The sequence below is a fragment of the Lycium barbarum genome, chromosome 1, assembly GCF_019175385.1.
Source record: "Lycium barbarum isolate Lr01 chromosome 1, ASM1917538v2, whole genome shotgun sequence".
NCBI lineage: Eukaryota > Viridiplantae > Streptophyta > Magnoliopsida > Solanales > Solanaceae > Lycium > Lycium barbarum.
The window spans coordinates 166,330,854-166,402,639 of NC_083337.1; the positions used below are offsets into that span (position 1 = coordinate 166,330,854).

Sequence of the window (71,786 nt, forward strand, 5' to 3'; positions counted from 1 at the left end):
TACTTCATTTATTAATTCTTAAGGAGCGTGTAAAGTCAAAAGGGGATAAGTAAAAGTAAACAGAGAGAGTATATTTAATTTCGAAATAGGAAAGCAGAGACGCATCCATGCTTTAGCCCTCTTATCACTGCTTCTACCTAATTAAAACTTGCGATAAAATGACCTTTCTTAGAGCCCGTTTGGATTGGCTTACAGCTTAAAGCTGTTTGCAGCTTATAAGCTGAAAAAAATAAGTTGGGGTAGTCCAACTTATTTTTTTTGGCTTATAAGTTGTTTTCAGCTTATAAGCTGCTTTAGATAAATTAAGTCAAATTGGTCCAATTATTTTTTTGAGCTTATTTTAAGCATAAAATGACTTTAAGCTGGCCAGCCAAACACTCAAAAAAGCTGAAAACAGCTTATAAGCCAACTTATAAGCCAATCCAAACGGGCTCTTAATTAATAACCGACAATAATGTACATTACAATATTGTCCAATAGGATTGATGACTTACCGGCATATTCAATCACTTTGTGGTACTAGACTAGCTACCAATTGCTTGATCAAAATTCTAGCCTTATTGCGAATCAAAAACCAAATTCCACAACCTATTGCGAGTTGAATTAATTTAATAAAAAATTGTGTTTCATTAATAAAGGCAAGAATACGATGTGGGGATTTCCTAGAGGCATGATCTCAAAAAAACAAAAATAGATAGAAAAATGGTCATGCTAGAGACATAATTCACCATGGATATAAATTTGAGATCCTTCCGAATGAGCCGAGAGAATCTTATTTATTCTCTTTTGTTTTCTTATATAAGGAAATAACTAAATAATAATAAAAGAATGGAATTTCTTTATTATCTGAGAGAATCTTGTTTTTTGTTATTGTTATTCTGACGTTAACAAATTATGTTTCTTTGGAATATTGCAGGATATTGATGCCTCAGGTGACAGACTAGAATTAACATTCAACTCTCCAATCATTTGCAATTAACATAGGAAAACTGGGGAAAAAGTTCAATTAGGTCATCATATTTATAAAGTACAACAACAACAACAATAAGCCCAGTATAATCCCACCATGTGGGGTCTGGGGAGGGTAGAGTGTACGCAGACCTAACCCCCACGTTGAAAGGTAGGGCGGCTGTTTCCGAGAGACCCTCGGCTCAAGAGAAGAAAACAAGACAAAAGGTCAGATAGGGCCAAGCATATCGAAAATAATATGAAAACAAGGAATAACAAAAGCGAGAAAGTCATGGTAGAACAGTCCGGAAAGAAAGGAGCCGTAACTACTATAAATAAATAAGATAACCAAAGTACAACGACCCCACAAATAAAAGCAGCAATCAAATGGCAATAAACAAATGAGCATAACTACAACTACTATGGTGGAAGGATAAGCCACCTAGCCTTCTATCCTAATATGAGTCCTCCACAACCTCCTATCTAAGGTCATGTCCTCGGTGAGCTGAAATTGTGCCATATCCTGTCTAATCACCTCTCCCCAATACTTCTTCGGCCTCCCTTTGCCTCTTCTGAAACCGTCCATAGCCAACCTCTCACACCTCCGCACTGGAGCATCTGTGTCTCTCCTCTTCACATGCCCAAACCATCTCAGCCTCGCTTCCCGCATCTTGTCCTCCACTGATGCGACTCCCACCTTGTCTCGGATATCTTCATTTCTAATCCTATCCTTCCTAGTATGCCCACACATCCACCGCAGCATTCACATTTCCACGACTTTCATCTTCTGAACGTGAAATTTCTTGACTGGCCAACACTCCGCCCCGTACAATAAAGTCGGTCTAACCACCACTTTGTAGAACTTGCATTTAAGTTTTGGTGGCACTTTCTTATCACACAGCACTCCGGAGGCGAGCCTCCATTTCATCCATCCTGCACCAATACGATGTGAAACATCGTCATCGATATCCCCATCTCCCTGTATAATAGACCCAAGATATTTGAAACTTCCTTTCTTTTGAATGGCCTGGGTACCAAGCTTCACTTCCTCGTTAGCCTCACGCGGTAGGCCACTGAACCTGCACTCCAAGTATTCTGTCTTGGTCCTACTCAATTTAAATCCTTTAGACTCCAACGTCTGTCTCCAGCCCTCCAGCTTATCGTTAACTCCATTGCGAGTCTCGTCAATCAGGACTATGTCATCCGTGAACAACATACACCAAGGCACCTCACCTTGTATTTGTCGCGTCAATTCATCCATCACCACGGCGAATAGAAACGGGCTAAGAGCTGATCCCTGATGCAACCCCATTATAACAGGGAAGTGCTCCGAGTCTCCTCCTACCGTCCTTACTCTGGTCTTAGCTCCATCATACATGTCCTTTATCGCTCTAATGTACACCACAGGTACACCTTTAGCCTCCAAGCATCTCCATAGGACCTCTCTTGGCACTTTGTCATAGGCCTTTTCTAGGTCAATGAATACCATGTGCAAGTCCCTCTTCCGCTCCCTATACTGCTCCACCAATCTCCTTACAATATGAATGACTTCTGTAGTCGAGCGTCCCGGCATGAATCCAAACTGGTTCTCTGAAATAGACACACCTCTCCTCACCTTCATTTCCACCACCCTTTCCCACACTTTCATAGTGTGACTTAGCAGCTTGATACCTCTATAGTTGTTGCAGCTTTGAATGTCTCCCTTGTTCTTGTACACAGGAATCATTGTACTCCACCTCCATTCTTCCGGCATCTTCGCTGTCTTGAGAATGACATTAAACGACCCAGTCAACCACTCTAAGCCTACCCTGCCTGCATTCTTCCAAAATTCCCCAGGGATCTCGTCAGGTCCGGTCACTCTTCCCCTGCGCATCCTACGAACAACTTCTTTAACCTCCTCAACCTTTATACTCCTACAATATCCCAAGTCGCGACGCCTATCCGAGTGCTCCAGGTCTCCCAACACAATATTTATAAAGTAAAAAAATGCATTTTAGAGACAGCAAAAGTTTTATCTTTTCAAGTGAGCAAGCTGGTGACATATGCAGTTAGGACATGGCAAATTAAATGCTTGGCACACTTCCATAGTTCCATATAATGCATTGTCCTATCAGTGGCCGGAACTTGATGGGGATGCAACTAAAAAACAAATAAACTACTCTTTATTTTTCCTCGAAACAATAAGCTATTTTCTATTCTTTTCCTCATTCCCATGACACAATTGAAGAAAGAAAAATAACGATTATAAAATGAAAATGAAAATATTGAAAAGTTAGGTTTTGTATGATGGAATGAGGATTATAGCTTACCATTACAGTGAAAGGTCACCAAGTTCATTAGTTCTCGACTTCTGTTAATTTTCTTGATGACTGAGGAAATCTTAGTGCATGGTTGGTAAGCACCAATATTTGAATATTCTTTGACATTAGCCACCTTACTTTTTATCTTTTGTTTTGCTTTTTAGCACACGAACATCTTATTAACTACAACGTTATTAGTGTAATATAAAAGTGTCTGTCCTTGAAATGTATGTAAATGGAAGTGCCACCTTCATCCTCATAGGCCAAAACATGATAAAGCAAATTGGAGGAATTTCGATACACTAATTGGATACGTACTGGAGTCAATCAAAGTGGATGTCTGGATGACCTTCAACTTGCGTAAAATATGCACAACCATGTGCGTCAAAGTATACAATATTTGAAATTTGAACTTAAACACGAGAAGAATTGCTATTCAAATCTGCATATAAGGTTTCTATCCCACAAAAAGGTTTCTTCCTAGTCTCGATGATGCTCCTTTTTTTCCATAATCACAAAATGAAAATTTTGGAACTCTTGAATACAAATGTGTGTTCTATGATACTTCAGTTTTCATTATTTTTGTACATTAAATTCAATAACAAACTAAGAAGGCAGGGAAAAATCAGAAAAGAGTATAATTGGAAATGTTTATTACTTAGGAGTTAGGAGCACCAAAATAGAATATTAGGCCCCTAGACAGATTAAAACGAATTCATATTTGTGGTCACGGCACTAGTATCATGTCACCTAATGCTAGAAAGAGGAGGGAACATGGGCATGATATTATTCCACCGAATTATGTTGCAACCCGATTAGAGAAGCCTAAGAGATGTTGAATTAATTCCTTCCACATTTGAATGGAAAATCCTCAACCTCATTTTTACTAGAATTGAATGGCTGTGAAATGCTTGTTTCTTATATGAGAAAGGAAAGTGGAAATGTCGTTCTTTTCTCTTGTGCATAAGTGAGGTTTCATATAGCCAACTCCAACTTGTTCAGAATTGAGACGTAATTATTAATATTGTTGTAGAAGGTAAAATTAAAGAAGAAAGAGCCTTTGGTGGGATTTAGACAGTCATGAAACCTACTTTTAAATGCTCTAAGGTGAAACTGCACTCCAGTTACTCTCTATTTTACAATAACTGTACATCAAATCACAACTAATTGTGTATAAATGCTTAATACTCGTTGCACTCCATTTTAACTTATTTAATTCCAATCCTTTCTCTTTAGGAAGGTATAGTTATTGGGTGGTGTTAAATGGCACAACTCATTTTAGCACAAACTATGACAACATATGTACAAAGTCTACTTTATCCTTAATGAAAAATGGCTCCAACATTTGATATTTCCCTCTAAATTTTTTCTCTCCAAGACAAAGCAATTATTACACTTAAGCATTTCATTTTTTCAACACCTAGAACTCATAAATTGATCTTGTGTAAAGATTCACTTCAATTTTTTCCTCTAAATTTTTTATACATTTTATACATACACCTAGTTTAATTATACAGTCAATCTATTTGTACGGTCTACCAATACAAACTACATGTCGATATACCCTATAAATATCTTCTAAATAATAATAAAAAAACTAAATTACATACAAAAGTTGTCTAATTTTTTGACGAATTTTCATTTATTATATAAAAAAATGATTGTATTGAATCAAAACTTAGTAAAAAAATTTACTCAACTATATAATATTTAGCTAATTTGAAGTAATTCAATGTTTGAATTACAGTCAATCATAGTGTTCACTGCTTGCTTTGTCCTTTTAAAAAAAAATTGATTGAATTAAATCAAAACTTGTTAATTGTTCCTCAATCATATCTAATACTTATCTAAATGTTTGCTAAATTAAATCTTTCATTCATAGTCAACCATAGTGTTGACTACTTGTTACATCTGATGTTTTTCTTGTCATACCCCATTTTAACCGGGTTAAATTAGAAGTACGACATATTGGTGATTCCTATTTGTTTTGTTTTAAGGAGTCGCTACCAAATTAATTTAACGGTGAATTAGGACACCTAAATGTTAACTAAAGTAAAGTAAAAACTAAACCTCCGTTAATAGTCTGCTTAACCAGTGTGATTCTAGGTAAGTGCTCTATATTATCCTAAAGGGAAGGGGTTAGGCATCCTTTAGAATCCGCTAACTACGGTTGTCCGGCCAAACTTAGGTTAATTAATTAGGGCTAAAGATGCAAATATAATATTTAAAATTAAAGAAAATAGCTTATAAATACTGCTAAAGTTTTAAAGAAAATATAAAATGTTGCTTAAGATGAGGTTTAGAGAAAATATAATGATTTGCATAAAAGAAGATTTTAAATGCCATTTTGAATAAAACTTATGAAAATTGCTAAAGCTCTAAATAATGATGCTTTTTAAAATAAGATTTGCATAGAATACATAAATAGAAGAAAACCCGGGTTTGTGCAGCGTTTTAATTAATATTTGAAACAACTCAAATGGTGAGATATTAATGATTTTTTTTTTTACGATTTAAGAGTATAAACAAAAATACAAAATAGCTAGTGTGAATTTTAAATAAAACTTATATTGTATCAATATGGTGATGTAGAAATACTTTATTTTTTCTTTAAATATGATGGAAAAGGGACATAAGCTTCCTTCCTTTTCATTAGCTTTATTAATTATGCTTAGCTAAAATGATGTGTGATTGATTCCAAATTTGAAGAGTTATTTAAGAAAATATGCTTGAATTTATATTTACGTATTAGTGGTGTTTTGGAAATCAAAAATATGAATTTATGCCATCAATTATTTTAGAAGCAAATATTATAGATTGTATGAATGATTTTAATGTGGAAAGAAGAAAATGAAACTTATGGGATTAATTATTGGTTTTATTTAAACTAACTACCCATTATTAAAACTAAACCTACTAATTATTTAAGATTTATCTAAACTAAGAAAACAAAACAAGCAAAGAGTTAGTTGCATAATACAAATTAATATGCACAAAATAAATAGAGGAATAGATAATTTGAATGGGCTCAGCCCGTTTTAAAGAGAGCTGCTGCAATCGGATTGTTGTTGCTGTGGACCGTTCCAGTCCATTGGGCTTGGGCCACAGAGTTTTATGGATCATTTTTTGCTGCGGACAGAGGGCTGAACACAAGAGGAGTCTTGTTGGGCTTTTAGCCCAACGCCAAATGCGGGAGATGACGAGTCACTTGGACTCGTACGCGATAGTCATGCATAAAATAAAAGTAAAAGGATTAGGAAATGAGCAGATTAGATAAGGAAAATAAATAGACAAAGGTGAATTCTTAGACAAAAAGCATAACCAGCAGAGTCTAACGAGATACAAGTTCCAAAGAAAATCAACATGAAACTTAATTGCAAGCCAAACTAAAATTCATAGAGTTTAAAAATCGTTGTACTAGTCATTTTTAGGGACTTGATTTTTCTAGCTTAGCTACTGGTTCATACAAGTATAAGTTAGATATCAAATCTATGTGATGGTTTTAGTTATAGACTCAAATACCAAAGGTTGAAGACAGTAGCAGCTAGCTAATTAATTGATATTGCTTCGAAAATATGTATGTAGACATATGTAATACTCATTAATGTTAAAGGTTAAAGACTGTGGCAGCTAGCCAATTGATTGATATTGCTTCGAAAACATGTGTGTAAACATATACAGGGAAATCCAATGCACTGCAGCAACAAAAATAGAACTCCTCATCATCAAAGCATGACAATAAACTACTATCGAGTGCAAAAATAGAACCATATCCGAATAAAACATTACAGATAATCCAAATTGACCAGAAACCTAACAAACTTCAAAAGATAAGAGAAACAGAGGACTCAAATCACCAACCATCACTGATGCGTTCTATATTGCAATGATTTAAACCTTAGTCAAAACATTAACAGATTAAATTAATGCATGAATGTGTTTGACTGGTTGGACATGAACATGCTTACGGAACCGACACATAAATAGTTCGAACTAGAAAGGAATCAGATAGACTGACTTGGACACTTCAAAATATGGCATGCTACTACCTAAAGGGCATGGCTTCTACAATGAACCGAACAGTTTTGGCACAAGAGGTAAACTAAACCAACTAAAAAAAAAGCAACAATAGCCAGCCAAACAAACTTAATCTGCATAAAGATTCTTGCTGCTAGATACTTTGAGCTTATTTGCATACACAGTATGCAGGGATATACATAGATTAAGCATATTTGAATCAGCCAAGGTAAGTGCTCGCAAACATTAGACTATTCTGATGAACTAAAACCAAACAACTCATGAGCGCAACAACATAGCGAGCATTTTTAGCAAACTGAGTTTTGAGCCAATTAGGTATACATTTGATTACAAATCCACATGCTTGAGATAAGTTTAATCAGCAAAACATATAAGAGATGCACTTTCTTCAGTTTACTTTAAGCTTTGCATTCATAGATCAATATTTAGCATATCTAAAAAAAAAAAAAACAATTATCATACTCAAACCTTACACTCATACTTTCCTGTTGTATTCAAGCTAATTTATTAACATGATAACACATATTTGTCATCAGGTAATCCTCGCATTGGTGCAGTTTCTCAAATCAAAAAGCTAATACATGAACTAATACACCAAGGCTAAGCTAATTAACCCAATGTAGTACAAACTCATAAGTTGAATAAACTAATTCACATGTTAAATCATCTAATTCGTCTCGCATGCTAATCATATGAGGATTAACTTAACTCTTAATTGCATCAGACTAACAAAAAGATCCTTTATCAAGGCTAAATGACCACCACGTTACGCTAATCTAGCACATACTCGACTATGCAACAAGCAATATCAAACTGAACAGAACACCCAAATATTTTAACTTTGAGCCGAGATTAAACTAATTAGACAGGGATATTCATAATGCTACTAAGCTAAACTGAAATTAATTGACTAAATGAGAGTTGTTCACATACTTAAACAGACTAAACTGAACTATCATAAATAGACATGCTTACCCACACGAGCAGACCAATACAGAAAACATATAAACAGGCTTATCTAAATCAACGCTAACACGTGATTAATCCCAGGACATACAGGCAAACAAAGATGAATTTAAAGCGTCAAGCTAATCTAAATTTGTATATAAAGCTAAAACAATCACAGAATTAACTGAACGGGACTGAACATGTTTAATTTGACCAAAATAACTACGAACAAAAACGGAAGTACAACTAAGCGAAACAGATCCCATAAACAGTTTCAGACACTACAACAAATACCAAAAATAACTTAAGGGAAGGAAATTTACCTTCTTCGGGTGCAACGAAGTGAGGCGAAGGTCTCGATATCTACTCGAACACTACAAAAATTTGAACTTGCGTATGCTCGGATTCAAACGAACATCCACAGCAAAAAAAAAAGAACAGGATTTAATTTTGTGACGACATCGAAAAATTAAAAGCCGATATTTTGAAGGGGAACTGGAACAATTAAAGACTTGTGTTTCGAAATGACTATCAAGAAGTATTAAGGTATTTCTTAGGGGTTTCTGAATCGAAAAACCTCAGTTTCCTGGGGAATTTTTGAATCGAAAACCTCTTGGTTCTTGGGGGGGTTTCTTGAACCGAAAAATCCTCTCCTGAATGGATGTAAGGACTGGTATTTATAGTGGCGCATTAGGGTTTTTCTCGTGAAAGAGAGAGAGGAGCGAGGAACAGAGGCGTGGGAGATGACAGTGGGCGTGGGGAACAGGGCATGGTGGAGGCGACAGAGGGGAGTGGTGGTGTCAGAGAGGTAACGTGGGAGAGAGGAGAGAGCGTGGAAGAGAAGGAAGAGAGAAGGGGGGAGGCGCGGCGGAGAAAAGGAAAGGAAAAGAAAATGAAAGGGAAAGGGTTTCCCTTATTTTGAAGCGGATGGGCCGGGTCGAGAGACTTAATGGACTGGGCTATTCAAATAAACGGTGGGCTGATCTGAAAAATATTAGGCTGCTGATTGTAAATGGACTGGATTAATTTGGGCTGGTTTGAAAATAATTGTCTGGGCTTGGACTTGGACTAAATAATTTGGCTGATGAAGAAACCAATTTTGGGTTTCTAATTGCAAATAAAAGACTTGTTTTAATTAATCGCATACTAAGTGTGCTAAAGTATTAGCTAATATAAAATATGTAATTATTAATGCTCAGATAATAAAAATGGTGTTGTCATAGCCGTGCAATAATATTTCGAAAATCCACAGTAAATAAACACTATTATTTAATTATGCAAAGATAAATGCGATGTGTATGCGTAAGCTGGTAAAGTGCTGAAATGATAAAAATTGTGAATTATAATAATAATAATAATAATAATAATAATAATAATAATAATAATAATAATAATAATAATAATGATAATGATGGCTAGTAACTGTAATAGAATAATGAAACGCCGGTATTGATAAGAGTCTAGTAATTATAGTAAAATATAATATTTTTTTTTATTTTCCAAAACTATTAGAAGCGTAAATAGGTATTTCGGAGGAGAGGCGGGACAAAATTGGGTGTCAACATTTCTTAAAAGAAAATTGATTGAAGTAAATAAAAAATCGCTAATTGTTACTCAATTCTATCTAATACTTAGCTAAATTAGATAATTCAATGTTTCAATTCAAGTCAACTATAGTGCTGACTAATTGTTACATTCACTGTTTTATATTTATTTAAATTGATTGAATTAAATCAACACTTACAAATATTTAATCAATCTAATCTTATCTAATGCTTAACTAAATTGAGATAATTCAATGTTTCAATTAAAGTCAAACACAGTGTCAACTACTTGTTACATCATTTTTTTTTTTAAAAAAAGAAAAAGGCTAATGGAATCAAATTAAAACTTGCTAGTTGTTACTCAATCATATCTAATACTTAGCTAATTTGAGATAATTTAATATTTCAATTAGAGTCAACCATAGTATTGACTACTTGTTAGTTGTTACATCCATTTAAAAAAAATGATGGAATTGAGTCAAAACTTGCTAATTGTTACTCAATTCTATCTAATACTTAGCTAAATTAAGATAATTTAATGTTTCAGTCAAAGTCAACCATAGTGTTGACTACTTGTTATATCCACTTCTTTTTAAAAAATAAAAAATTGATTGAATTGAATCAACATTTTGCAAAACTTTTACTTAATCATGTTTAATGCTTAGCTAAATTGAGATAATTCAATGTTTCAATCAAAGTCAACCATTGTGTTGACTACTTGTTACATCTCTTTGTATCGTTTCAATTTTATCGGATGTCCCCGAAGGGACACTACTTGTTATCCGCTATTTTTTTTTTTTTAAAAAACAACATGATTGAATTAAATCAAAACTTGCTAATTGTTACTCAATCCTATCTAATGCATAACTAAGTTGAGATAATTTCGTTTTGCAATTAAAGTCAATCGTAGTGTTGACTACTTGTTACATCCATTATTTTTTTTTAAATTAATTGAATTAAATATAAACTTGTAAATTGTTACTCAATCATATCTAATACTTACCTTAATTGAGATAATTAATATTTCAATCAAAGTCAACCATTACCATAGTGTTAACTACTTGTTACATCCACATCTTTATTAAAATATATATATATATATATATATATATATATATATATGAAATTGAATCAACACTTAGCAAACTTTTTACTAAATCTTATATAATACTTAGCTAATTTAAAATAATTCAATATTTCAATTAAAGTCGACGATCGTGTTGACTACTTGTTACATTCACTATTTTTGTTTAAATGGATTGAATTAGATCTAAACTTGCTAATTGTTACTCAATTATATTTAATATTCAACTAATTGAAATAATTCAATGTTTCAATTAAAGTCAACCGTAGTATTGACTACTTGTTGCATCTATTTTTTTTTTTAAATTGATTGAATTAAGTCAAACGTTGTTAATTGTTACTCAGTCCTATATAATACTTAGCTAAATTAAAGAAATTTAGTGTTCCAATTAAACTTGCTAATTGTTACTCAATTCTATTTAATACTCAACTAATTGAGATAATTCGATGTTTCAATTAAAGTCAACCATAGTATTGACTATTTGTTATATCTACTTTTTTTTTTAATTGATTGGATTAAATCAAAAGTTGTTAATTGTTACTCAATCATATATAATACTTAGCTAAATTGAAGCTATTCAATGTTTCAATTAAAGTCAACCTTAGTGTTGACTACTAGTTACATCCACTATTTTGTTTAAATTGATTGAATTAGATCTAAACTTGCTAGTAGTTACTCAATTCTATTTAATACTTAACTAATTCAGATAATTCAATGTTTCAATTAAAGTAACCCATAATATTGACTACTTGTTACATCTATTTTTTTTAATTGATTGAATTAAATCAAAAGTTGTTAATTGTTACTCAATCATAATTCATACATAATACTTAGCTAAATTGAAGCAATTCAATGTTTTAATTTAAGTCAACCTTAGTGTTGACTACTTGTTACATCCACTATTTTTGTTTAAATTGATTGAATTAGAGCTAAACTTGTCAATTATTACTCAATTCTATTTAATACTTAACTAATTCAGATAATTCAATGTTTCAATTAAAGTTACCTCTAGTATTGACTACTTATTACATCTATTTTTTTTAATTGTTTGAATTTAATAAAAAATTGCTAATTGTTACTTAATCTTATATAATACTTAGCTAAATTGAAGGAATTCAATGTTTCAAATAAAGTCAACCATAGTGTTGACTACTTGTTACATCCACTATTTTTGTTTAAATTGATTGAATTAGATCTAAAATTGCTAGTTGTTACTTAATTCTATTTAATACTTAACCAATTGAGATAATTCAATGTTTCAATTAAAGTCAATCAGAGTATTGACTACTTGTTACATCTTCTTTTAAAAAAATGATTGAATTAAATCAAAAGTTGCTAATTGTTACTCAATCCTATATAATACTTAGCTAAATTGAAGCAATTAAATGTTTCAATTAAAGTCAACCATAGTGTTGACTAATTGTTACATCTATTTTTTTTAAATGATTTAATTAAATCAAAAGTGGCTAATTGTTACTTAATCCTATATAATACTTAGCTACAGTGAAGCAACTCAATGTTTCAATTAAAGGCGACCTCAATGTTGACTACTTGTGACATCCACTATTTTTGTTTAGATTGATTGAATTAGTTCTAAACTTACTAATTGTTACTCAATTCTATTTAATATTTAAATAATTGAGTTAATTCAATGTTTCAATTAAAGTCAGCCATAGTATTGACTACTTGTTACATCTATTTATTTTTTTTAAAAAATTTGATTGAATTAAATCGAAAGTTGCTAATTGTTACACAATCCTATATAACGCTTAGCTAAATTGAAGGAATTCAATATTCAATCATAGTGGTGACTACTTATCACATCCATTATTTTATTGATGGAATTAGATCTAAACTTACTAATTGCTACCCAATTCTATATAATATGTACTTAGATAAATTGAGATAATTCAATGTTTCAATTAATGGAAAAGGGTCAAATTTGCCCTTATACTCTCACAAAAATGCTATATTTGCCCTTCGTTATACTTTTTAAAGATATTTGCCTTTATCATCCTACTTTAGGGCCATATTTGCCCTTTTACTCTACAAAAAAAACCATGTTTATCTTTACTCCGTTAAATCCCCATGTCCCACCTTAATATTCATAGGTGGCGCTTACATGACTTTTTTCGATTAAATTACTCACCCATAAACTTTTAAAAAATTAAGACCCAGCTATTTTCTTTTCTTTACTTTTTTTTTTCCCTTCTTTCTCTTTTCATTAACCATCCAAAGCTTCAAAGCTTTTCTTTCATGATAGTTATTTTTTTTTCTTCAAAATTTTCAATACTCTGAATTATAGGCATAAAACTAAATAAAGTATTTTATGGACAAGATCAGCAACGAGAACTACCCATTAACATACTGATCTTGCAGCCAAAATTAAACACTAAATATCACACATGGTAAATTGCATATCAATTGCTACCACTGAAGTAAATGGGTACCGATACGTAGGAAAAAGAAAGGCAAAATGTAGGTGAGTGCTCTTCGATGGTTGTAAAAGGGTCTATCATGCAGTGACAACAATATTCAGAACGAGGAATTATTTTATAATTTCTTAGCCACTGAATTGAGTTTGAGTTTCTTCAACATATCAATAATATGATAATTATCCTATTTATTCAATGAAGACATTTTTAGAGTATTTTAAAAAAAAATAAGCATGCAAAAATTTATCTATTCAATGAATTGGAAAGAAAAACAATAATTAGATTAAGTAGAGAGAGTGTGAAATTCAATACATTGAGAAGAAAAACAATAATTACCTTGAGGAGAGAGAGAGTGAAATTTGAATTTCATCTCTTCTTTTTTCACATAAGGATAGTTTTGGTATAGAAAAAGTAGTAAGTGACTATTATGCCCTTAAAAGTCGTGTGAAGTTACTTTAATGCCCCAATTTATGCCAATTTGTGTCAAAATGAGTTATGCCAAATATAATTTTTTATATTTTAAATGCTGCTTATAACAAAAAGGACGCCCACAAAACAGACCCCAAGTAACAATCCATACTTTAAAGACAACTGCTCTAAACAAGAAGGGAAATGAGCTAAACTACCACACTAATTTGGCCACACCTAAAAAAAGATCACCATAACCTTTACTTGTAGAATTTTTGCTACCAGCAATTTTCCACCAATAATTTTCCCTTCAAAACACACTAGTAAATACATTAACTTATGCTTATTCAAGTCAAAATATTTTGTAGATTTCAAGGAGAAATAAATAGAAAAATTTGAAATAACATAATGTATAGAATGTTCTTCTTGCTTGATCCTTTTCGCCAACTTTAATCAAAGAAAAATTATCATTATTAAAATAATTAGCTCATTTTTTAAATATTGTTATCTCCTAGCACTTAAAATAATTGGAGGTAATATGAAAACATGAATAGGTCCAAAATTTTATATAATTGTATAAAAGAAATCAAATATTTTATAAACATTGTGCGAACTTTTATTAGATATTTTTGGCATACATAATGGAAGAAAAAAAAAGTATAATTTAAAATGTTAAATCCCAATATTTGTTTGCAATTTCATTTATTAATTATGACGGTAAAAAATATATTGTAGGACTAACTAATATTAAAAGAATTATATTAAAAACGATGAAAAAATGATTAATTATATTATTAATTTTTTCCTCGTTAAAAATTACTCCCAGCCCTCTCACCAAAGAAAAAAATTATTACTACACTAATATTTTCTTGACAAAAAGCGGAACTAGAGTTTTAACTATAAATTCCGGCAAAAGTTAATAGATAGTTCTGGTCAATATCACATCTCGCCTATTGAAGTTTTACTTAAAAACTTTATTCGAGAATCTGTATAAAGAAGGATTATTTGTCGTAGCGCAACAATTCTTTCATTATATTTGTATTATAAAATCTGTTGAATACGTATAAATAATTTATCAGAACAAAAATTAATTTAATATATTTTTCAAAAATACTTGAATGTGTCTTGAAAAATGAATTTAAATATGTAATTCAACTAGTCAAGCATCAGATGGTCGAATTAGAACATTATGATTATTTTTTCTTTCGCACTTCAAATGTTGGTAAGTCTATCACTCACCAAAGCTTAAAGTTTTGCAACAAGATTAACAATTCAAAATTTAAAGAAGAAATAGAGGAGAAAACATAAAAAAGACTCATTGTTTTGTTTGAAAATTTTAATTTATTTCAAATTAAGTATTAGATCTAGATATATAATACATCAATTAAGTAGAGTTACATTTTTTAATTTGAATACTAAATATTGAAAACAAAAAATAAATAATAAAAGTAAGTTTCTTATTATTATGTTATTGCTATATATGCAAAGTTATTTATCTTAAAAAATATAAATCAAATCTTAGAAAATATTCTAGAAAATTAGATAAATATAATTAAAAAGATATTAATTAAGAAAAATAAACTAAGCGTTGTTAACACAAAGACTGACTCACATGTAACGGTGAGGGATTACCGATGTCTTAAATTTTGAAAAAGTGTCTCTCCACTAGCGAGATCCAAATTTAACTTCATAAGGCTAATATAATTTTGCTTTTTACGTATTAGGTTTTCTACCCTCTCAATCTTTCTTGCTTTTATTTTTATTTTTATTTTGTCTACATTTGCATTCATTTACATTATTCTTTTTATTTTTTCCCATATTTTTTTTCCTCTTGTTCTTCTATTCTTTTATACTACAAGTTATCTTTCACCCCTTAATTTAGAATACGTTCTCTTCCACCCTTAATTTAGAAAGAGTTGAAAATTTTAATTGAACTTGTTAATAGTTCTAGTGAGTTTTATTAGTTAATCTGCATTTATTTTCTTCTGATTTGATTATGTAAAAATGTGATAGCTGTCAAAAATGCCTTTGAGTACTTTTTAGTAATCTTAATATTTTTAGAATATAATATTAACAAAAAGAGATTAATACCATAAAATATTAAAAATAATAAAGTAATCAATTAAATCTAACAAAAAATATCAAAATAAAGCTATAAATTTTTAATCAACTTGTCTAATTAATATGCACAATTTTAAAAATAGAAAGAATTTATTTACCATTTATTTTCAAATTTTATTCTATAAAAAAAAGGGAGATAATTTTCTAATAAATTCAACAAATTTCGGTTTCTTGATTGCTTGCATATTTATAAACAAAATTTTATCGCGAACCGTCTGAATATAAATGTTATTATCATTTTTAGACTACTGACTCATTTACAATCATATTTTGAGTTCTCATATGCGATAACGGTGAAAGAATAATAAAGTTACATTCAACATATAGCTTAAACTCTTGAAATTTCTCATTTTAAAATTTCTTAGAGGAAAAATGACTAACACATGTCATTATTTTAAAGTTATAACTTTAAGAATTAATTTTAAGTTACAAGTAACAAAGTAAGCCATGTATGAAAGATTTCTAAAAGTTTTTTTTAATGAAGAATAGATTTTTTTTTTTTTAGTAATTAAGAAAGAAAAGTATGTGTGCATCTTTTGAGATTCTCAATGCATTGGGAAAAAAACCAAAATTAAATTGATGAGAGAGGATTCCATGTATTGTGAATTAATAAACTTTGGGAAGAAAGGGTAGAAATGCAATAGACTAAATATAAATTATTAAATTTAACCTAGATACCTATGTGAATTTATTAAACTACCCTCATTTGGATCATTGTGGCCAAAATCAGTGTGGCACAAAGACCTTTCCACATGTTTTGTGTTGAGGGTGCATCCTTGATTGAGAGGGGTATTTGCGGGGTGAATAGTTGTCTCCTTAGCCTTGTTTTGTGGATAACTTTTTCCTTCGACCCCGGTGCTAATTGTTGTGTATTGGTTGTGGGACGGTCTTTGGAGAGTTGTTATTTGCGAAATGAGGGCCCGATGTGTGATATGTTTTCTAGAATCAATGTAGCATTGCATGCTTATTGTATTAGGTCCATTGGTCTCCTTATCTTACCCTCGTTTTTATGGTGCTACTTTTAAGAGGGGAGAATGATGAGACAGACACTATAAATTGTGTGAACTAACACAAGACACATGGAAAAAAACTGTCCTTCAGTTCAACTTTGACACACATATAGACTCGTGTTTCAACTTTCAACACCTTCCTGCATGCGCACCAAAATACAAACAAATGATGGAACCCGAGTAGATAATACCCGGCGCACTTTACAATGCTTAAACAAGATGAAGAGGTCTTTTCACTACTTTGTGATCGCATAGTGTACAATCAAAACAGTCTAAACTTCAGTTTCAAATGAGAACAATTAGACGCATAAGAAATTTTTACTGAACAAGCACCAAACCATCCAATTCCAGTACACAACTTTTATCAGATTTGTCGACAGATAATTGCCTCGATACTGTGGTTACAGATGCTATTGCCAAGAAAACTAGATGAACAATGACAAGTACAAGTATGTAATAAGCATAGCTTAATGAGGTAAAACAGGACGACTTTCTGGATCAAATACTCCAGCAATTAAAGCAACAAAAACCCAGAATATAAGAATACCTAGCACGCCCTTTCTTAGGATCTGATCACATGTATAATTTGTCGGAATTTCAGTCTGTTCACCTGAATGGAGTGGTGTTAGATCCAGAGGATTGTTAATAATCTCAGTTATCGCTGTCTCTTGATGGTCATTCATGCTCGTATTAGGCATCTTGGTCATGTCCAAGTTAGCACATCTTGAGCATGGGCACTGCCCACCAAGATAAGATGGGAGTGTTTGCAAACACTCAGCAAGAATCTTTTGGTACATTTCCCCTTCAAATCTCAATTTTTGCCTAGTGACCGGTTTGAAAACCTGTATGTTTGTGCAAGAGTAATTACATTTGAGTTTCCAGAAAAGAAGTTCTATGCAGATAAAATTGGCCATGACTTCCAATCATAAGAATGAAGCAGGAAAATGAACAAAATAATTATTATTGTATATATGAAGCTTACTTGCACAAAGGTTTGTGCGACAACTCGAACAATGGGAGGAAGGCGTATAACGAATAAACAGCCTAGACGGTTTGGGAAGTGATCTTGCAAAAGAGTAGAACAGGATCTCAGCATTTGCATGGGAAGTCTCAATGGAGTCAATCCTTCACAGTCTACCAAAACAGTAATTTGAGAATTTTGCTGGTCCACCAAATGAAGAACCCCATGCTCCACCTGAGATACTTCATAAAGAAAATATCCATTGTTTAATAATTTGCCTATTCAGGTAAATATTGACAAGACCTGGAATCAGTTTTAACTATGAACTAGCTGTATAGAGAAGCCCACATTATAAGCTGATTGATTAAATGCCTAAACTATTATCCAACTTGATAGGTGTAACTCCCTCTTTTCCTGATCATATTTCTCTTGGGATTTATTTATAGAAGAAGCTCTCTGTCATGATCATTTTGGCTTAAGTTCTTACAACGGAATATATAATTTGGCAAAGACATGCCAAGTATTGCCGCCTCCGATATTGAGCAGTAATAGATAAACTGTACCTCCATTATTGTTTTGTTTCCAACTGAAGCAAGTATATATGCAAAGAAAATGTGTATACTCAACATAAACAGCTGGCGGGGGAACTTCAAAATTATTCAACTGCTGAAAACAAAAGTGGCATTTCCTTTTCCTACGTTGATAAACAAAAATCAGAATGGAAACTTCTGAAAGTTATACATCTAATTAATGTAAAAGCGGGAATCATATTAAAAATTAGACAGACATCAACTGTACAAGGGAAAGAGCATACCAACTGCTTGGGCGAAGCAAGGTCTGTCACGAGATGGCAAGCTGGTGCACGCTAAGCCAAGGCGGACAATGAGGCAGGGTCGATGCTGCTGATCAAATCCATGCCAAAAGACCATTTTTGACCACACTTCAAGTTCTTGTCTGGAAAGAATTCTGTAAGTCTCCCTCCAGCGAATTGTCTTCTTCACTGAAGAAAGTAAGCGAGTAAAATCTCCATCTGCAGCCGTAAAAAATTGATGGAGTTCCTCTTCATCAATTCTGCATAAATACTATTGTGTCATGTTCACTGCAAGAAGAGAAACCAATAAATTTAAAATATCTCTTTGTGCGAAAAACTTCTAGTGGCATATATTATATGCACCGCTCGACAAGTTTTTGAATGGAACAAAAGCTTTCAGGAGCTTATAGATCAACCTGACGATCGAAGGGAATTGGAAACGGAAACTCATATGATATGAGGACTAGGAAGAGAACTAGTAAACCACAGAACCAAACAACATCATGATAGAACACTAACATAAATAAAACTGGGTAGAATAGTAGATAATTGGCTAAATGAAGAGGAAAGTGGAGTGTTGTTAGACAGTGAGCTTTATTGCTTCTTAATTCAAGTAAAAAGTGATAGGTTGGTCACCAAGAGAGACCAAGTAGTTACTCTAGGATATTGACGCTTTATTACAGGTGTAGATAATCATGCTTAACGGGTATCTAGAGACGCTTGAGCAGAAACTCTCTCCATTTTCTGTTATGCCTTAAGCATTCTTCACAATTGAACTGGTAGCCTTGACATTAATCCAGGACTAGCTATGGAGTGGCACATTCTTGCACTTGAATATCAGACTCATGACGTTCGAATAAAGTTCTCTTCTAGTTTGGTTTGTCAAAAAGATACCTCTCTGGCAGGCAAATTCCTTGCTTTTCCAGATCTTTGTAAAGCTTAAGCAACCAACTTGCCAAACTTGTGGAAGACACACTTTGAGAAATTTCATTGCCAACCCTGCAAGAGCATGGAAGTGGATAACTCATCAACCAACAATTCAGTCTCGATACCTTGGTCTGAGTTGGCTTAGATGTCAAGGGATAAATCAAACAATGGTTTAAGAAATAAATCCAGAAGCAAGTAATTTAAGACATCACACGCTAAATTCCCTGTTACGCCCTAAAAGTTGGAATGAAGTTCTAGCACATTATATGTTACGCCCTAAAAGTTGGAATGAAGTTCTAGCACATTATATGCACAAATATCATTAACATATGAGATCTATCTTCTATTTCCAACATAAGGAAACAAGAAGAGAAAAAACTGTCTATATGTATTAGTTACCCACGTAATGATTCCTATGCTGCTACAATTACAGTTCAGACTTCAGGATTTGTCAGATCCTGCTTCAGGTTTGATTATAACTATGCACATATAGATTGAGATAGAACAGTAGTAATTGTTCATTACACTTTGAGCAATATATCAAGTTTGTACCTTTCACTTGGGATAGACTGCTCAGAAGAGACTTCTAGCTGAGCTTCTGAATCAGCACGCATATCATTGGTGTCCGGGGAAACTTGAGTGCTATCTGAGGTATCATTATTGAATTCTGAATGATCAGAAAAAGCTGTAGCTATAGATAGCACTAGCAGTGGCCGCGATAGCATCTAACCATAAAGACATGCTGTAAGTCTGTAATCGTACAACATCCAACGCATGATAGCTCAAAGAAAAAGAGACTTCTATAGCATGTAAGAGTGAGTCATATTCCCAAATTGAGCAGGAAAATCAAACAAAATGCATGAAATTGACAATATACACATAAATTCTCAACTCTTTTTAAGTTACAGTGTATGTGTAACTATAAAAATTTCAGGATCTGCTATTTATTCCATTTTATTTGCGAAGCATGTTGTTTTTTATAAATTAAATCAGACACCATAGAGAAAAAAAAAAGTAAGAAACTACACCGGGATGTAGTCATTGGTTGACACAGAGTAGAATGGAAGTAGAGAGCTATAGAACCAAACAGCAAAGGAAAATTCTTCCGCAGGCTTAGCATGAGCATAAGGACTTCGTGATATTACTTAGAAAAAGGGAAAATAAAAAAACTAAAAACTTAGACAAGCCTAGGAGGCTAGATAAAGATATTAGATATTCCTTCTGCTTGCAGAAAAGCTGTTACATACATAATACAGGTATGCTCATGCTCTGATTGTAGAAACATCAAGTGAGGTTTGTAGTTCAACTTCACGTGGAAGAGGATCGCTGAGCAATGGGTTCATGGATTGAATAACAGGGGAAAGAAGCACTTGTTTGTGACATTGAACTCTATCAGGAAACAGAGAAAATATCTTTAGATTCTGTTTACTTGGGAGGGACCAACTACTTGACCCCTGGGATGCATGCACTGGAAGAAAGGTAATTGAAGTATTACTTACTTCTCCACAAATATACTGATCCATATAGAAAAAGAAACTATTTCTCTGTGCATATACATCCATTCTTATCAACTATATTCAATTGATCCTTAGATACATAAAATGGTCTCAAAGGACAGTATTTTAGTGCTAAATTAGCTTTCCACTTGGCTATTGTATTAGTCACATAAAGACTACAGCTATCTGCAATATGCTACAGTTAATATTGTAAATACATCTATGCTTGGTTCATCATTGTTCTGAAGCAAATGGAATCTATAGGATAGACCACCATATAAATATAAAATAGTCTGTTCAAAAGAGCAATAAATCTTTGATTTTAACATAAATTAAGTGGATTTACTATGTAATACACGTATAACTCTATTTTGTTTTATATTGTTTCTCTTGACTTGGCGTATAAACCCACAAATGAAAAGCAGCACTAGACATCCCAATAATATTAGACGATATAGGATCATATACTTCTTCCATAAATGCAAAGTTGATGCACCCATTGACGGGCAAGACAACATTTTCCAGAATGACTGAATGCACCTAGAGAAGTTCACGAGACTCAACATTATTTCTTCTGAGTTGGATAACTGCATACGAACCTGCATGCCTTCAACCAGAACCCGAAAAGGATTCCACCTTTGCATCCACTTAAGTGGCGGGTAGCATACAACTTGCAGAGCTTGTAGGCTAGACCATACAAATGGACATTTGGACCGTGAGATCCTACGCACAGCCTCCAAGGCAGCAACTTTAACCAGAAAGAAAACTAACTGATTAGCACTTCCCCTTCTCTGCTTCCCATATTTTATCAGATCAATCTGCCTTACATTTTTAAAAGGGTTCGAGCCAGAAGAAATGATGTGCTGTTTAGATTCATTTTTAGTAGTGATAGCAGTTGTGACCATAGACTTTGTCCCAGGGGTGGGATTAAAGGAGTCTCCCATAAGAGCTTGATGAGAAATTGGCACAACAGCTGGAGAAACAAATGCTAGCTATCAGCCAAAAGTTTTACCCGAAGATATGTAATGGTAAAACCACATCTTGGGAGATACCGTCGCTAAACTTTTGAAATAGACTTCACATATCCAGCATTACCCTGAAATGGAACATGAAATGGATGACAATTAACCAAGAATATCACATGATGAGAATTTTAAATCCATTCCAAGACCACCAATACAACAGCTAAAGTCCTACAAACAAGTAGAGATAGTTAAGTTCCCTTCGCCAAAGTATCGAAGGTACATAAAATAGAAAGACCAGTCCAGTTCTGGTTTTAAGATTTTCCACCAATTTGCTCAACTCATTGAACTTTCTGGAAATAGACCATCCTGTTAATATAAAGGAAATTAAGCTACCCTGCTAATGCGAGATGCTTTGTGCACCGAGCTGCCCTTTTTTCTCTATGTGAGTGATGCATGTCCAATCAATCAATTAAGCAAGTAACCAAGCCTCACCACACAAGTTGGGGTCAGTGATATGAATCCTCTCTGTATTCCGCTCTACTCGAGCTCATCTCATACTAGTCTTTTTTCTTTTTTTAATAAGCGTGGTGTCCGGGCCAACTCGCTCACACCTCAGACACAATTCATACTAGTTTTAGCTGTTATGATAAAAAATTCACAACAATACTGCAATCCATTTTGCACAAAAATCACGACTAAAAAGCCCCTCTACTCTCTGAAAACCGCGATCTAATTGTAACAAAATCAAGTGAAATCAAATTCAGATGCGAAGATTATGACAGACACTGTTAGGGTATTTGTTTAGCTTAGTGAATTAGCCTGTCTGTTTCCTATTGTTAATATTCTGTTTAGTTTTAAGGTAATTGACCTAGCTGAACGCACGTCAAATATCTATAACTCGATCGTAATAATTACGTTAACAAGTATGAAATGAGACAATGTACAAACATCATATTCACGTCACGTACTAATTCGCGAAACTGAGAAATCAAAACCATTTTATAGGAGACAGGATCAAAAACAGAACAACATCATCAAGAATAATTGATACGATGTTACTACAAGAAACATTACCTTGAGGAAATAGGCAGAGAATTTTGATTTGTGGATCTCAAATTTGAAGATCGTGTAAAAAATACTGGATTTTCGGCTCTGTTTTTGTTCAGTTTGCCCTTAGGCCTTAGTACAGGGAGAGAGAAAAAGCTAACTTTATGTGTTAATTGACTTTTGAGTAGTATATATTCGATTCGCCTTTACTGTCGTATTTTTTAAGAGTGCTACTTATATGGGACCCAATAAAAAGACAACAGAAAATTGGGGAAGGGACGCAATTAATGTTTTTGAGAGTGCTACTTATATGGGACCCGACCACGTGAAGTTCATTAAAATTTTATGGTTGGGAAGTTTGGATTTGGTATATGTCCATTTTCGTTTAAGAAAACATTCAATTTATTATGCAATTCGTTTAATATACAATTTTATTAAATGAAATATAGAATAATTTCTATTATAGTTTTGCTTTGAAAATTTTCTGAATAATCCTTTTCTCCCAATAGATCATACAGCTAGTCTCAAAGTAAATTAACAAGGAATTTTTTAATCTAATATCCCGAAATTCTGATTTCGACCCCCAGCTTAGTAAAAAATAGAAGGAATTTTGCAAGACAGATGTTTGGATTCGCAAGGCAGAATTTTAAGGCAGAGTTTGAAACTCTGATGCTGGGGCAGTTGTTGTGCAGATATGTAAGAGGTAATTCATTTTGATAGTGTTCTTCTCCAAATTGGACTTACTTTAGGAGATTTTGCTTTGTGTTAGCTGAGTAACTTTTTGATCTGTTTCCATAGGCTGAGGGATGAGAATGGACACATTATTGAGAAGACTTAGGTAATGTTTGAGATTTTTAAGGCAAAACAGAGTTTCAAACTCTACCTTAAGCATGCAAAATTCTGCCTTGCGGATTTTTTTTAATTTTTGACTGAACTAAAATTCGAATCCGAAATTAAGAAATTCTAAGAAGGACAAAAATTAAAGACCACCCCAAAAGAAAGACGTTCCTGCGAATTGCCCGTTTCACTGTCTGGAAACTGAAGAACTTGGATCTGGCTGGCTGGCCCACAGGCCTAATCTCATATGAGCAGCCCAAACTGGACAGCGTCTCAACCAACATCTGTGATAAAAAATAGTTTTGCATAAAAATTTACAATTCAAGTTGTAGATCTTACAATGTAAAAATTCTTGTACTATCAATGAATTTAACGTGATATACATGTAGTATGGCAAATATCACCTTTATCAATTTACCTACTTATAAGGTTTATCATAAGAATTTATTTACTTACTATATAACTTTTAAAGTGATGTCTAATTATTTTTTATCTCGTCAAACGGGTATCAATCTCGGACTTCAAAAACCTATCTATCATTGTATAAATAATTCATTTGTAAATAACTTTAATACTGGTCACCGAAAATCGGCGAAGTTAATCAGCTTACTGAACGAAAAAAAATAATCCACATAAGAGTAACGTGGCACATAACCTGTTCAAATCATGCACCACGTACACGTGTTCCAAACCTTTCAGCTCCAATTACCACGTGTATTGTATCATATTTCGTTTTGGCAACATATAAAGGCAGCCAATAACGAGTGTTATGGATCTGCTTGAAAAAAAAAAGGCCTAAAATAGTGATAGACGAGAAGGAAAAAAAATTAAAGAAGAAAGAATGGCATCAAATCTGGGGCCAGCATTTGCTTATACAGTGGTGTATTGTAAAGATGTTGCTAAATCTGCCGCTTTTTATGCTAAAGCCTTCGGCTACAACGTTCGTCGCTTAGATGAAAATCGCAAGTATGTTTTCTGTCCTCCATATATAATTATCAGCCATTAAATCAGTTTGATTTTGCTTTTAATTTGCCTATGTTTTGTGCGTTTAGATTTGATTTTAGGAGAATTGTTTTTAGGTCTTTACTATATTGGATGGCAATTGATCCTATATGAGCATTAGTAGCGGAGCCAAGATTTTCAAGTAAACACATAAAAAAGTCGGGGATTCAACATTACTATATATACATAAAAATTAATATAACCTCGTATATATAGTGTAAGTTTCGACGAAAGCTAGTTCATCCCACTAGCTGGCTCAGCCACTGATGAGTGTTTGCTTTAATTTTCAACAGAACATACTAAGAGCCTGTTTGGATGGGCTTATATCTAACAACTTATAAGCTAAAATAAATAAATTGAGGTAGTCTAACTTATTTTTTTTTGGCTTATAAGCTGTTTTCAGCTTATAAGATAAGCAACTTATAAGCCAATCCAAACGGGCTCTAAATAGTTGTTTTATGTCCGTTTGCTTGATTTGTTAAATAAGCAACAATAGATTCACCATTGATGACATATTATTATTATTACCGAAAAGGCTCATAAATACCCCTAACCTATGGAAAAAGGCTCATAAATACCCTTCTTTCACCTTTGGGTCTAAAAATACCCTTAAGGTTTGTTTTTGGCTCAAAAATACCCCTCAAACTAACAGATCAAGTTTGGCTCTGTTTTGGCTCTGTTAAAAAGCCACGTGTCATTTTCTAATTGACCCATTTAAAAAAAAAAAAAATTAGAATAATTAAAACTCACCCATTTTTTAAAACCCAACCCCACCCTGACCCGTTTTCACTTCTGAAGCTGCTACTTTGAGTCTCTTCTTCTCCATTCAATCTAATTTCCTTCTTCCTCTTCTTTATACTGCTTTTATTTTTTCAAAATCCTCCATTCAAGTTTGCTTAAAGCTTTGATATTTGTCCATCAGTAGTTGCAGTACGCACTTGGTCACTGTTGCTTCTTTTTCTTCTTCATTCATCATCAACACCATATGTATTACTGTCACTCCCCCACTAATTATCCATTTCAAATGGCAATCACCATATTCAAAGTCGTCTATTTGATAACTCCTCAAAATCCTCCATTTTATCACAAAGATTTTTGTTTTGTGTTAAAATATCCAAAAATTTAGTGTCTTCTCGAAGCTTAGCCCAGTCGCACATATATGATTACAAACTGATTTCAGACCAATTTACGGCCAAAAATTCTTGTGAATGTTTGTGTTAAAATATCCGAAAAGATTGTACGATGTTTAATTTAGAGTGAAAACGGGACAGGGTGGGTTTGGGTTTTAAAAAGCGGGTGGGTTTTAATTATTCTGAAATTAAAAAAAAATGGGCCAATTAAAAAATGACACGTGGCTTTTTAACAGAGCCAAACTTGATCTGTTAGTTTGAGGGGTATTTTTGAGCCGAAAACAAACCTTAAGGGTATTTTTAGACCCAAAAGTGGAAGGAGGATATTTATGAGTCTTTTTCTATAAGTTAGGGATATTTATGAGTCTTTTCCGTTATTATTATTATTATTGTCGAATGCAGTAAGCTTCTTTGAAGACAACACAACAGTATTTGATGGTCAAAGAGAAAATTTTACAAAAAATATCGCCGTTGCCGGGGATCGAACCCGGGTCACCCGCGTGACAGGCGGGAATACTTACCACTATACTACAACGACCTCGTTGGCTGGATTGTCAAACGCTTACATTATTTTCTTAAAGTCATATTACGAAATGATCAAAATTGTGACATCTTTGTTTATTTTCCTCCACATAAACTGTATCTAATTATTGAAAATACTAACAACTACGTTGTTTTTAAGATAGGAAATTTGATTTATTATGTACTATATAATATGATCCATATATACTGTTGGGTTTGGATGTGGTCTCAATGAGAAATGGAAGAATTCAAAATGGAGGGAAATAACAAATTACGAACGTGAAGTAAGACCCCTTAAGTTCGGTACCTCCCAGATTCAACCAAAATCTGGAGTAAAGGCCTTTTTAAGTCAATCTAGCCCCACATTGTAGGCCTTAAGAGTGCCAAGTAAGGTTAAGGACGGGTACCCCACATTTTCATGCTAATGAGTATACCACATTTTCATGATAATGAGTATACCACATTTTCATGATAATGAGTACAGGACGTGTGTTGAGAGTGATTTACAGTCTAAGGAGAGCTACAATTTTAGTACCTATTCAATAGGAGTTGGTCGAAATAGTATTCTCAACTGACTTAAGCTACATTTTATATTGGATTTAAGTTGCATATACGCTGTCAGTTTAAAGAATTTTTACATTATAGATGTATAATAACTTATTGGTTATGGTTGGTTGGTTGTAGATGGGGAGAATTAGAGAGCGGAGCTACCACAATAGCATTCACACCGGTGCACCAGCACGAGACAGATGACATAACGGGTCAGGTCCAGACCCCTCAATCTCGGGGTGATAGACAACCCGTTGAGCTTTGCTTCGATTATGTGGACATTGATGCTGCCTACAAGGTATTTGAATATGCTCCATTAATCACTTCAATTTCTAATTTGGACTGTTAATTTAACTTGGGCATGTTATTTTTATGAATTTGTCACTGTTTCTGGATCAGAGGGCAATCGAAAATGGAGCATTAGCGGTGAGCGAACCAGAGGAGAAGAAATGGGGACAGAAAGTTGGATATGTGAGAGATCCTGATGGTAACATCGTTAGATTGGGAAGCCATGTCAGATCCTGAATAGTCGTACTACACATCAAAGCTCATAACGATATTAGGATAATTTCAGCTGTTCCCACTTTGTTAGTTTGGTTGTGTAATAAACTGTATCCTTGTTGTGTAGTAAATCATGAATAAAGTAGTAGAAAAAAAGTGGGATAATCTTGTAATATTTTTATAGACAGATGATTTTATCATGTTTTATCTAGCAGAAGTCATATGTCGTTCGATATTTTTTTCTTTTCATTAAACGTCATGTATGTGGATGAGCTTATTGTTTATGCCGCATTTTTGAAAAAAGAAGAAGAAAATAACCACCATGCAACGTGGAGTTATGCCTTGAGTCGACCCTACGTCGTAGATTAAAAATAACGAGGGGCGTAATGCCTAATCCCTCCAATTGAATTCAATTCTTCAAGAGCAGTAGGTGTTGAAATCATTCCTAACGTTTGTGATTTTGTGTAATGCAAAGATACAGATACGTTACACGGAGGTTAACCTATTCATTCCAAATTTATAAATTCTCTGCAAACACGTTACAAAGACTTGGAACAAATTCATCCAAATAAATTAGAATCCGCGACTTAAGTAGTATAAAAAAAGAAAAGCAAATTCATCCAAATAAATTAGAATCCGCGACTTAAGTAGTATAAAAAAAGAAAAGTTGAACCAAAGTAGTACAGAAAAAAAAAAGCACATAAATAGGATTCACGCATGAATTTCGTGCGTGAAAGGACTAAATTGCAAAAATAACAGTTTGACCTTTCACGCACTAAATTAGTGCGTGAATGAGCAAACCAAAAGTCTCCCCCTTTTCACCCTTTCAGCCAATGACATTTGTTGTCATTAGCTGCCCACTTGTCTTCTCCTCTTCTTCTTAAGTTCTTATTGCACTGCATCACATGGAGTCCGGAATCAAAATGCCCCAAAAAAAATCACTTTGAACCAAAATATCCAACAAAAAAAAAGTTACAAAACTACCTTTAGCGCAGTAAAATACTGCGTTATAGAAACAGTACCAAAAAGTAAAAAAAATTGGCCAAATTTTATTTTTTGCAACACTTAGTGTTTTTTTCCATACTTTGACCAACGATTAGTCGTGTGTCAAGACTCCGAAACGTCAATATTTTATATAGAACCTGATATTTTTTTCTGCGTACAATAATGTAGGCCCAATACATCAAGGATACGTAGACGTTCGGATCGTCATTTTAGGGGTTGAAAAGGTGCCCGAAGTAAGTTTTGTTTGAAAAAACTTAGTGTTTTTTTCATACTTTGACCAACGATTAGTCGTGGGTCAAGACTCCGAAACGTCAATATTTTATATAGAACCTGATATTTTTTTCTGCGTACAATAATGTAGGCCCAATACATCAAGGATACGTAGACGTTCGGATCGTCATTTTAGGGGTTGAAAAGGTGCCCGAAGTAAGTTTTGTTTGAAAAAACATAGTGTTTTTTCCATACTTTGATCAACGATTAGTCGTGGGTCAAGACTCCGAAACGTCAATATTTTATATAGAACCTGATATTTTTTTCTGCGTACAATAATGTAGGCCCAATACATCAAGGATACGTAGACGTTCGGATCGTCATTTTAGGGGTTGAAGAGGTGCCCGAAGTAAGTTTTGTTTGAAAAAACTTAGTGTTTTTTCCATACTTTGACCAACGATTAGTCGTGGGTCAAGACTCCGAAACGTCAATATTTTATATAGAACCTGATATTTTTTTTCTGCGTACAATAATGTAGGCCCAATACATCAAGGATACGTAGACGTTCGGATAGTCATTTTAGGGGTTGAAAAGGTATCAGAAGTAAGTTTTATTTGAAAACTTTAGGGTGTTTTATTTTTTAAGATTTTGATTTAAGCGTGTTATTTTTTAATCAAGACATAACTTTATTTTGAATATAAATATAATTCTAAAAAATATAGGGAGAAAAACTAGTTGTAAAGTCGTCAAACTTTAGATGGTCATAACTTACGGAGATTTTTTTTTTGCTTCTATAACGCAGTAAAATACTGCGCTAAAGCAGTTAACGGCTCCAATTTTTTTTTTTGCTTTTTGGTACTGTTTCAACCCCTAAAATGACGATCCGAATGTCTACGTATCCTTGATGTATTGGGCCTACATTATTATACGCAGAAAAAAATATCAGGTTCTATATAAAATATTGACGTTTCGGAGTCTTGACACACGACTAATCGTTGGTCAAAGTATGGAAAAAAAAACACTAAGTGTTGCAAAAAATAAAGTTTGGCCAATTTTTTTTTTGCTTTTTGGTATTGTTTCTATAACGCAGTATTTTACTGCGCTAAAGGTAGTTTTGTAACTTTTTTTTTGTTGGGATATTTTGGTTCAAAGTGATTTTTTTGGGGGCATTTTGATTCCGGACTCCATGCGATGCAGTGCAATGAGAACTTAAGAAGAAGAGGAGAAGACAAGTGGGTAGCTAATGACAACAAATGTCATTGGCTGAAAAGGTGAAAAGGGGGAGACTTTTGGTTTGCTCATTCACGCACTAATTTAGTGCGTGAAAGACCAAACTGTTATTTTTTGCAGTTTGGTCCTTTCACGCACGAAATTCGTGCGTGAATCCTATTTATGTGTTTTTTTTTTTTTTTTTTTTTCTGTACTACTTTGGTTCAACTTTTTTTTTTTGTACTACTTAAGTCGCGGATTCAAATAAATTATGTACCATTTGATGTAATGGTCAATTAATTCCATTAATTTCATTTAGGGGTGTCAAATTTAGCTCAAAAGGTGATTTCCCACCCAACCCGCCCAAAATTTTATGGGTTGGGCTCAAGATAATTTCACATTGGGCCGATTTTAGCCCAACTCAACATAGTCTATTTTAAAGTGATCTCCAACTTAGCCCAATTCTAGCCCTTTTTAAGATTTACTTAAATTTGAGTTTATTGCTTGAGTTTACTCTATTTTTTTCACGTATGCACTTTTCTTGTATCATGTATCTTATAAGTTTTTAGTGTGTTTGAAATGAAGGGAAATATTTTTCACGAAAAATGTTTTGCTCGAAAATATTTATCACGGAAATGTTTTCCTCAAAAATATTTTTGAAAAATCCGCGAAAATATTTTCACTAAAAATGTATTTCTGAAAAATATTTTCCACGAAAATATTTTTTTAGAAAATAGACCCTTCAAAAAAATTAAGTCAAGTTGGGCGGGTCATGACCCAATCCATTTTTAGCTCATTTCAGTCCAAGTAACTTTTGGGCCAATGTTAGCCCAACCCATTTATCACCTCAGCCCATTTTAATTGGGTCAATTTCAGCCCCACCCGCCCATTTGACACCCCTAATTTCATTCATCTCCTCTTCTGTGAACTCTCCTATTTGCAAACGTAAAACTCTTTAAAATCTCCTATATAAGAAGAGACATTGGTAAACAGAAAAGAGTCCAAACCAAAAAAGAAAAATACTCTTCCTCTCTTCTTCTCAAGTTAGTTTCTGGGCAATTGTATTTTGTGCAAAATACTCCAACTTCCAACCACGAATACACGTTTCTGGAAGAACTGTGAAATCTTGGGGAGCGACCGACTGTGAACGATTTGTACATGTGTCGGGCCGAAAATCGCTTTCAAAGCAGTGGCTTGTCACAACACAGTGTTTGTTATAATTTGGTTACTATTTTCCTTTTTAATTCCAAATTCAATATCAATATTGTGCTATTTTTTCCTAACAGTAGGTGCATCAAAAACTATGCTAAGGTTGAGACGACTCCTCCCCTTTAGACCTTTACAATTTGGATGTGGTAGCTTCTAAGTTATGCTTGTAACTACTCTACATAAAACTAATCATATAGACAAAATTTTGGATATTACAATTTGTCCATCCTAACATTTCCTCTTGGTTCAGCTGGCGTTTCTTCCAGATTAATTTAGTACCACGAAATTCTCCAGCGTATTAATCCTCCTAATTCTTTCAATGAGTGACAACAGATTCCATGATGGATTAAATTATTGAGGATGCAATTTGAAATCCAGTTCAACCTTTGAGGAAACAATTCCTGATGCACGGGACTAACCCAGTAGCTAATTAAAGCCTGCAGCTTGTAAAAATCTCCACTGGCTGATCGGACAATTTCCCACTGCCGCTAGGCCCAGGTTGCCATTTAAGCAACTATCAGAGTTCAATTCAATAAATCTCACGAGATGTTACTGTCAAATAACTTCAATTTTTTTTTTTGCGCTGATTGACCTTCTTTTGGGGTGGTCTTTAATTTTCGTCCCTCAATTGTTGGTCTTTAATTTTTGTCCTTCGCTTAAAAAGATGACCGAAATATCCCGAGGTTTTTGAGTTCAAAGCCCCACTTAGTAAAAAAAATAAATAATCTCAAAGCAAGATTTTTGCAAAAAGTCTGTCTTATGCGGTAGACTTTGCCTTAAGGCATAACTAAAAGTCTGACGGCAGACGTTGCCTTAAGGCATAACTAAAAGTCTGTCTTATAAAGTAAAGTCTGCCGTCTCCGGCAGACTTTTAGTTATTATGCCTTAAGGCAAAGTCTGTCGTCTCCAGTATAGGTTCTATACAACTTCCCCCGAATAGGCATAGGTTCATAGAAATTTATGCCTTGCGAAATTATTATTATTTTCGGCTCTGCTGGGTTTCAAACCCAGAACCTCGGGGCATTTTCGATCATCCTTTTAAGCGAAGGACAAAAATTAAAGACCTGCAAATTGAGGGGCAAAAATTAAAGACCAGTCCGAATGAAGGACAATCGTGCAAATTGCACGAGCATTTTGAGGGGTAAAAATTAAAAATCACCCCAAAAGAAGGACAATCCGCGCAAAATCAAACTGAATCTGGGTTTCAATTAACAGGCAATTCAATTAAGCAAAGCCCAGAAACATTAAGCAAGCCCAAAAGCATTGAGATTGATGAAATTGAATTAAACTGTTAAACTATTAGCTAAGAGAAGGACGTCAACCTGTGGATGCCTGTGGCTTTGAGGCAGGTCCCAGGTCTTATGAAACGTTTCTCCCTGGGCCTGGGTGGTTTTCCCTGGTCACATTTGGGCCTATAATTGTTATTGTTTACTTTTTGTTCTTTTGGTAGGAAAAGATATTGCATTCAAACTAAATAAATTACAAAGCATTTGGAGCTGTGCTCCAAGTTGGTCCGTGATCCTCAAATCCTGCTACTATTAGAGACTGAATTGTTCTAGTGTAAGTGGTACGTGTGATGTACAATAACAATAGCAATATATCCACTAAAATCCCACAAATTAAAGTGGGGTTTGAAAAGCATAGAGTGGACGCAAATTTTACCCTTACTTGGGGGAAGAGAGACACTTTCCGGAATTTGTGTAATATCTGCTCAAAGATAAAGTGGCATACACTGAATAAACTATCAAAATCAGGGGGTCACCAAAAAGTTTCGTTCTTTCTCCTTCCTTTGTCAGGACACCAACAACTTGGTTCTGTTCCCGCTGCATATACTTTACTTGATGACCCAAGTTTGTCATCAAGGACCTGCATTATAGTCTAGAGTATTATAAACTCGTGTCCATGTTGTAATATGTGGATTACCTCAGTCGAGTCGTATTCAATCTCCAAATACGTTAAGGGAAAATGACCTAGTAATACCTATTTGAGACTTTATATTACAAAACATAAGGATAGTTTTCCTTATTTACAAAACATACCAGTAAATTACAAAGTATATCAGATTTGGGCTTAATGGGATACTCACGATTTTAAGCTTTTTTTAAGGAAGAAAATATGATTTTAAATGTGGACTTAATTCTAGGATAGTTACCATTCAACTTCTTCTTCTTTTTTAAAATATTTCTCTCTCTCTCTCTCTCCCTCTATGATAGACACCATTTTCATACCTAAAACCCATCTTCTCTCCTAGTATAAATTTTCAAACCAATATTACAAAGTATTTTTTATTATTAACTTGTGTATTAATTGTATATAAAAATTAATTTGTATCGTTTTGAGATATACAGTATATGATCATTGTGTGTTTTGAAAATCTATATAAATTATATAAACTGTAGTTTTAAAAAATGTTGAAAACTAATATATGTATGTCTGCTATATGTCATTTTTTAGATATATGCGGCACAATGTTTATGAAATGCGAACAAATTTGATATCAATTAGTCTTAAAAATGTTGAAAACTGATATGTGTATGAAATGTGGATGGAATTTGGTTTGTATCAGAAAACTTATTATACATATATACTTTCTCATAATTTATACATACTTTGATCAGATTTTATACAATTTATATGGACTTTATCATAATCACAATATACATACAACTTTTATACATATTTCATACGTAGAAATTATAACGAATTTATACATTTATACATATTGCATTAAAAAATTAATATATATTTATTTTCTGGTGTATGAACTTTGTATGGAATCTGGTTTGTATCAATTACAAGTTTATTATACATATTTTTCTCAAAATTTATGCATACTTTGATTAGATTTTATACAATTTATATGTACTTTATAATAATCTAAATACACATACAATTTTTGTACATATTTCATATATAAAATTATAAGAATCTATACAGTTATACATATTGCATACGAAAATTATACATATATGTTTTTTGGTGTATGAACTTTGTACATAAAAATTACCGATTATAATGGACTTTTTGAGTAAAAGTTGGAGAAAAATTAGGTAACAATATCTCTTAATTTTGAATGAGGAGAGAAAAGTGGATGAAATAAGGAAGCAAAATTTGGAGAAAATCAGGGAACTATATCTTTAAATTTTGAATGGAGAGAGAAAAGTGGATAAAATAAGTAAAACGATTTCCTTACCTTATTTAATGTGTTTTATTTGCTTCTTTTTAATTTACCTAATTTGTATAGATTTTGTAACAAGTCTATCGATATATTTTGTAAACTGAAAAATATCGTCATGTTCCATAAATATACCCTCTTACCATCTTACCATGTACATATAAGTTTTTTGCCCATAGGTTAACCCCTGCTGGATTTGTAGTTATTGTTATGCTTACATGTAGGGATGTTAAATGACAGAATAAGTTTAATTTAGGTGAATTAAAGTGAATTGAGTTAATAATTGCCGGATTATTAATCTATTCAAATATTACTTAGCTAAGATGGACTGGGTCAAGGATAGATTAAACAATGAGTCTACCTAACTCATCCAACTCTGACTAACTTTTTTTTTTTCTTTTTCTTGTAGTTTGTTTATACTCCTATATAATTTATTATTAATATAAATAAAATATCAAACAAAAAAGAAATTTAAAAATATTTTAATAAAATTTCGCATGGGTCAATCAGTTCAACTTTTAAATAAATTGAATTGAATCTATATATCTATATAATTGCAGGAGATAAACCCGGTGACGTGGCGTTCTAAAAATTAAGCACTTGTATTTATCTTTTTTGTATCTTTGGATCGTTTAGCCCAACAAATAATAATAAGACTTATCTACTCTTGAAATTGTTTTTGGAACTGCTGTGGGTCTAGAGACATTTTCGTGGTCTGTTATGAGACTTGTCGTTTTCGTAAAGGAGGCGATGTTTCGGCTTTTTTCACCAAAGCATCGCTTTAACTTAAGCCATGTTTTTTGAAACATAAAAGGTGTATAACTAGGAGAAAAACTCAAAATTCTAAGAAAAAAGATAAATAGTAAACTTGGCATAGGAGAGTGCCACGTCACCGGGCTTATATTCCGCTTTTATATATATATAGATTGTTCTTCAGGTACCAAATTATATTCTTTTCATTATATTAATTATGTTTGCGACTAAGACAGTTATTATTTTTGTCTATTATCCTATTTCATTTTTTTTAAACTACAAATCTAAGGCATAAGCTGAAAAGCGTCCATGAATCTATTCGTTGTCAAGTTTTCACTCCAGGAAATGCCAAAAGGTTTCTTTTCACTCACCTTCTGCACTTGTATTATAGTATGTGTTTTTCTCTTGATTCAATTGTGCGCAAATTTCTTCTCAAGAGAATATATTGTGAGTTATTCAATAGGTTCGCTTCTACAATGCATTTTTTTTTACTCTATTATGGTTAATTCAAATTTCTACTTATGTCAATATAATTGGTTTAAATTGGGGTTTTTTAAATTAACGACTTCTTGCTAACTCGCGTATTGATACCGAAGTAGAAAAGCATCTCCCATTGAAATTTACCACATGCGGGGTAGCCACTCTTTCTTATACTATGGGAATTTAGGCGTCTTAAGTATACTTCATATTAATTGTTTATTTGCAATACTTCATATTAATTGTTTATTTGCACCTTTTGATTTTTTTTGGAGGATCATTTTCCGGTATTCTTCATTATCCAGTCTTAATCTCTCTTTCTTTTTCGGTTGTCCAATATTCGGAACAATTACTTTTGCTTTTTAAATTTTAGGCTTAAACCAAGGCTGCTACTTGAGAAATTGAGGAACAAGAGACACATTTTGGGGGAGACTCAGTTAACAGAGCCAAAAATAGTTTTTTTTATTCAATCAAATGCTACGTATATCGTGCAAGTTACAAAGCAACAATTTAGTGAGAGATAGATAGCATATTCTATATATTCATTTGTAACAGACGCAGTTATGTGGCTTTACTACTAATCCTTTCATTTGTCATTGATTTGGAAAATTTATAAATGTGCTTCATTTATACAAATGGTTAATTGATTTTAGGTGGAAATGGTTATTTTTAGTGAACAACGTTTGTCGACTATTCTTCTAATTTTCGGGTGAGAAGAGAAAATCAGGGAAAGAACCAACCTGCAATAAAGTACCTACGAGAATACTCCTTTACTTGCTTTATTAATTTTAATAGACAGTATACATAATTTTGATATGGTAAACTCAAAATTTTCTTATAAGGTGATTGAGAAAGTTGTAATGGTTGATGAGATCACTAACTGATTTCTGTTTGTTCATTTTATGATGGATCTTCTGCATATCGCAACATATAAAGGTACAAAGAGGGTTCAAAAGATTTCACTGGCTCTTGAGACGTTGAAACTAAATTTTAAGTATGAAATGCTCGAAAAAGCAACATGGGGCTTTGATCCGTTAAACAAGTTAGGACAAGGAGGATCTGGTTCAGTATATATTGTACAATACGCGTCAATAGGCAAAGGAGTTCTTCAATGAGGTCAATTTGATCAGTCGTATTCAACACAAGAATATTGTGAAACTATTGGGTTGTGACATAGAAGGACCAGAGAGTCTTCTGATTTCGATTATGTATCTAACAGGAACCTTGATCAAGTGCTCTTTGGTAATGATTCTTGAAGTTTAGCATTGTTAGTTTTTTTTTATGTGACATCTTTTTTGAAGCAGATACAATAATTCGTTTTGCTTTTTCTTGAAGATAGCAACAAGCATCAACTTTTAAGCTGAAAGGAGCAGTTTGAAATTATATTGGGAATAGCATAAGGGCTTGCATATCTTCATGAAGGAAGCAAAGCAAAGACAATCAACGGGGATATTAAAATATTCTGGTTGATGATCAACTCATCTAAAAAATTGTTGACTTTGGACTTGCTCGACGTTTTTCTCCTCATAAAACTCATGTCAGCACTGGAGTTGCAGGAACCTGGTAAGTCATCAATATTCAAATATTAATTTAAGTTTCTCCAACAATACTTGTAGTCTAACTTTAAGAGAAATAATATTATATTTTTTCAAGAGCTATGTAGAAGATTTGCTTCCATCAAAAGATTGCGGAAGTGCTGATAATAGATTAATTCTGCTATAGGGGATGTCTAACTCCTGAATATCTTGTTCAAGGATGTTTTACAGAGAAAGCAGATGTTTACTCCTTTGGAGTGGTGGCCACTAGCCACGTTGGTTGCATGTAGTATAGAGACCAATGTCTTTGTGAGTGATTCCGGATCAGTTCTACAATCTGTAAGTCTCAAATCCGTCCTTATTCAATCGAGTGTTGAAGTCATGATTTAATGAAGTAATTAAAAAAGTATTTCCTCTAACAGTTTAAACTTTTAGATTAATTGGCACACAATTCAACAATATCAATAACATACTTTTTGAGTGTGTCCTGTGACATCCCAGCTTAGGAGGAAAAGTCTCACATCGGCATAACACAGGAGAGGTGCTGGGTATATAAGTAAGCATGCCTTACCTCCTAGTGACGCGTTTTAAAGCCGTGCGGGCCTAGGCCCAAAGCGGATAATATCACTGGTGGGCTGGGCTGTTACATGTCCATCCTTCCAATTACATTGGCATTTAGTACTAAATAAACCATGGTTCTTAAATCTTGTAATAGGTGTGGAGAAATTACAAGTTAAATAAGATTACTGAGTCCATTGACAGCAGGCTGATGAGTGATTTTCTAGAACAGGAGGCATCACGCGTGCATCAATTAGGGATATTGTGCACACAAACTAGAGGATTCTCGTGACCATCTATGTCTCAAATTGTAAGAATCCTAAGAAACAAAAAAATTGAAATTCCAGTGCCTATGCAACCTCCGTTTGAAAAATCGAGTTTACTAGCCCCTCGAGATACTAAAAGTAGTTCGTCCATAAGTAAATTGTCACGACCCGTCTAGGGGCCGTGACGAGTACCCGATACTTGTACCGAGCACCCCTTGTCTATCGTTTTACCTTTACCTCTTAGCAAGCCATGTAAACAGAGCAATTTTTTTTTTGAACATTAACATTAGCGGCGTCATTCTGAACATAGACTAATAAACTTCGTTATCACTTATACATCAACATTAGCATGCCAAAACACCATATGCCTAACTATACTTAACTGACTGTACATATCTGTCTACGAGCCTCTAGACGTAGTACACTTATACATAGAAAGGGCTGAGTACTGCCATGCCCGAATATATATACACAAAATAGTACCAAGGAAGTGAGGCTCCGGAATAACTGGAGCACTGTCAACACTGTTGGTAGAGCTTCTAAGGATCAAATCCGCCTGTCTGCTGACCTGCGCGGCATGAAACGCAGCGTCCACAAGAAGGGACGTCAGTACGAATAGTGTAGCGAGTATGTAAGGCATGAATAGTAATATACAGAAAATATGAATCATGTATAATGACATAAGAGAGTTACAACACATGTCCTGGGATAGAAACATAACCTGTATATATATATATACCCTTGGCAGGTGCTATGCGTACTTAGCTTTCCTTTAAGAATCTTTCCTTGTTCATATACATATACATATAAAATAGGACATCTCATATTGCCGAGGCGTCGGCAGCCGATCCATTTAACCATAAATATACACATCCCGCGTCCGGGACGATATCATATCATGTAATGCCAACTGATCAGGTGGATATGCGTTCATAACGCTCTGCCCTTACCTCCATTTTCCCCGTATACACATGCATATATCATGCACATATATCAGCGTCTATAGCGCTCTAGCTCTTTTATCATATACATATACGTGTGTCGTGTAGGTACATCAGCGTCTATAGCGCTCTAGCTCTTTCGTCATGTGCATGTTTTAAAAAAATATATACACATATCTTACATACATTTACATGTCTTATATGCATTTACGTATCCTATATACATATGTCTCATAGGCACGTAGGAAAGCCCAAAGAAGAATCATGTAGTCATCGGAGTGACGTAAGGTCGGTGACCTCCAATTATATTATAGAATACTCGTGATCGCTTTGTCTCGCCTTGAAGGAACGAGTATTTTAAGGTGAGACTACCAACGGGGAATAATATTAAAGTAAACGTAGAATGAAATCGGGGCATCATAGATGACGGTTCATAGACTTTGAAATCTTTTAGAAAATAAAGTCATAGCTAGGAAATATAAATAAGATTCAAAAATTAGTTTATCATTTTCATGTTTACATAAGATACTTAGCTTAGTCATCTTAGTCATAGAGTCGTTCCGGTAGTACGTATCATAGGCATATTCTCTTATCTAACATCATTGTTATCATTATCGACATGGAAGTGCCCTCGTTAGAGGAGTCATAGTATTTATCATTTGGTATTGAAATCGGGATCAAAGGTTCCCTTTGGATTCACTTCAAGTAAGTCAAGCAAGACTGTAAGGAAAAATCCGAGAGTAGCGGGCCCACCTCGGGCCGGATGAGGTAGCGTATACGATTTACGTATGTTACGTGTCATAGCGTTACTTGTGAGGGTCTTAGGGTAATCGGGTCCCATTTATACAAGTTCTAAGGGTGTAGGAGGTTTTTCCAACAATTGGCACACTTTCTAGTTCAATTCTATTGAACAAAAAGTGGAAAACTTTAGGTGCGGATTCCGGGGAACCGAGTTGTCCCCGAGGCTCGTACCCAACTTATTTCAACTAAGACATGCCATAGAAAGAAGGGTGAAGCCTTACATACCTCTTTCCGCTTCTTTTGCTATTCCGAATTCACGTTGCAATCTCGTCAAAATCTGCAAATTGGTCACATTTACCCAAACTTTCATTAGGGTACTTAGAGTTAGAATCTTAAGGAACCACTTGGCTACCGAAATTTCGGCAGCACTTCCTCTGTAAATATACCATCCTCAACATTCAACATAGCCAAATTCTCATCAATCACAATCCGGGAATTCAAACCCGGCCAAACTATTAACATAATTCAACAATCACACTAAAAATTCACATATTTCATTCAAGGTGCATTCCAACACTTCAATTAACATTCTACCTCCTTCAATACTCTCCAATTCCAATGAAACAACAATAACCTTATAATACATATATTCCAACAACATCATAGTAATACCATTACATGTCTTCCATACAAAAACATTATTTTCAATTTACACAAACTTCCAATTGCCAATACTTCACCAAACTTGTCAAGTCTTTATTTGCGATATAACATCTACAACACAACGATTAAGATATTAATTACAACTCGCTCATTATTCTTTCACAACTCACCAATATACACGACTATACATCAAGTGTACACGGCCACATATACCATGCACACTCACACGGCTCCAACATGTATACACCACTACAATCTCTCCAAACTCATTCAACTTCCATTTTCCACATATCATTCACAACAATAACAACTAAACACTAATTAAAATAATTGAAGCATGACTCCCACACACATATATATATACACGGCCATATACTATATTTCTCTCCTTCATGAATTTCATCCATTTTAGCATACTACAACACATATAAACCATATATAACACATAAAACAAGATCAAAACTCACCTTTCTTCTTCAACTTCTCACTTGACTACAACTTGACAACTTGTATGATTTTGAATTTTTCTTGCTCCAACAACAACTCCACCTTGTTAATCACCCTTTACTTGGTAGAAAATGATTTTTGGAGAATGTTTGCAAATTTTTCTTGTGAAAATTGCTCTTGGCCGAAATGGCCTTAAGTTTTTCTCCTCTCTCTCTCTTGTTCTTGCTTTTCTTGAAATTTCTAGAACATTATGTGGAATAAGATGACTTAGTCATCTTATTTATTGACCAAATTTTATTTAATATGGGCTTGGGCCATAACCATGGCCGGTTGGGCCTCACAAATTTGGGCCTTATTATTTTTTTTTTGATTTTTTTGGGCCAACTCGGTTTGGTCCCGAGTTGGGCCTAGCCCACTGACTTTTCGACCTTAAAACGTTCATATCTCCTTGTACCGACGTCACCTGGGCAACCACGACCTATGGTTGGAAAGCTAATTCAATTATCTACAACTTCTAGTTCTTGGTACTTTTCCAAATTCCAAACTTATAATACCGTGTTTGCCCCTTGAAGTCAGATCACCTGAAAACGTTTTTTTTAAATATTCGTTTGGAGGACTTCCACTTTGATTTGGCCCCAGGGTCCTTCTTGAGTTGTGTTTAACTTCTCATATGTGATTCATATGAGTTTTCAGATGTCCCAAAAAAATCTCGATGTGTGGGTCCCATCTCAGCAAATAATCTGACGTTCAAAAATACGGGATACAACATAAATATAGTTTTTGCTCAGACTGGTATTCCACTGATGGAATTTCTAATCATTCCTATGAGTTTGCTAGCTATCTGTCTCTCAATCAAGTGGTTTTCGATGAGTGAAAGCAATAGACTTTTGAAAATTTCTTGAGGATTTTGGTTGCTTGCCGTTACTCATGGATTTACAATAGTCCTCTCCAGGGCAATGAACCAAGGTATGGTCTCACAAGGAAATTTTTCACAATGAAGTTTTTTTCTTTTCTTTTTTCGGTTCTACTTTAGATTTATGAGTATTGTTTTATCATGGAGTTTTTTAAATTGTTCTTAATTGATCCAATGAGGCTTTTAGAATGAGATTCTGTGAAATATTTTAAAAGGACTATCTATATTTTCTGAAATAAGAATAGAATACTTTAGAAAGTCGATTGCATTTTAGGTAATGAAACACTAACATAAGCCCAACAATGACAAATTGATCATCTAATATATTTTGGTGACATGAGAGATATTTTGAGATTGGACTTTTTGTTAGTGTGCTGCCGTACTAACATCTTTTTATTTTATGTAATATTTTAAAATATAAGCTTAAATATTAAAAAATCATGCTAAAATTAATGTAAGTTGCAATGATTTTTATATCAATATGGTGACAAAAATACATTTTAAAAATTGCATGCCATAATATACACACACGTCACTTTTCACTTCTATAAATTCAAACTACAAATAACTTTATGGTTAAGTAATAATAACTTACGAGTATCATATATTATCAGTATATATAACATAATTTTATTTTATTTTTTTGCACTGATAGAGTTTAATTTTTTAGACAATCAAATTACTTTAATTTGTGTAACTGCATAGATTAAGTAATTTAATCTAATAACTTGAATTATAGCATATCAAAATTCACTATTAGCGTAAAAAATAGATTGAAGCCAATGGCGGGGAATATAACATATCAAAATATATTGAGTTTAAGTAATATACACTGTGGTGTAAATAATTTTTATCATATCAAGTTATTTTAACTTGTTATAGCAAATAACACATCTTATTTTTAATATTTCAAATCCCACTTTTAAGAAGGTCTTTTAAAACTCCTTTGAATGACCTGATAATTGTAAAAGTTATAATAATAATAATAATAATAATGTAAATAACTTAAACTTAATATCAGGTAAATATGTTATTTAATTTACATTATCAGTATCTAACTAAAGGCAACAGATTACAACTGTTTCTCGATATACAATGACAACATATTACCACTGTTCCATTGGTTAGTTGAATGAAATAGTGAAATTCCCAACAGAGTCCAGGAGAAGGTAGCTAGTCAAAATTCCAATCGAGGACAAAAAAGCACCAGGCACTTTGTCGCATATAGAGTACTGTAGTCTGTAGATATCTCTCAAACTGAGAATGTGAGGGGAGAGAAGATGGAGGGGCGGATGCAGACATTACAGCATAGGGTTCACCTGAACTAAGTATTTTCGATGTTGGGTATAACTTCATATCTAAATTCATCAATATTACAGTAAATAGTGGGTCAAAACTCATAATTTTAACTTTGGGATCATAACAGTTTTGGTTCGTAAGTTATAGATATTTATTTTGATTTTGGTCCTTGTGATATCTAACGATACACATTTAACCTTCAATGAATCAATACGTACATGTTTTTAGTCATTTTATATAAGAAGTATGTTGTAACTGAACTTTTTAGAACTATATTATCGCCAATTATGGAGTAACAGTACAAGCTTAACATAATAAATGGATAAGTGGTTGATCGACATTATGATAAAATTATTAATATTTACAAGCAAAGGGATCAAAAGTGCACATTTTTATTAATTGAAGTTTAAATGTGCGTAATCAAATATTATAAGAATTAAAATTAGAAATTATTAATAATTGATGGACCAAAAGTATTATCATTAACCTTAAAATTTGAATTATATTAAGAACTTTAAAGGTTAAACTTATAAAATTTAAATTTTAAATCCTTGGCTGGATGATAGAGCTAGAGGGACTTTGTGTGAGAGTTGAATTTGGTCTTAACGATATGGCGCCTGATAGGCCCTTGCAAACCCCTAGTCGGTGTTACTCTCTTGTATTTATTTGATTTGCCACTTTGCCCTAGATGCATTCCCTTTGGTCCTCAGTTCTACATTACTAGTACTTTCTTTGTTTCTTCTGCATTATTCATACCTTTTCTGATCGTCAATAACTGGAGATTTTTTATTTATTTTGTCCTTGAATATAGTCCTATTTTCACTTGAATTAATCTAGTCTAGTTATATACTCACCCCTACAAGACTACTACAAAAAAATAAAAGAAAATCTGTCAGCCGAGTTGTCTGATGAATGTACTTCTTGAATCATGTACAGCTTCCCTGCAGAATGATCCTTATCCAATATGATACTAACTAGCTAGCTTGTATTCATTTCTCCAATCGGATTATCTAGACCATACATGATACAACTTCCATTCTATTATTTTGCCGACTAAAATAAAACCAGCCACTGATCCGATAAGTATTCGATAAAGGGTTAATTAGTTGGCAAAAGGATTTCTTTTGTAGTAATAATTCAGGTAAGAAAATTGAGAAATAAATAGCGGAGAGAAAAATGCAACCAGCTCCGATTTAACTGATATTAAATGATTCTACTGGTTTTTACTCTACTTTGTTTTGAGAATACGCTCAAATGATCTGGGGAAACCAATTGTTTAGCAAATTATTATGAAGGCAGGGCATTTGATCAGCGTGCATAAATATGAGGAGTATAGGGTGGCTATGATAATTAAATTTGAGTGAGGTCACGAAAGTCGAATATATAGGGATTTACACCCATTAATCCCAACAGATCTGCCAATGAGATATGTTTTCGTAGTTATTTCAATCGCATAAAAGATGCCGCCGATAGGTAATTATATTCATATTCCAAGAGATATAATGGTACCTCCATTACCATTAGGTCCACCATTTGTTCATGAAAGGAACATCTAATATCATGAAAGACCTTATTGTATTATGAAATGGACACTAATTTCCCAAAGAACAGAAAAAGTGCTTTGAGTTAATTGCACTTAGCTCCCTTAACCTTGAATAATTAAGAAAGAATATCTTCTTCACATTTTGACTGAGATCATAACCCCCTTCAGCAACATCTTCAAGTGAACTTTAAAATTTTAATATAAGAAAAAAAAAAGTACTCTATTCCTTTTTACTAGTCCGGTATATTAAAATAAATATTTTATTTTACCTGTTCATTTTAGCAAATTAAGAGATATATATACTTATTAATTATAATATTACGCTTATCATTAAGTAACTATTTTTAAAATTTGTTAAAGTACAGGTAGTCAAATTAAAAATTTTAAAATATAATTAATAAGTATAACTTAAATAAAATAAACGCTTAATCAATTGAGTAATTTCTTGAGAGAGCGAAAAGTCAAACTGGACTAGTAAAGCTGTAAAAGGAACATGAGAAGCATTGTCTCTTTTTTCTTTTTAGTTTTTACTCAAAGCTTTAATAAACAATACTGAAGTCAAAGAACTGGTTGATCTCTATTTTTTTTTTCTTTTTTTTTTTTTTGCTCAAAAAATCCTTTACTACATCTGTCTCAATTTATATGGCACAGTTTCAATTTCTAGAGTCAAATTAAACAGTTTAATTTTGACCGTGAATTGGACATGAAATCTTTAAGCTTCTTGAAATAAAATTTGCATATTTGGAAACTGTGTATACTAGTTGATAATTCAAAATGTTTAAAAGATATATGAAAAATTACGATCTAAAAAAGATTTGTTTGAATCTCGAAATCTGATACGTGGTATAAATTAGGACTGAGGGAGTAAGTTTTAGATCACGTAGATATATATAAAAAAATAAGTATAATTTCAGCAAAGCTTATCTTCAAACAGGAGAATAATAGTACAAGCCGTCAGTTTATAATAGCGAGGATGCGAAAACAATTCCTTCTTCTTTCAAGCCTGATCCAAACGATCCAATCTTTGCTACTTCGCTCATTACCGTTGTAATTGATCGTATTAACACTAAACATTAGGATTGACACATATAAAACCTAGGTAAATGCGGCTATATGTTTACGAATCAAACATTTATTACAAGACAAAACAACAGCTGATCATTAAGTGGACACGAGATCATATAAGGAGATGCAATCCCACGATTTCTTAGATTACCAAGGTAATTTATGCATTCGCTAACCGTGATTGCTTCATTCCTCAATACGCCATTCATCACAATTCATAGGCTCTCCTTTATTGGTTTTCACACTTAATTCAATTTTTTTTTTCATTATTAGTATAATTTAGCCTATGAAAACAGATTATTCCCTCTGGTCCAAAATAATTGATGATTTAGTCCTGAAAATATGTCCAAAATAATTGAGGTTTTAGTCTATCAAGAAGGTATTTTATTCTTTTTTCAAATTTATCCTTGACACATTCTTAATTCAATGAACTTGTTACAATTTCAAAGTCCCCTCTTAATTAAGGATATTTTGGTCAATATACCTCTTAATTACTAGTAGTTTTTAGGAGTAGTGGATTCTTTAATCCATGTGTCTAAGTCTAAAATCTCAATAATTTTATACCGGAGGGAGTACTATTTTAGTCTACTAGTACGTATTACCTGTAAATGCTTACTAAATAAAATAACTTAGAATTATTCGGTCTCATTTTATGTGATGCAGTTACTATTTGTAGAATGACCGAAATCTTTTTGTGTATTTTAAAATATTTTCAATTGTGAATTATTGTTACTTATAATATTCTTTATGTAATTTTTAAATATATAAATTTAATTCAAAAGAAATTTAAGATTTTATGTTTGAATTTAGAGTGAAAATGTGATAATTTGACTCTTATACTCCTATTTTTTCTCATAAAATAGGAAGGAGGGAGTGCATACAACTTTTAACTAATTTGATAGTAGGTTTCTTTTTACGTTCTCAATTTTGACTATTTTATTTCTGGCTTCTTAATTTGCTCTAATACTTGCCGTTTGAAGTAATGAATGATTATCGGGATAATGATAATCTGTTTCTTTGGCTCTCGCAGTTTCACTGTATGTAAACTACACTAAAGAAAGAGCCTGCAGAACTAACTACAATTCCCAAAGCCTAGCCCCTACACCTTACAATCCAACCGGCTGTCTTTTCCCCTAATTACCTGAATTACCCCTACATATCTTCCTATAGACTGTCATTTTCCTAACATTTAGTCATTTCTTTCGTTCCCGAGACAAGTCCAATATAGGGGTATTTTAGTCCTTTCATGCATGCATACATTCATACCAAGACGAAATACCTCTCCTCGCCGCTAACCGCCATGTTTTCAGAGATTTTCAGCACCAAAAACAATACGCATGTTAATAACATCTCTCCCTTTTGTTAATTTTGACTCTCTCTCTCTACCCCCTATTCCCCTTTATATATAGTACTACTATACTCTAAATTAAAACCATGCATATATATTTCACTCTTTATTTTTCTTGAGTGTTGAATTTTTTTATTTTTTTTTAAAAGATGAATGATAATATGAGTGTGGATATGTTAGCATCTGGTGGAACTCCAGTAGGGTCTAGGTGGAATCCAACGAATGAACAAATTGAGTTGCTTGAGAGTTTATACAGGCAAGGGATAAGAACACCAAGTGCTGAGCAGATACAACAGATTACGGGGAGGCTAAGGGCTTTTGGTCACATTGAGGGGAAGAATGTGTTTTATTGGTTTCAAAATCATAAGGCAAGGCAACGACAGAAACAGAAGCAAGATAAATTTGCTTATTTCAATCACTTTCTTCATCGGACTTCTGTTTTTCCACCACCTTGCCCAAATGGTAAATTTATATTTTTCTTTGTTCCACATTATATGAAAGTGTTATTGTTTGGGAAGTCAAACAGTTTTTAAATTCTTTGACTATAATTTTTTTAATATTTTTAATTATTAGTCATATTTACTTGTAGCACATTTAGTGTAGTTTTCAAATATATAAAGTTTATTTCAAAATATTTTGAGAATCTATATATGAATTCAATTTATAGTCAAAATAAATGTTTTGATCTTCGTACTCTAACCTCTTCTCATAAATTGGGACATGGGGAATAATCTTTTGCTATACATCGTTTAATATTACACACACGGAGTATTCAATAATATTCATAGCCGAATACTCAGTCAAAACGTATCATCACTACATGATTTTTATTGTCTAAAAGCTCTGCATATTTGTTTATTTTATTTACAGACATACTGTTTGGATATATAGTTCTATCTCTATTTAAGAGTTTTGATTGGTAGGGGTCAAGCTAAACCCCCCACACACCTTAGGTCCACAACCTAACGGTGATGGCTTAATATAAAAAAAAAAGTGTTTTGACTGGATGGGTTGTTTTATGAGAAAATGATATCTGTACGAGAAGTCTGTATGCTTTCTGATTGACAGTTTGCTTTCTGAGGGACAGTTTGCTTATCATTTAGATTTTGTTTCCTTTTCTGGGAAGTTTTCAGTTTCTGATGGCATATATTGTCTCTTTGCATTTTGCTGCCTTCACTTCTATGATCACACTAACTACTGTATAAGTTAGTCCCCACCAGGAAACTTGTTTTTCTCTATCAAAATGATTTTTAAGACGTTTGAAAAGTTAGTTTTTAGCGCTGGGAGAACAATTATTGATCAGTGTAATTTCTATATAGTTTTTACATAGGTAGTAAAAATGAACTTTTACCTATCATAACCAATTCTTTTTTTTCATGGGCTGAAGTAGATATTTTCTTTGCTGATGATTGGTGACATTCGATCCAACGACCTTTGTCTGCTCTAATATCATAATGATCTAATACCATTTTGAAGTGTGTTACCATCTTATCAAAAAATTTAAGTTGTTAGAGAGATCACGCTTTTATTTATTTACAGTAATTATTACTCCATCTCAATAGTAATAAATGAGATTAAAAACAAAAAAGAGATTCAAGCAACATCTTGAAATATACTTTAATGTATAATTTTTTTATTCCATCAGTATATACAAAGTTAAATATATAGGATAATAATCACTATTAGGTTTTGCAGTTGGTTGCAGCCCTTATTACGCACCACAAAGAAATCTAGGGTTTTATCAGCAGTATCCAGTTCCCAGTCTTATCCTCCCAGCTGGACAAGGCGGTTTCAAAAGGAGAGCAACTTATGATGCTACTGCTGCTTTATACATCAATGCTACTACTACTCATCCTCCAGAAAATAACAGTGCAAATGCAAATAAGCAGTTTAATCAAGAAACCTTAAATCTTTTCCCGCTGCACCCAACTGGGGTTTTACAAGAAAAGACTACCAACTCTTCTTCTTCTTCCACTACTTCTGCTCATGATCAGTCCAGTGTTGTTACTAGTTGTCCTTCAAATTCAGTGGAAACTGTAAACTGTTTTACTGATCTTGGAATTGGTGCTGCTGATCATCGTCCAGCGTTTAACTTCGCATGTGGAAAGGGTCCTTGTTAGTGACGGTTTTGAGAAAATATCTGTGACATTTTGCTGCTGTGTGTTTCATCTGGTTGGCTTCTTGATCTTGTCTTTGCTATATTATGCTTAGTTGGTGTTGGTTTGAAAGAGTATAATCATATCCTTCATATGAACAGTGCAATATGTTGTCAATGTAATTGTGTTTTCATATTGTGCTGAAAGAGGATATGACCTTTATGATGTAATTCACAATGTTATTATTATTCTCGCTTTCATTTTATGTATGGTTCATGGTGGTCGTACGTATTAAGTTTTCCTTCTGAGGGTTTAAAAATAACCATCATAACAGTATTTACCTAATTAAATTAATTCTTTTCAATATCAGGAGTTCCTAAAATCCAGACTATAGTACTAATTCTTTGAAGGGTTAAATGAGATAAGAAGGAAGAATTAGTTTAGCCAATGAACTTGTGCTTCTGGCACCATAATTCGAATCCTGTCTTCTTGGTTATGTACTTTCAATCCGGGCAGATTCAAGATTTGAGTTCTATGAGTTCAATCTTTGGATTCTTAATATGGAGCCAATTGCATTTTGAAAATTATGTTTTCCAACCAATGTACGGTGATTTGGTGGAGTTTTACACATAAATTTATGCTTCGATCGAATCGGAAGTATTAAATTAAACTAAACCCGATGTCCATCTGGCACTGTGTACGTACTACTCCCTTCATCTCACTTTGGAGGCGATTTTTGACTGGAGCATGGGCATAGAGTTTAAGAAATGCTTTCGATAATTATGATCTAAAACAAGAAAATAATATTTGTGTAACTATAAATTATCTCATTAAAAGTAAAATAAAAAATTTAAAATTAAATAATTGGGCTAAGGGAATATAAGAATAAATAATGAAAAACAGTACTCAGCGCTTGCTTTTCCAAATAAACAAAAAATAATTTATCATTTAAATTGTTATTTTGAAATGGTACAACGACAAAGAAGGCTATTTATGACAAACTATTTCTAGCTTTTGCTTTCAATATCCTCAAGCAATTCCTAAATATTTTAAAGTAACTGACAAATATGAATTTGCCCACGTCTGACTAATCATCTCAAAATTGGTGGACTTGATCCTTAAAAAATGCCATAAAATACGTAATAGGTGATAATTATGAATAAAAAACTTTTTATTAGGTATTATGAGTGAAGATCATGATATAGAACCTTTTATGTATGGTTATGAATCGTCTTTCTAGGATATCTGAGAAAAAATATATATTTGGTTATGAATTTTCGAAGTTAATTACTACCACTTCCAAGTTAATTTGGTTATGACACCCCTCGGATGATCAGTTGCTTGAATCAACTTTCAGAGGGGAAAATGGGTACTTATATACTCCATCCGTCCATAATAAGTGTCATATTAATTTAAAAAAAATTATCCCATGATAAGTGTTACTTTAGGAAATCAAAACATAAATTGACTAGTTTTTTTCAACTCTACCCTTAGACAAAAAATTACAAGTTAAAGTAGCATCTAAATGATAATTGAAAAAGTCACATAGTAACTTGATATTGTTAGATTCGCAATGCAAGCCAAAAACTTAGCATGCTCTAATCAAGAAGAAAAAGTAATTTATTTTTATTATATAGGGGTAATTTAGTAAAATTTATATTATATTATTAATTTCTTAATATGCGTATTTTTTGCTAAGATAACACTTATTATGGAACGAATGGAGTACTAACTAAGAGGCAGCTACCTAATGTACGGCTAAGATATGACAAAGTCAACTTTTTTTTTTTTTTTTTAGCATAGGTCAAAGTAGTCCCATAGAATGAGCAATTTTTTATGTTAGACATTCTCTAATTTGATATGGAGCTTACAAGTTGTGGTAGACAACACCCCTAGAAGCCATCCGGAAAAACTGACTAAAAAAATAATAAGTTCGCAAGATACAAGGAAAAGAATATACGTACGACAAGACCTTTTGTCACAACTTTGCAATATTTTCAAGTGCAAGGTCTACATTCTACGGCATTCAAATTCATATTTTGTTGATAAATATTTTATAGATCGGAAAGTATTTTCACCTGTTTGGATGCAAGAATTTGGCGTAAAAGAGAAAAAGGAACGCAAATACATAAGGACTAGATCCTTTGGATTCCAAACATAAGCCCAAATTCCTTAAAAAAATTATGGAACAATAAAAGGTAGAAATAACAGGGTTCACTGACTATTTTTTGGCTTATCATGAAATTTTAAATTTCACAATTAAAACTTCAATACAATATCCTGAAATTTTATCGATGAAATGTAAAACTTCATGATATGACTATTTTTCAATTATAACGATGAAAAATGGTCATTTTCAAATTTTATCCCGATAGAAGTAGTAAAAATGATACTACTAGGGAGCCACTTTTAGGTATATTTCAATCAACAGCTCTAAGTGATCATTTCCGAAAATCATCCGACAAAGTGGACTACAGATGAAGTAATTGCACGGTTTATCCTTCACATGGACTGGTCTTTAATTTTTGTTTTTCAAATGGGCTGGTGTTTAATTTTTTCCCTTTAAAATCGAACTTATGCTTAGCGGGGCATGAGTGTGAATATTATGATGCGTAACTTATATCCCTCTAGATATAAGTTCAATTTTAAAGACCAGCACAAAATAGGGACAAACGTATTTTTTTTGTGTGGATTGGCCCTCTTTTGGGGTGGTCTTTAATTTTTAGCCCTCAAATTGGTGGTCTTTAATATTTGTCTTTCGCTTAACACTAGAGGTCCTGGGTTCGAACCCAGACTCAGTAAAAAAAAAAATTCCAAGGTATAAGTTGGGATTTGCAGGGCAAAAGTTGGGATGCGCAAGGTAGAAGTTTTCCTTAAGGCAAACTTTTACCCAAAATGAGGCCTTAAGGCAAACCTCTGTCTTAAGGTCTAGCTTTTGCCCAAAGTTAGGCCTTAAGACAGAGGTTGGTAAAATTGTAGCAAAATATTTTTTTTTCCTTAAGGCAGAGTTTGAAACCAACTTATATCTTGTGATTTTTTTTTTTTAATTTTTGATTGAGCAGGATTCGAATCCGAAACCAAAAAGCTTTTAGCGAAAGATAAAAATTAAAGACCACTGATTGAAGGAACAAAAATTAAAGACCACCCTCAGCGAAGGCCAATCCTGAAAATTGGCCGGACAAAAGTGCAAATGACCCACTACAAATCTGTACTCCAATTTGGCCCATATTGAGTTTCTACTTTGTTCGCCCAAGTTGACAACTCTCCATCGCTCGTGAACATTGGCGAACTTCCTGGAAATCTTCTTCTCTGGCGAATTAGAGTTGTAAGTTTCCTTCTTTGCACGAATATTTACAAGTTAGTGTGCATTTGTATTTGCTTCTATGTGATTATTACCACACATTTGTGACATGTATAATATGGCTTTAAGTCTTTGTGATCAGTTTTCTGAATATTTCTCTTAGACAAGGGAACTAGAGAATTAGGAAACAAAAGATGATACTGAAATAGGAGTATCTTTATTTCTAAGACAACCTGAAGTCATATTTTTAAAGTGCTCTGGTGTTCGTTTTTGTTGTTAGCTTTCGGTATTGAGATGAAAGTTATAAAATTCAATATCATGGTACTCCAAAAGACTACTGGTACTGTTTTATGGTCATCTCAAATTTAAGGATTTTACAGGATTGAAATTAGGTACCTTTTGAAGCAAAAGGTCTATCCATGAGGGCTATTGAGTTAATGGTAGGATATTAGAGGCCCACAGGGCTTTGGTCTAGTGGTAAAAGTATTGTGTGTGATGTGTGGATTAAGCGCATATCATGATTTCGAAGTCTATTGCAGACAAAAGTCTGATATATAAGTGGAGAAAGGTAGAGTAGACTCATTATTTACTGAGATTGAAATCGGCCCTTGGGGATTCTCAGTTATCAAAAGAGAACTTTTAGGACACTAGAGAACTTGATAATCAATATTGATAATAGCGATAAGTTTTTCCCTACCAAAAGTTTTTTTTTTTTTTTTTCCTTTCAGGATTTTAGTTACCTATCAAAAATTTCTACTATACTAGATATTAGAGTCTTCAAAATCTTTTTGTGTGATACAACTTGTTCCTAACCTGAAATATGACCACCTCATTTAATTAGTATTTATTTATTTTTGAAAAATAAAAAGATGACCACCCTATAGTCACTAAACTGGAAGAGACTGGAAGAAGGGGAAATGGGGTAATTCAGCTGTTTGATCAATCTATATGTCTGCTCCAGATAGAGATGTGCCTGATATGACACATCAATACACTGCTTTCTTGAAAGTGTTGTGATTATGTCAAATAACAGTTAGTGGTTTTAAAAGAAGTATGGTTTCTTCTAATACCTCAAGACAATTCAAAAAGCAAAACAGAATCAATTTTCCGCGGTTATTTAGTGAGGGAGGACAAGTATGGGTCTGACAGGTTTGGGAAAGATACAATTAGTGGCTTAGGAGACTGAACAAAGCTGAATTGTGGTGACAAGGTTTGCCAGTAGCTAATGCCTAATGGGTGTAAATGTAGTCTTAGATATGATATATGACATCGTAGATATTGCTGCTATCATAATAAATTGCATTCAGTAGAAATATAAGTAGCATATAAAAAGGCAAAGGATAGAAGAATACCCGAGCAAGAGGCTCTGATGAATACTAACGAGGTTAGGAACTCCACTATGACATGGTAGCCAAAAAAGAAGCCACGTAGGTTGGCTATTCCCAAGGATAACTCACTTATGAGTTATGACTTACTTCTTAAGAGGAAACACACACACTTAAAGAAGCAAACTTAAGCTCAAAGCTTTATATAAAAGATGTACTCAAATTCAAGAAGATCTACATTAAGGGTTAAAGGCCTGTATATATAGCCTTACAAATTGTTAAAAGCAAAGGTTCACCAACCAATGTGGGACTGAAACCTAATACATGATAAGGACAACTAGTATTATCTAGATTAGGTTGACAACAAATATTATCTAGATAATGACGAGCAAAAAGATAAGGTGATAAGTTGGTGCATCACCATATGGTAAGCGGCTGCATCGGCAAGTGACAAGCTCCTGCGTCATAGGTGGTCATGATTTTCTACACAGCTCATACATTCTTCCTTCCTTTCATGCTATGTTGCTCGGACTCTCCAAAAATGATGCTGCACCCGTGTCGGATCCTTCAAAAATACACTACTTTTGGAGGATCCGACACGCACCCGTGTCCATTTTTGAAGAGTCCGAGTAACATAGCTTTCATGTGATTTCATACTGCTCCTTAGGAATCAAGTGAGATAGCAGTACCATCCAGTTTTAATTGATTGAAATTATTGATTTCTCTAACCAATGAGCAAAATCCACCTTAACCCCCATGAAATATGAGATTGTGATCCTATGCCCCTTGAATGTCTTTTTGGGGATAAGTTGCTCCTTTTGACTAAATATTAACAACCAAAAAGAGATGTTTTCAATAATATACCAGATTGACTATGAAGTGCTGGAAAAAGGAGGGGGAGGGGACTTCCAAATGCATAAAGCTGTCACTGTTGTACAAATACAACAACAACAACAACCACCCAGTGAAATCCCACAACGTGGGATCTGGGGAGGGTAGAGTGTACGCAGACCTTACTCCTACCAAGGTAGAACGGCTGTTTCCGAAAGACCCTCGGCTCAATAAAAAGGATAAAAAAGGTCGGATAAGGCTAAAAAATTCAAAGTGATATGAAAATGCAAATAACGAAAGCGACACAGATAAAATAGGATAATCAAAGTACAGTAAATAACAGATAATAGCAGAAATCAGAGCATAAGAAATTATACTGCGATAATGCGCCTACTAATAAGGAAGGATAACGAGACTATCTATTAGCCTACTACCCTAATCTGGGTCCTCCAAACCCTCATATCTAAGGTCATGTCCTAGGTAAGCTGTAATACACTGTTGTACAAATCACTATGGTTTATATTATGTGGATGGTATTTTATAGAAATTCAAAAATATTTCCACAAAAGAATGTCAATAATCCAAATGTCTAACATTAGGTGTTGGAAAGAATTAGTTGAAGCTGCAGTAGGGAATTCTTATTTTCACCTCTGAATAAGTACCATGCATTAATAGTTATCGGGAAAAAGGAGTACTATAGCCTGAAGTAAAGTTCGGATTTAGAGCAAACAACAGCGGGAGGAAAGTAAACCGGTAAAAGCTTTGTTACCTATTATATATATCCTTATACCATTATCTTTCATTTACTAGTTTTCCTAGTAGTATGATTAATAGTGGAAATTTTCTTCTCTGAACCTTGGTTGAGAGTTACTTGTTTGGCCAACCTAGGTGAAATTATTGCTGTCTGTTTTATGAAAATTTAGTTCATTGTGCTTCTGTGTCATTCCCGAAGATTGTTAGCTTATATGGCTGCACTGCTAGTTGCTTGCATATTCCTGTTGATTTTCTCCTACTAGCCCCACTGCAGATTCGATTTCCTACTATACCAAGTCTGATCTTGTCTTTCATACTTAATAGTTAGAACCGGTGAAGGATGGGACGCAAAGCTGGTACCTTATTCATAAACCCAAAGAACTTTGGAAGTCTCCAAAAACCTTGTGTGAAGGATTTTGTCGCATTTCTTAATTGTTTGACTCTAAATCATAACAAGGACGATAAATGCGGCAGGCAAAAATCACTTTTAAGTGCATGCATGGAAGCTCAGGTATTTATTCTGGTGTCCTTATATAACGTATACGATTTTTTTATTTGGCTCTTAGCATAAGTGTACAGGCAAATCTTGTTTACTTTCTGTTCTTCATTGTTATTCAGACAAAATATATGGTTTTATTCATTTGATTGCTACAGATAGCATACGGTTTAGACTGTTTAGTATGAACATTAACATTGATTGTGATATGCTTTTTCTGCAGAGTGGCAGAAATAGAAAGCCTTGGGGTAGCATTAATTATCACCTCCAGAGGCTTAACAGGGGAAGGAGGTAGTTTGTATCGAGTTACTTGTGCATAACATAAGCTGCAGTATTGCGTGTCAGTGTGTCAATATTTCAACAAGTTGCTGAGATTTCCTTGATTTTCAGCTTGTTACTGAGGTGGTCAATGTAATTCTTGACGAAGCTAAGTCAGACTTAGCAAGCATTCGACTTAATAAAACCTTTTACCATGTCTTGCTGTATTTGGATTTTATCTATGACTTTTTCATTTGTAGCTTTAGAGAGCTGACAATGATTGTGTTTCAGTGATGTTGTTGTCTATTTGTCTTACTGATAGTTAACATGTTTGTTGTCAGTGGCTATAAACTATGTTTCAAAGTGAAGGATTCTGGGAACATCAGCTCCGGTTTAGCAATGTAATTCTGACAATATTAACTAAACTAAATGACTCCTAGGCTGTTTCCTCAGAAATAATGAAGAAGTAAAAGCTGAAACCTTTAAAATTTCAGGCAGTGATGGAACTGCAAACTTGTATGTGAAATTCACAGTTTTCTTGTAAATAAATTATAATATTTAAGTTAAAGAGTCTTCTGCGGTTGCGTTCCGTCTTTTATTTGGGTCCTGGAGAGACTTTAGGATGTATTTTGGAGGAACTCTCAAGAGACGTAGCTTCGGAGATAACTTTATTGTGATCCTGGTAGTTAACATCAAGAAATTTGTCTTTACCTTATCACAAAAAGAAAAAAGAAAAAAACAAGAAATTTGTCCATGATATAGAGTAGAACTTGAAAATTACAAACCAACTGTTGGTCTTTAAACCATAAGATTACAAATCAGTGGCTTGTACTTGAATTGGTCATTCAAACGCAATAGCATATTCTGCAGTTGATGGAAAGCATTATGTGAATGGGAGAACTCATAGATTTGGTTTTTGAATCGAACTTATTATTATTAAGTATGGTTAACCTTATTAAATTGTAGCAGCAGGCTTACTTTCTCATAAGGTAACATTTTTTAGCTTGAAACTTCTTCTAGGTTGGAAGTTGCTTTTGTTTGATAGTTTTGGCAGAAAAAAGATACTACACATTTTTTCCCCAAAACTTTGAAAAAGTGAATTTACCTCCTGAAATTCTTTACTCTTCACTCGTGTTTGCTAGTTTTAGAGGCAATCCTTACAAATCATATTGCCTTTTCGGCTAAATGTTGTAATTCTTTCCTTGTTACTGGCTAGAGCACGCAAAATTTTAAAAATGTAAACTCGAGCAGACAGCCAGAAAGAGTATTAACAGCTACCTGGAAGAAATTACCAACTTAACATTGCTATTTAAAAATACCAACAATAATGAAAAAACACCAGCATGAAATTCACAACACAAAAAATTCGAAGCTAAGAGCCAGTCCAAAGTAATCTCCTAAACTATACTAATGAAAAGAAAACAGCTAGTATCTATCAACCCTCTAGTCGACCTCCTCAATCTTAGGTCCTGCACTGCTACCACCAGCTGGCGGTGCATCATCCGTAGGTACACCTGCATCAGCCCCAGCACCCTGGTACATCTTCGCAATGATGGGATTACAGATACCCTCAAGCTCCTTCATCTTGTCCTCGAACTCGTCAACTTCTGCCAGCTGGTTGCTATCTAGCCATGAAATTGCCTGATCGATGGCATCCTCAATCTTTTTCTTGTCATCTGAGCTAAGCTTAGAACCAATTTTCTCATCCTTTATTGTATTCCTCATGTTGTAGGCATAGTTCTCCAATGAATTTTTGGCCTCCACCTTCTTCTTGAGCTCCTCATCCTCTGCCTTGTACTTCTCGGCTTCCTGGACCATCTTCTCAATTTCATCCTTTGACAATCTACCCTTGTCATTGGTAATTGTGATCTTGTTCTTCTGTCCAGTGGTTTTGTCCTCGGCAGAGACATTCAAGATACCATTTGCATCAATGTCGAAGCAGACAGTAATCTGAGGCACACCCCTAGGAGCAGGAGGAATACCAGAGAGCTCAAATTTACCCAATAAGTTGTTGTCCCTTGTTCTTGCTCTCTCACCCTCAAAAACCTGAATCAACACTCCGGGTTGGTTATCAGAATAGGTCGAGAATACCTGCTCTTTCTTGGTAGGAATTGTAGTGTTCCTTGGAATCAGGGTAGTCATCACACCTCCTGCAGTTTCTAACCCTAGAGAAAGAGGTGTGACATCCAAAAGCAGCAAATCTTGGACCTTCTCATTACCTTCTCCACTAAGAATGGCGGCTTGCACAGCAGCACCATAGGCAACAGCTTCATCTGGATTAATGCTCTTACACAGCTCCTTGCCGTTGAAGAAATCTTGCAAAAGCGCCTGCACCTTAGGAATTCTAGTGGATCCACCAACAAGAACAACATCATGAACAGTACTCTTATCCATCTTGGCATCCCTTAAACATTTCTCAACTGGCTCCATACACTTCCTAAAGAGATCCATGTTCAACTCCTCGAATCTGGCACGTGTAATGGTAGAATAGAAGTCAACCCCCTCATACAGGGAGTCAATTTCAATTGTTGTCTGAGCAGTGGAAGAGAGAGTTCTCTTTGCCCTCTCGCAAGCTGTCCTTAATCTTCTTAGAGCTCTCGGGTTACCATTAATATCTTTCTTGTGCTTTCTCTTGAATTCCTGGACAAAATGGTTCACCATTCTGTTATCAAAATCCTCACCTCCAAGGTGAGTGTCTCCTGCTGTAGCTTTCACCTCAAAAATACCCTCTTCAATGGTGAGGAGGGATACATCAAAAGTACCACCACCAAGATCGAAGATAAGCACGTTTTTCTCACCTACACTAGAAGCCTTTTTGTCCAAACCATAAGCAATGGCAGCAGCTGTAGGCTCATTAATAATACGCATGACATTTAGTCCAGAAATAACCCCAGCATCCTTTGTAGCCTGACGCTGTGAGTCATTGAAGTAGGCTGGCACAGTCACCACAGCATTTTTCACAGTAGATCCAAGGAAGGCCTCTGCAATTTCCTTCATCTTTGTTAGCACCATAGAAGAGATTTCTTCAGCAGCAAACTGCTTCTCTTCGCCCTTGTAGTTTACAACAATCATTGGCTTATCACCAGGTCCAGGAATAACCTTGAAAGGCCACAATTTCATGTCACCCTGTACAGATGCATCACTGAACCTCCTACCAATAAGCCGCTTTGCATCTGCAAATTGAAAGCACAGTCAGCACTTAATAGCAAAACTCAAATCATGTTAACATGATTTGTTTGCGTTACACCCAATGAATAGCAAGCTAGCATGGAAAGCACATAAATTTCATTACAAAATTATTGACAAGTTGCTACTGCAATATATGTGATCAAGAAATAGATAGGATAGCAAAATATAAATATAGAGGTTCTAAGAAGGCTCAAAGATGTATTCGGCTGATCCAACAGTTTTTCTTGTAATTAGTTTTCAGTAGGAGGCTTAGAGGACAAAGTCCTAGAAGGGTGGCTATGGACTCTAGGTGCTCTGTATGTGTAATGGCTCTTTTGTTTGTTAATGGTTTACCAAAAAATAAATAGAAAATAGACCTGAAAGCCATGAAACAACATGTTCCCAACAAGTGTTTGGTTAAACAGTTCAGTAACCAAACAATTCAGACTACTGCCTAGCAATGGCTAAAGCATGCAATAAGATATTGATATTCTTTCCAGATAAAAACAGCGCCAAAAATCCCTCGACAGCAGCTAATGGAACGAAAGAGCGCCAAACTACCAAAATATCAAATCCAATATAACAATAAGAATCAACATCTGTCACACCAGATCTATATTACACATCCAATTAAATTCAGAGTACACTCTGATGCACTCCATCCTCGTCAAATTCTGATAATGTACAAGGCAGATCGGACTTATCCTTTTTGTTGTTAATACGCAAACATGTTATCAGCTCAGGTTGCCTGATTAATTGACTTAACAAAGCACAAGTGCCGAGCTTATAGGCTCACTATATGTTGTTATTTTGTTATGCCACGATCAATTCACCAGACTGTCTTATTAATTATATCCTGTCAACTTGATATTATTAACAATCTACTGGACTACATGATAATTTTAGTACGTCGGAATTCAGACTTGAGATCTACAGGTGCTTTCTTATGTTTTAAACAAGCAAAGTCATATGAATCACAATTCACAACACGTCATTCCTGAAACTTCATCTCGCAATAAATCACACAATCATACAGAATAAGCATAAGAGAAACTATGACATTAGATCGTCAAATAGAAAAGCTTACCGAAAACGGTGTTAATGGGATTCATGGCAACCTGATTCTTAGCAGCATCACCAATAAGACGTTCAGTGTCAGTAAATCCAACATAAGACGGTGTCGTCCTGTTTCCTTGATCATTAGCAATAATCTCAACACGATCATGTTGCCAAACACCAACACAAGAATATGTTGTTCCTAGATCAATACCAATAGCAGGTCCTTCACCTTTTCCAGCCATTGCTTTTAAAAAGAGGAGAGTTAAATTATATTATGCTTTGTGAAGAAAGAATTAAAAAAAAATATGATGGTGAGATATGTAGAGAGGAGGGGTATATAATGGTTCGTGTTAGGGGTTCTAGAATGTTCGTGTTTCCTAAATCTGACCAATCAGGGAATTATTTGAACGTGTTTTATGGGTTCTCGAATGTTCCTATTTCCTGTAGACGTGGTATTACGTATCCGTGTTGGACCGACCATACTCTTTCCAATATAACACACCGACGGCTGCCCCACACAATATTTTTGTGAACTTTATTGCAAATCCTACCGGATTTTTAATTATCGAGGAGCACGAATTCCAGAAAATATCAAACGAAGTGGTATGTCATGCAGTCATGATTAATTAAGGAAAAATAAGAAGTTAAGAATAAAATATTACTAAGGTTAAAATTAATCTGGTAGAAAATTCAAAAAGTAATTAGAGTAAACTAGTTAAATTACTTTTCTTATTAAACTTTTTCTTAAAAACGTGTAAAAGTGTAGGATAAACATATACAACTTTTGAAAATATTTACGCAACGTAGCCCGATATACAACATAACTAAACTAGAATACAAAAACATTTATTTTTCTTATATTTCCGTGCGTTAAATGACAATAATAGTACATCTCGACTAGCCTGTTTGGCCAAACTTAAAAAATCAGCTCATTCTAAAAACTGCTACTTATAGCCTATTTGACGTAGCTTATTTTTTCCCAAAAGTGCTTATTTTTTTCAGTAAGTGCTTATTTTTAAAAAGTGAGGTGTTTGACCAAACTTTTGGGAGAAAATAATTGCTTTTGGAGAGTAGCAGAAGCTGTTTTTCAGAAGCTAAAAAAATAGTTTTTTTTCCACTAATTGCTACTCAAAAGTACTTTTTAAATTAATTGGCCAAACACAAATTATTTTTCGTTAAAAATACATTTTTGGACAACACTTTTCAAAATAAGCTAATTTTAGAAGCTTGGCCAAACAGACACTACAAGAAAGTACAAAAATGACAACAAAAAATTTAATATTTGGCAACAACTTAGTTTTATTGTTGGCAAATGAGCTTTTTTGTTGCCATAATATTGATTATTGTTGCAAAAAGTATTTTTGGCAACAAAAAATAAAATTGTTGCACGTTGTTGCAATAACAGCCGTTGGAAAAAGCTTATGCAATAAAAAAAAATTATTGCCAAAAGTATTTTTTGAAACAATAATCAATCTATGGCAACAAAAATAATTTTTTTGCCACATAGGCTTAGATGCAATCCTCTTCGTTGTTGTTACATTTTTGTAGACTAAAAGAGTGAGAATCGTGAGTTGTGAAATAATATTTGTGAGGAGCTTGGTTTTACCATGCCAGACAGTAATCAATTATATTTTCCTTATTTGCCATTCGATACCTTCTGACGGCCAAAAGTCTCACTTTTGTGTTTTTTTCCTTTCGTTTTCTTTAGTCCAATCTTTTTAAATTTCCAATTATCTGGTTAGACATATGAAACAGTTTGTGATGATTCCAAAGCCAAGCACTCTAGTGGTTAAATTCTTGAAAGTCCAAATAACACTATAGCATTAAGTTAGGGATATTACAAGGCTATTTAAGTGCACAAATAATTGGATAAATATCCAATATTCCAGCAGCAGTTTATTGCTATAGTTTATTGGCCTCTCAGGTCCTGACGACTACTTCTTCACTTGTGATAGTTGGAGATTTTATAATCCCCTTTTTCACTTGAAAGTTGAAACCTTCAATGATCCTTTAATTAGGTAAATATGCTACTTTTTCGTTGTGTACTTGACCAGTTATTCCTAGGACAATTTGGAGGATAGCCCTTCGCTGGGGTGGTCTTTAATTTTTACCCATTAAAATGGTGGTCTTTAAATTTTGCCTTTCAGGCAGAATTTACATGGACAGAAATTCTACCTGTATCATGTAAATTCTGCTTGTGCGGCCCAAATTCTGCTTTAAGGTAGAATTTCGCTGGACAGATTTACAAAATTCTGCTTTGTGATTTTTTTTTTAACCTAGCTGGGGTTCGAACCCACAACCTCGGGGTGTTTGGCAAGGGGTAAAACTTAAAGACCACCAATTTGAAGGCCCAATATTAAAGACCACCCCAAATGAAGGAAAATCCGCTCAAAAAAACAGTAGATAGACCAGGATAAGCGGTAGCAAGAGTTTGTTTGACAAATTTAGGCCCCGTTTGTACATAAATACAAAAAAAAAAAAAACATTTTTTTTGGAATTTTGGAGTTGGAGTTGTGTTTGCCATAATTTTTGAAATTGTAGTTTTTAGTGAAATATAATAAAAAGGTGAAATTTTTTGAAAAACAAGTTTTTTGAGTTTTTGGTATTCCGGAATATAACTTCAAGTTGTATTCGGAATTCTCATGGCCAAACGCTGATTTCGAAAAAAAAGTGAAAAAAAATTCCGGAATAAAGTGAATAATTCTTATGGCCAAACGGGGGCTTAGATCCGCTAAGCAATTCATATCATTAAGATGGGCCTCAAGGAGAATCATGGCCGTAATAAAGGTCCAGTTAGGAAAGCAACGAAGGATTCATAATAACCTGTATACCAAACATTAGCTACTCCCTGTAAATAGGGAAATTTGCACGATTGGCCTTCATACGGACTGGTCTTTAATTTTTGGGTTCCTCAATTCGCTGGTCTCTAAAATTATTAGCCATCGCTTAAAAATATGGCTGAAAATACCTCGAGGTTCTGGATTGGAAATTCAGCAGATTCAAAAATAATAATAATAATTTCGCAAGACATAGGTTTCTATGAACTTATGTCTATCTAGGCCAAATTACATAAAACCTATGCTGGAGATGACATAATTTGCCTTTTAAGGTAAATTTTTAGTTATGCCTTAGGCAAAGTCTGCCGTATAAGGCAGACTTTTTGCAAAAGCCTTGCCTTGTATTTTATTTTTTGACTGAGCGACGGTTCGAACCCATAACTTTAGGATATTTTCAGCCACCTTTTTAAGCGAAGGACAAAAACTAAAGTCCAGCAATTTGAGGGGAAAAAAATTAAAGACCACCCAAAAGAAGGATAATCCGAGCAAAAAAATGTTGTAAATAGCCTACAAAATATATTGCTTTGTGAAATTGGCAATTTGCAGGATTGGCCTTCGCTGGGGTGGTCTTTAATTTTTGTCCCTCAAATCAATGGTCTTTAATTTTTTACCTTCGCCACAAGCCTCTTGATTCGAGGTTCGAACCCCCGCTCAGTTAAAAATTTAAAAAAAATCGCAAGGCATAAGTTGGGATTCACCTTGTGTTTCAAACTCTACCTTAAGACCAAAAAAAATTAATTTGCTTAAGGCCTAATTTTGGGTAAAAGTTTGCCTTAAGGTCCAACTTATGCCTTGCAAATCTCAATGGCTTGCGTTTTTTTTTTTTTAAACTGAGCCTGGGTTCGAATCCAGAACTTCTAGGTGTTAAGCGAAGGTCAAATATTAAAGACCACCGATTTGAGGGACAAAACTTAAAGACCACCCCAAACGAAGGTTCATCCGCGCAAAAAAATGTGTGGAATTTCCTCATATTTGTTTGCGTTTAGGCCCACGCTTGCCACTTCGGAGTTTTAAAGCCCAGGGTCGATCTTTGCAGTTAGGAAAGCAAGGAAGGATTCCTACCCTCTATTTTCGTAAAAAAAGTGAGTTGGTTAGTCACTTTTTGGACCAGAATTTAAAGTTTAGTTGCCATTTGAAATGTAATTGAATAACAATTATATTTTAATGCAAAACTAAAATTTAGATAAAAGTGTGACAGTAAATGGTCAAACCTCAGGAATTTCTTCTGGAGTGAAAAAATTCTAGATTTTGAATTGCACATTTTAAATTTTAGAAAAAATTCATGGAGCTATCTTCAAACTCCATAAAAAGATGTTGAAGTTTGGACGGTGGGCTTTTAATACTCCATGAAAAATTCCAAGAGTTCAGAAATGTTATAGCTAGGGGTCAAATTTTATTTCTGCATTAAAGAATATGGGATAATTTTAAAACAGTAGTTAAATATTAATTAGTTGTCCGAAAAGTGGCTACCTTCTCATTTCTCTCGCTACAAGGCATTTGGCGACGAATCGTTTTTTGTTGCCATAGATAGATTATTGTTGTAAAAAGTACTTTTGGCAATAACATTTTTTTTCTTGTTGCATAAACTTTTCCCAACGACTGTTATTCCAATGACGTGCAATATCTTTTTTTTTTGTTTAGTTGCTAAAAATACTTGTTGCAACAATAGTCAATACTATATGACAACAAAATTAAATTTTTGGCAACAAAAAAAAGTTCATTTTTAAAAGATTCATCATATATGCCAACAATAAAACTAAGTTGTTGCCAAATATTGACTTTTGCCAACTATATTATTTTTGTTGCCAAAAGAACTGTTGCAATTTCTATACTTTCTTGTAGTGTCTGTCTATGATCCGCTTAAAAATCATGAAAGTAGTAGTTGATGATTAAATTTTTCATGTAACATTATGGCGATTATATATGTAATCTAAACTAGTTGATGTTTCTTTTCCGTATCATAATGTGGGGTTTGGAGAGGGTAAAATGTACGAAGATCTTTTCCATATCATACATAAATCTGATACTGCCCGAGTCCGGCTAACATTAGTAATTGAGGGCATGAGGTGTTCCCTTATACGATATCAAATAATTCTCATTTAAACGAGCTTGTTTTTTACGTTTAAGTGTGGTGCAGAATGCATTTTTTAACAGGCACTGGGTAGGTACCTCAGAAGGAATATTTTTCGAATTAAACAACTGCTAGTATTAGTTACAAAACTTTAGCTCTAGAGCCTTTATATTAGTGAAAAGAAGAAAAGATTATGAGCCTGTTTAGATGGGTTTATAAGCTAAAAAAAATAAGTTGGAGTTGTCTAACTTATTTTTTTTGGCTTATAAACTGTTTTCAGCTTATAAGTTGCTTTAAATAAGTTAGGGTAGTCTAACTTATTTTTTTTGGCTTATAAGCTGTTTTCAGCTTATAAGCTTCTTTAAATAAGCTAAGTCAAATAGGTTCAATTATTTTTTTGAGCTTATTTTAAGCACAAAATGACTTTAAGCTGGTCAGCCAAACACTCAAAATGATGAAAACAGTGTAGAAAAAGCTAAAGGTGTATGAGGGGAACAGAATAGCAAAAAGATAATCATATCACGCTTATCCATGCCCGAAGCTGGGCCGCATAAAAAGCACAAATTCATGCATTACATACATTAGCCTTTAATTTGTTAGCTTTGATTTTGTTGCTTCCACTCCTATATATGTACTAATAAATCCCCACATTACAACCCTGCTATTGAAACAACAAACCCCTCTTTGATAATTGATAATACCTATAGAAGAAAAACGTTTGAAGGGTTTCATTTCTTTCTTCTTCGAGTATCTCGTTTTGAGGATGGAACATGAGACATGCATAGGCGAATCCTAGTTTATTCCTTATTAACAAAAACAAAAAGACTAGCCTAGTTTATTACTTCGTCGCCCAACTTATATGACAAAATTTGACCAGGTAAAAAATATAAAAAAGAAAGATTTTTTTTTTATATTTGTTATCTAAATCAAGTTATAGACATTAATGTATAAGTCTATAAATCGTTTCATTAAAAATAAAACGAGAAATTTAGAGTTAAATTGTTGCAAAATAAAATTCTAAGGCATACTAAAACAAAGTACTACACATAAGGGGATTGTAGTTCACTTGAATATTAGTGTTTTTTTTTTTTTTTGGTTTAAATATAGAGTGTAGATATATACGTATAAAAATTTATTTAAATTTCAACATATACTTAGTTTTGAACTCATATTGTCAAAACTGCAATGAATTCAAAGGTAGGAACATAAATGAACTGATCAAAATTTAAAATTTGAATAAGATTCAACGTGGGAGTAAGAAAGATCGAGTTGGGGTAAACTAAAGCTTGCTTTTTTGTGATAATATATAGTATCAGCTTTATATTTCCACCTAAGGTTAACAGACTAAGGGGGGCCTTATCGCTTTATTCAAAACCCTCGTTGCTCGAGATGTAGCATTGGCCATTGCAAAAGCAAAAATTCTTCCCTCTGGACTTCCTTTATCTTTTTAGACCACCTTTGTATTTTTACTAGTACTATACTTTTTTCCCTGTTCATATAATTATGAATCTTTATGATTATTTTCCTCCAAATTATCTCTTTAAAAAATTCAAGCTAACGACAAAGAATACTAAATATTGAGAGACCTTTGACCTAGGTAGCTAGACTGCTAGAGTTCATTTTGCTGCATGAATGAACGTGGGGGTGATATCATATCAATGATAGTATTAATTCTCGTTCTTCTCTTTAACGGAAAATGATGATGACACTGGGATTATAATGAGAGAATCCTCCTTTTGCTTCTTTTGATTTTTCTGTGATTGGATTTTCTTGTGTTTTGGGTACATGTGGTTACATTTGCATGGTTTTTAGTGGAACTTTGGCGTTTCCTTTGTTTGACTAATGCTTTAATGTTCTTCCTTTTGTTCTTTGCTAAATCTTGTCAAGCACCACTTATCCCACTCACAACCGACAAGGAATCTTACTTGTCTATTCCTATCATATAAAATATCATTTGTAAAATTCAATCATATGAAAATACCATGCAGAAATTTTAGAATTTAATCCAACCACATATATATACAGAAGTAGCACCCTAGCTAAGAGTATATCACCATATATAGCAACTGTTGCATACTCCATGGAAAGTCAAACTGTTCGCCCTAAATTCTGAATTCATAATTGTATGGTAGTAAACATGTAAAAGTTAAACTTGTCAAGTTAAAAATCATAGATTCGATTGTGATAATAATATAAAAGATCATATCAAAGTGGAACTTACAAGTACTTCAACCCTGATCACAAGATCAATTCTGGAAAAAGTCAACTATGTTGCTCGGACTCTCCAAAAATATCACACTCATTTTGTTAAAATTGCATTATTTTTTGAGAAGCTGACACGCATCCGACACATCTTTTGAAGAGTCCGAGCAACATAATAAGTGAGTGATGAAACACTTAAGCTAGCATCAGTAAGTAACGTGGATTAGTTCGTTTCAAATAATGAAAATTGAAATCGACGAGGTTATATAACTCCATCAAACAAGAAAAATGGATGTAGTAGTGTACTTTTTACTCAAGGGATACAACTTCATACAAGGTGATACTGAGAATATCACTGAACTCAAAAAAGAGACACTGAGATATATACGTGGTAATCACCTAGGGTTGGGATCGTGAAATGAGTTATATAATCACAAATCAAACAACTACAAGATACTTATATTTTATGGAAACAGATTATAATGTCAGAACCCAAATTAATGAAACTCACATACAGCTTCACACACCTTCTAAAAGAACATCCAGTAAAATTACAAGTGATGACCAAGGAAACAAAGATTAAAAACATAAATATGCCCGTATACCATACTAAATTAGACCCAACACATACAACATTTTAACCCTTCAGTCAAGTACATAAATTGACTTACATGAATGAAGCTCATGAGGAACTTAATCAAATCAAAGGAGATGGCTGGCAGAAGAAGAGGAGTTGAGTCCAGAAAACCCTGTCCATGCGTTTCCACCCCAATACTGATTATTATTTTCCATAGTCCCCAAAAACTGTTTTGTCGAATTTAAACCTTGATCATCATGAGAAATATTATTCCCAGATGATGATTCAATTCCTTCACCGTGTTGAAAAGGGTACAAATTTGTGTTCGCTGCCAAAGATGGCAATCTCCACTGATGGTCAGATCCTCCAGAGGGTGCAGATAAATTGTTGCTATTATTTGTATTGTTACCCCCTATTTGAAATCCCATTTCTTGACCAAGCGCGGCCCCATTGTTGTTTGTTGAGACCAAAGAAGGAGGATGAAATCCACCATAGTGATGATTTAGGTTTTGGAAGGCCGCCATGAGGGGAGTCAACTGTGTCGATTGCTCGTGTGGAAAGTGGTGGCGTCCATTAATTATTTCCGTGTTGCAGCTTGAAGGACTTGCACTTGTTGAAGTGGAAGCAGTACCTATTTGTCTCTCACCAGTACTATTGTTGTTACTGCCAGCGGTCTTTGTGCTGTTACTATTACTGCTTTTGCTTCTCTTGTTTCTCCGGCATCCTCCTCCTACCGGAACGCTTCTCAAGGCACCCCCTCTAGTCCAGTAACGACGACAGGTCTTGCAGAAGTGCCTTGGTTGTGAAAGGTTGTAGTTGTTGAAGTAGCAAAACTTAGTGTTTGTTGAATCACACCTTGGACACTTTAGTCCAGCTTCTGGCAGTGGAATCTTTGCTAGCCGGGCTCGATCTACCATGGAGCCAGGTCTGATCGAGCCCGGACTGGCCACCACCTGCATAGGTGGGGGCTGCAGAGTCTGAAGCTGGGGATTTTCTAGCCCAGGGTTTCCAGCTTGCTGATGGTCTGACTGTTTTAACTGAAAAACATCAAGAAGAGGAAAAAAGAAGCAAAGTTAGGGAATTTAATTCACTAACTCTATATAAGTAGTCATCTATACCTAGTATATTCAAGAACAAGACTAGTAGAGAATATGAATATTACTCTTATCTTTTTTCTTTTCTTTTTCTCTTTTTGAATGAAGAAGATATGTATGAGTGGAGGATTAAAGATTTAAATCCATACCTGATGCAAATTGGGATGATCTAGATAAACAGGAAAAGATGAGAAAACCATAGTTTCTTTCTTTGATCTCTTTGATCTTTATCTCTTTTATAAAAGTTTGATGAGTTTTTTGGAAATATGTGGTGGAGAGAATCACACTAAAGAGAGGAAGGGAATACCAGAGCCCCAATAAAAAGAAAGGAAAAGAGAAGAAAGAAGATGAAGGCAAAAATTAAAAGGGGGAGCTAGCATATAGAGAGCTTTAATTTAGTTTAATTTTTTTCTCTTTTTGTTTTTACTACTATAATTTTTAGGGTTTTGTAATTTGAGTGGGGGGAAGTTCCTTCGCATCTAAGCTTTCTTTGTTGATACCCTTGGACTACATAAATAATATTAGTGCTTGGTAAAAAGTAAGCGTAGTGACTCTATTATATCAGCTATAGTAGCTTTTGTGGTGGGATCCTCTCATACGTATTTGAATTCTAAATGGGGCAGTCAATGGATCATTGCAGCTACATAATGATATTCTTTGGACCCATTTTTTTTTCAAGTTGTTTGGGATAGATAATACTGTTAACTAAGAAATGTTACTACTTTTTATGGTACCTTGGGGTAATTAGCTCAACAGTTAGGTTTCTTCTCTTCATGGATCCTCTCTTTTTCTGCTTTATGCTCTTGTCTGTTTGAGTTGATGGGTAGCTTTCTTTAATCGTCCCACATGCAATTTGATATGTCACTTAAAGTAATCAAATGTGGAGATACGTTCTATACTCAAACATCTCAACTGTAAATCTTAATTGAGTTTAATTTATATACAATGGCAGTATAAATAATTTCGTACATCATTCTAAAAAATATATACTATATAATTAAGTAATCTTTAGTAAAAGAAAAAGTGGATTTATAATCTTGAAAAGAGTTTAAGTTATATTTACCGTCGATGTACGTTACTTGTTGTAAACAGATAACCTATCTTATTTTCATGATTACAAATATCACATTTTAAGTAGGCTTACTGTATAAATGTTCTTTGGCTAGAATGATAGTGTAAAAAATCCTTACACTAATGGTATATATAATAAACTAAGCGGGTATAGTTAAACTCATCTTAATTCTAAGGTTAGTACCAAGTACCAGCATTTTGTGGAGCTCAAACCTCGGTGATCATCGAAAGAGAGAGGAGAGGGGAAGACACCAGTACTGGTCTAGGATTCCCAGTAGCTAATGGTGAGAGAAATATATAACTTTAATCAAATAAATAAAGAGCAGTCGTAATATTATTTATCAACATTTGATATAAAAATTTGGGAACTTCAGTAAGTTCAATATTTAAATGCATCTTAGAATTAATACTAATTTATCGAATTTTGGATTAACTCAACTCTAAAAATTAACTCAGTAAGAGTTGTCGAAAACCATATAAGGTTTGAAGACCAAATTGTATCCGTCTTGTATTGTAAGTTTCCAAAGCTTCAAATCTTTTTAGCTAGTTCTCCAGAATTTCAAGAGAGCTAAAGAAATAATAGCACTGATATTAATAATATTTTAAAAAATAAATAAAAGTGTTCGAAGTTCTCAATCCCGACCCTAGGTTCATTGACTAAAAGAAACAGCTTTTTTGAAATGTCATTTCTCTCAACTTTTGTTGCTACTGTAGTTATTGAGTTATTGTTACATCAACAAACAATGGACATCCTCTCTTTTTTTTTCTTTTTTTTCTTTTTCCGGTAAACGGACATCCTCTCTTACTAATATTATTGTTTGCTAGAATGGCTCGATTTTCAATACAATCTCAATAAGGTAATTGTCCCCAAAATCGTGTTACTAATCGAATTGTGATAATTAATTTGCCGACATTACCTTCGGAAAAACCGGTCTAGGCCTTTGATTTATACCAAAGAGCATATAGCTGAGTTCTAGTTTGTGTTCAGCTCATGCTTGAGCCTTGATCTTCTGGGCTTATCTCTAGACATTCAATTAAGTTGTTAAGTCTGAATAATTCTCCTATTGCCAAAGGGAATGACGATTATGGTGGAAGGATAACAGTTTTATTTCTAATAGCAACAAGATAAGTACATAGCTATAAAATTCAAAATAAGAGATTAAGAAGGTGAACTTGATGTCATATATTAAAGGTGGTCTTTCTATCTTTCATTTTTATTCGATTGCTGTCATATACTTTAACAATCAACATCTAATTGGAAAATGGACGCACTTTGGTTTGAAGTGATTTGCCCAACACTATACTTCTTATTTCAGGCATTAACCTTAGGGAAAAAATCGTCAGATGTGTTTGGTATAATGAAGGAAAGTATTTTTCATGGAAAATGTTTTCCTAGAAAAACTTTATTGGAAAACAAGTGAATTTCTTATTTATTTTCTAATGTTTGGTAAGTAATCAAAAAATATTATCCCAAAGACATTTATATATAATTTAGCAAACCGCAATGGGGGTGGGATGGATTGGAGAGTTTTTTTTTTTTTTTTTGGGGGGGGGGGGGCAAGGGGGTGGTAGGGGTAGATGGTCAAGGGGTGGGGGTTGGAGGCGTTGGGTGGGTGGGGAGGAGACAATCAATTTGAAATGTCACTTGTGGAACTTGTTTTTCCTACTTCCATTGGGGAAGTCATTTTTCTCGTTTTAGATAAACT

At 33.8% G+C, this 71,786-nt stretch overlaps 6 protein-coding genes, 2 non-coding genes and 1 pseudogene across 10 annotated transcripts; 4 read left to right on the forward strand and 5 right to left on the reverse strand.

The window, feature by feature from the left end:
- Window positions 1-13,349: 13,349 nt before the first annotated feature.
- Window positions 13,350-13,434, reverse strand: LOC132619445 (small nucleolar RNA snoR8a). Its single transcript, XR_009574720.1, has one exon. It is a non-coding gene; the product is annotated as a small nucleolar RNA snoR8a (small nucleolar RNA).
- Window positions 13,435-17,135: 3,701 nt separating this feature from the next.
- LOC132605528 (uncharacterized) lies at window positions 17,136-23,237 on the reverse strand. The gene is made up of 7 exons (XM_060318659.1): window positions 23,071-23,237; window positions 21,631-22,127; window positions 20,088-20,260; window positions 19,503-19,607; window positions 18,612-18,868; window positions 17,819-18,039; window positions 17,136-17,678 (listed from the first exon to the last, which is right to left on the reverse strand). Exons 2-7 carry the CDS (start codon window positions 21,973-21,975, stop codon window positions 17,304-17,306), a joined length of 1,476 nt encoding a protein of 491 aa, XP_060174642.1. The 5' UTR covers window positions 21,976-22,127; window positions 23,071-23,237; the 3' UTR covers window positions 17,136-17,303.
- Window positions 23,238-24,656: 1,419 nt separating this feature from the next.
- LOC132605539 (uncharacterized) lies at window positions 24,657-27,817 on the forward strand. The gene is made up of 3 exons (XM_060318667.1): window positions 24,657-24,846; window positions 27,219-27,381; window positions 27,483-27,817. The coding sequence occupies exons 1-3, from the start codon at window positions 24,722-24,724 to the stop codon at window positions 27,606-27,608; spliced, it is 414 nt and encodes a 137-aa protein (XP_060174650.1). The 5' UTR covers window positions 24,657-24,721; the 3' UTR covers window positions 27,609-27,817.
- On the reverse strand, window positions 26,479-26,550 carry TRNAD-GUC (transfer RNA aspartic acid (anticodon GUC)). Its single transcript has one exon. It is a non-coding gene; the product is annotated as a tRNA-Asp (tRNA).
- Window positions 27,818-36,503: 8,686 nt separating the features above from the next.
- On the forward strand, window positions 36,504-42,970 carry LOC132605559 (cysteine-rich receptor-like protein kinase 1; annotated as a pseudogene).
- On the forward strand, window positions 42,963-49,105 carry LOC132605569 (WUSCHEL-related homeobox 2). Its single transcript, XM_060318699.1, has 2 exons — window positions 42,963-47,403; window positions 48,637-49,105. The coding sequence occupies exons 1-2, from the start codon at window positions 47,091-47,093 to the stop codon at window positions 49,059-49,061; spliced, it is 738 nt and encodes a 245-aa protein (XP_060174682.1). The 5' UTR covers window positions 42,963-47,090; the 3' UTR covers window positions 49,062-49,105.
- A 3,098-nt stretch (window positions 49,106-52,203) lies between these two features.
- Window positions 52,204-56,381, forward strand: LOC132605577 (uncharacterized). Of its 2 annotated transcripts, none has more exons than XM_060318711.1 (3): window positions 52,204-52,362; window positions 55,572-55,758; window positions 55,967-56,381. In XM_060318711.1, the coding sequence occupies exons 2-3, from the start codon at window positions 55,588-55,590 to the stop codon at window positions 56,036-56,038; spliced, it is 243 nt and encodes an 80-aa protein (XP_060174694.1). In that variant the 5' UTR covers window positions 52,204-52,362; window positions 55,572-55,587; the 3' UTR covers window positions 56,039-56,381. The 2 variants fall into 2 exon arrangements, with proteins under 2 accessions (XP_060174694.1, XP_060174701.1); XM_060318718.1 differs by having other exon boundaries at window positions 52,230-52,362; window positions 55,576-55,758.
- An 899-nt stretch (window positions 56,382-57,280) lies between these two features.
- On the reverse strand, window positions 57,281-60,534 carry LOC132605548 (heat shock cognate 70 kDa protein 1). Its single transcript, XM_060318678.1, has 2 exons — window positions 60,257-60,534; window positions 57,281-59,174 (listed from the first exon to the last, which is right to left on the reverse strand). Exons 1-2 carry the CDS (start codon window positions 60,468-60,470, stop codon window positions 57,445-57,447), a joined length of 1,944 nt encoding a protein of 647 aa, XP_060174661.1. The 5' UTR covers window positions 60,471-60,534; the 3' UTR covers window positions 57,281-57,444.
- A 7,242-nt stretch (window positions 60,535-67,776) lies between these two features.
- Window positions 67,777-69,490, reverse strand: LOC132605589 (dof zinc finger protein DOF3.6-like). 2 transcript variants are annotated; one of them, XM_060318728.1, is made up of 2 exons: window positions 69,159-69,490; window positions 67,777-68,952 (listed from the first exon to the last, which is right to left on the reverse strand). In XM_060318728.1, exons 1-2 carry the CDS (start codon window positions 69,207-69,209, stop codon window positions 68,041-68,043), a joined length of 963 nt encoding a protein of 320 aa, XP_060174711.1. In that variant the 5' UTR covers window positions 69,210-69,490; the 3' UTR covers window positions 67,777-68,040. The 2 variants fall into 2 exon arrangements, with proteins under 2 accessions (XP_060174711.1, XP_060174718.1); XM_060318735.1 differs by having other exon boundaries at window positions 69,078-69,160.
- Window positions 69,491-71,786: the final 2,296 nt, after the last annotated feature.

Excerpts from the sequence above, each read along its gene's own strand:
- LOC132605528 (XM_060318659.1), bottom strand. The coding sequence starts at position 21,975 with ATGGGAGACTCCTTTAATCCCACCCCTGGGACAAAGTCTATGGTCACA. Across the intron at positions 19,608-20,087 it reads CAGTCTATCCCAAGTGAAAG|GGTTGGCAATGAAATTTCTC; the intron begins GTACAAACTTGA and ends ATGCTCTTGCAG. Across the intron at positions 17,679-17,818 it reads TCGCACAAACCTTTGTGCAA|GTTTTCAAACCGGTCACTAG; the intron begins GTAAGCTTCATA and ends ACAAACATACAG.
- LOC132605539 (XM_060318667.1), top strand. The coding sequence starts at position 24,722 with ATGGCATCAAATCTGGGGCCAGCATTTGCTTATACAGTGGTGTATTGT. Across the intron at positions 24,847-27,218 it reads CGCTTAGATGAAAATCGCAA|ATGGGGAGAATTAGAGAGCG; the intron begins GTATGTTTTCTG and ends GGTTGGTTGTAG. Across the intron at positions 27,382-27,482 it reads ACATTGATGCTGCCTACAAG|AGGGCAATCGAAAATGGAGC; the intron begins GTATTTGAATAT and ends TTTCTGGATCAG.
- LOC132605569 (XM_060318699.1), top strand. The coding sequence starts at position 47,091 with ATGAATGATAATATGAGTGTGGATATGTTAGCATCTGGTGGAACTCCA. Across the intron at positions 47,404-48,636 it reads TCCACCACCTTGCCCAAATG|TTGGTTGCAGCCCTTATTAC; the intron begins GTAAATTTATAT and ends TAGGTTTTGCAG.
- LOC132605577 (XM_060318711.1), top strand. The coding sequence starts at position 55,588 with ATGGGACGCAAAGCTGGTACCTTATTCATAAACCCAAAGAACTTTGGA. Across the intron at positions 55,759-55,966 it reads GTGCATGCATGGAAGCTCAG|AGTGGCAGAAATAGAAAGCC; the intron begins GTATTTATTCTG and ends CTTTTTCTGCAG.
- LOC132605548 (XM_060318678.1), bottom strand. The coding sequence starts at position 60,470 with ATGGCTGGAAAAGGTGAAGGACCTGCTATTGGTATTGATCTAGGAACA. Across the intron at positions 59,175-60,256 it reads TCCCATTAACACCGTTTTCG|ATGCAAAGCGGCTTATTGGT; the intron begins GTAAGCTTTTCT and ends TTCAATTTGCAG.
- LOC132605589 (XM_060318728.1), bottom strand. The coding sequence starts at position 69,209 with ATGGTTTTCTCATCTTTTCCTGTTTATCTAGATCATCCCAATTTGCAT. Across the intron at positions 68,953-69,158 it reads ATCATCCCAATTTGCATCAG|TTAAAACAGTCAGACCATCA; the intron begins GTATGGATTTAA and ends GATGTTTTTCAG.